This window comes from Melopsittacus undulatus, chromosome 12, assembly GCF_012275295.1.
Source record: "Melopsittacus undulatus isolate bMelUnd1 chromosome 12, bMelUnd1.mat.Z, whole genome shotgun sequence".
Classification (NCBI taxonomy): domain Eukaryota; kingdom Metazoa; phylum Chordata; class Aves; order Psittaciformes; family Psittaculidae; genus Melopsittacus; species Melopsittacus undulatus.
Genome location: NC_047538.1, coordinates 423297 through 491149, shown reverse-complemented (window position 1 = coordinate 491149; position 67853 = coordinate 423297). Strand labels below are relative to the sequence as shown.

At 57.2% G+C, this 67853-nt stretch overlaps 4 protein-coding genes across 6 annotated transcripts; all 4 read left to right on the top strand.

The window, feature by feature from the left end:
• Positions 1 to 14805: 14805 nt before the first annotated feature.
• PRODH (proline dehydrogenase 1) lies at positions 14806 to 25679 on the top strand. Of its 3 annotated transcripts, none has more exons than XM_034068469.1 (14): positions 14806 to 15010; positions 15250 to 15458; positions 20182 to 20216; positions 20540 to 20689; positions 20819 to 20883; positions 21267 to 21383; positions 21503 to 21582; positions 21825 to 21906; positions 22172 to 22264; positions 22447 to 22641; positions 22802 to 22977; positions 23068 to 23166; positions 23318 to 23406; positions 24811 to 25679. In XM_034068469.1, exons 2-14 carry the CDS (start codon positions 15301 to 15303, stop codon positions 24996 to 24998), a joined length of 1527 nt encoding a protein of 508 aa, XP_033924360.1. In that variant the 5' UTR covers positions 14806 to 15010; positions 15250 to 15300; the 3' UTR covers positions 24999 to 25679. The 3 variants fall into 3 exon arrangements, with proteins under 3 accessions (XP_033924360.1, XP_033924361.1, XP_033924359.1); XM_034068470.1 differs by having other exon boundaries at positions 14807 to 15010; positions 22495 to 22641; XM_034068468.1 differs by lacking the exons at positions 14806 to 15010; positions 20182 to 20216 and having other exon boundaries at positions 15381 to 15458.
• Positions 25680 to 27686: 2007 nt separating this feature from the next.
• On the top strand, positions 27687 to 45392 carry SCARF2 (scavenger receptor class F member 2). Its single transcript, XM_034068348.1, is given in 13 exon segments — positions 27687 to 27775; positions 27777 to 27809; positions 27811 to 28083; positions 33066 to 33124; positions 34776 to 34877; positions 35136 to 35655; positions 35975 to 36193; positions 36569 to 36697; positions 38427 to 38530; positions 38612 to 38729; positions 40019 to 40140; positions 42999 to 43151; positions 43497 to 45392. Coding segments are annotated over 13 exon segments (3096 nt in total). The 5' UTR covers positions 27687 to 27716; the 3' UTR covers positions 44702 to 45392.
• Positions 45393 to 51745: 6353 nt separating this feature from the next.
• On the top strand, positions 51746 to 56302 carry DGCR6 (DiGeorge syndrome critical region gene 6). Its single transcript, XM_034068624.1, has 5 exons — positions 51746 to 51887; positions 51954 to 52114; positions 52600 to 52700; positions 53947 to 54087; positions 55762 to 56302. Exons 1-5 carry the CDS (start codon positions 51763 to 51765, stop codon positions 55843 to 55845), a joined length of 612 nt encoding a protein of 203 aa, XP_033924515.1. The 5' UTR covers positions 51746 to 51762; the 3' UTR covers positions 55846 to 56302.
• A 2248-nt stretch (positions 56303 to 58550) lies between these two features.
• Positions 58551 to 63674, top strand: SLC7A4 (solute carrier family 7 member 4). The gene is made up of 5 exons (XM_034068623.1): positions 58551 to 58585; positions 59701 to 60728; positions 60828 to 61504; positions 61974 to 62082; positions 62521 to 63674. The coding sequence occupies exons 2-5, from the start codon at positions 59747 to 59749 to the stop codon at positions 62709 to 62711; spliced, it is 1959 nt and encodes a 652-aa protein (XP_033924514.1). The 5' UTR covers positions 58551 to 58585; positions 59701 to 59746; the 3' UTR covers positions 62712 to 63674.
• The last annotated feature ends 4179 nt before the right edge of the window (positions 63675 to 67853 follow it).

The window sequence follows — 67853 nt, the reverse complement described above, 5'->3', positions numbered from 1 at the left end:
CCTTCTACTGCAGCATCTGGTGCTATCCCACCATCCCTGGAGCTGCTTAGGCTGGCAGGTCCCTGTTCTGACACATGCAATAACCTGCAGTCAGCACACTGACCATCTACTGCAGCATCAGTCCCAATGGTTATCACTGCTCCCTCCATTGCTCAGAAAATGCCACTGGGATGCGAAAGTGCTTCCAGACATCAGAGCTCTGCAGACATCTGCTAACAAGCGCCCCTCACTGATTAGTCACTGCGGGGCTGCCTTCCTAAGCAGTGTGTGGAGGAGAGCACTGTCAGCCTGGTGGTCTGGGTGATGTGGGTGACAGCTCCTGGGTCTGCTCACATCCCATCTGCAGGCACTGAGCCTCCCAGGTTTGCTCCAGCCTGGCCAGAAGCAGGAGGAGCACATAGCTGTTACCAGCCTCCCCCAAGCACTGCATCCCGAGCACCACAGCTCCCGGGCTGTGACAGACAAGTCAATAAACTCAAGTTCAATGACAAATACCAGGGTCAGTGCCTCCTCTCCCAGGCAATGGGCAGGTTAATGGAGGTTCCCACCCCCCAGCCCTGCAGCAAGGAGACTTGCCACCAACTGGTGCTACCTTTCAGAAAGAAACAGGGGAGCCAAATCCAGTGTACCCAAGGGCACTGAAATGCCCTTCAGGCTCCTGAGGAGCAGAGATGGCATCTGTAGGAGAGGGAAACTCAAAGGCCTGTCACAGAAAGCAGATTGGAGCTGGAGAGCACCTACAGCCAGCACAACCCCCCCCTCAGGGCTGACCACAGTGCAAAGGGCTCAGAAGAGGGGATGGAGAGAGGTTCCCCCTCCTGCTCCATTCCCATCTCATCCACAGAGACCAGGGAGACTCTTTGGTAAAAAAATTTCTTTTATGAGAAGAAGGCACTTTGACACTGCACCTGAGCTGTCTTTGGTGTAAGGATTTGTTTCTCTAGTCAATCCTGCACAAAAATGTTTGTTCTTGGTCCTGACCAATCTCATTTTCCCTGCTAGCATTAAGCCCCCAGCAGCGCTGACAAGATGGCTGCTGATGAGGTCTAACTCCCCGAGCTGGTCCGTGCCCAAGGTTATATCTGTTCCTGCTGATGTGCAGTGTGAGGAGTTCCTGAGTCCATTGGAACTCCTGGCGAGCAGCTGACCTGTGGCTGCTCAGCCTCAGCTCTCAGGCAGGTTTCCCAGCCAGGCTGGGCCATGACAATGCAGAAGTCTCCAGCCAGGGCTGACCTGTTTGTGTGGCAGTCTGGAACAAACGCCCATCTCATCCGTCTGCCTGCAGTTATGGCTCCCACGGTCATGGTTATGGAACTTTTCAGGTCTCCTCCACCTCCCTTATCCATTCCTCCCACTCCTTCCTCGCCTCCAGCCCAGCTCCATCATGACCTTCAAATGCGAGTCCCATTTCTGTCCTCTTGCACTGTCCCCTATCTGCTCCTCATCTCTCACATGGTTCTGGAGCTGCATGTTGACAATTCAATGCTCAGTGGTGCCTTGCCTGGGAAGTGCCCAAACCCAGCAGATGCCATAAGACATCTGGAATAGGTTTGTTGCTGGTGGAATGGGGCTTTGGTTTTTCATCTCTGTATCAGATACAGCTGCACCTTTTGCAAAGTCTGGGGAAGAGGAATGTCCATTCACCTGCGTCGCTCGTGGTGATGGGTTTGCCAACCCCATCTGAATCCCACACACTGGTGTCCTTCATGGACATGGTGAAGTTACTCTGGAGCCATGGACGAGTGGCTCCCAGGCTGACTGCAAGCTACTGCTGAGCACATTCCCTCTGCTCCTCCACCGGGTGGTAAAATTAATCCTTGTTTAATACAACACCCCTTCTTCAGTACTCACTGGAGGAGCAAACCCATCATCACAATAATGCTGTGACCTGTGTATTTACTTCCGATATCTGGCCTATCAGGCAACTGCTGAATTACTTCTTCAATTAGTTTTCCCATTCATGAAGGATATGACCTTCCTCTTGAGAGAGAAACATACAAATGAGTAACTATTTCTTGAAGGTAACCAGTTATATGGAGAATAAACAGGGACACAAAGTTCTGCTGTTATAGCAGAAATAAAACCATTTTTTTCAAGACTTAACAAATTTTCTCCATTTTGAAAATAGGAAGAAAAAATAAAGAGAAATATGAACATATCCTGCTCTTACTCCCAGTCTGGGCTGTGCAAATCAGTGTGGCCAAGAAGAAGCATTTGACTCCAGTTTCTTTCTCAACTGTGGTTATTAACTCCAAAGACAGCCCCAGAACAAATGCCCACTTCACGCCTTCCTGATCACAGGAGCTGTGGCAGGGTCATGCCAGCACCAGCAGTTGTCCACAGCCCCACAGCCATCCCCTGCTGCTCCTGGCCATGCCACTTGCATTGATGGTTGCTGCAGCTGACCTCCAGGGACAACCAGGAAAAGCTCTTGAGGGTAAAGGCTCAGCCAGGTTGCTTTTTCTTTTTCCTTCCTCAGCACTGAATATGTGACCTCCCAGGCCTGCTGAGCTTGTAGCACCAGGTCTTCCACTCTGAACACAGGTAGGGTCATGAGTTATGCATGAGGAAAGCCTGGCTGAGGCCATTCCCCACACCACAGAGGTACCGTATGTGACAAGGCAGTACTTCTCCCACCCCTGCCCTGGAACCATCCACAGATGAGGTGTTATTTTGTGCAGGGCAGCAAAGCACTGCAGTGAGAATGGCACCTGGGCCGATGGAAACCAGGGCACTACACCTGCCTCCTTTGCTACCTTTCGGCATGGCTTCATCAAGGAGTCTCTGAACAGGCTCTATCCCATCCTTTACCCAAGCTGTCCTGTGGCACAAAGCACTCTTGAAACAAGGATGGGGAAGCATTGCCCTTGCAGCCCCAACTATGGTCTGGGCCATGCTGTCACCCAGCCCCATTTAGAGACTGGACACTCATAGAATCATAGAACCACAGAATGGATTGGGGTGGAAGGGAGCTTAAGGTCATCCAGCTCCAATCCCTGCCACGGGCAGGGACACCTTCCACTGGAGCAGCTGCTCCAAGCCCCTGTGTCCAACCTGGCCTTGAACACTGCTGGAGATGGGACAGATACATGCCCAGATATGCCTACATGTCTGGTGTGTGTTGTATTGTGTAGTGTCATGGCATGTGTCTCCCATGTCAGTAGCAAAGGCACTGTCTCTGGGACAACCTGTAGGTACCACAGGAGATGAGGACCCAGTGCAGCTCTGGTGTGCACAGCTCACTGTGCTCTCTGCTTGCACCAGCTCTGACATCCCTCCTGGGTAGCTTTTTATTAAGATGTACATAAAACCATCCCTGCAGCCTGGAGACACAGCTTGTCAAGAGCACCTTTGACCCTTTCTTAGTGGCATGGCCTGATAGCCCCTGTTACCATTGGGAAGATATCACACGGACTGGAACATGTTCCAAGCACTGTAATTGCCCAATAAAACCATGTTTCTTCACCATCCAGTTGAATTAGTGTCTGCAATATGTTTGAAAGCTTTATAGCCCAGTTAATTGTAAGGCAGTAACTGGAAGGGGCATTATGGCTTTAGAGAACACAAGTTGCATCTGTATTTAATGATATTAAACCATAAGAAGCCTCCATTCGAATAAAGTGATGACTGCTGTAGTGCCTATAAAAGCAATGATCTCTGTGTTCAGCAGAGAGGCTCAGCCATGGTGCAGCAGGAGCAGGGACACTGGTGCTTGGGGCAAGGACATTTGCGCAGTTTGTGTGGCCATTCCTGGTGTATGTGACTGAGTCCATACATCCCTTCACCCCAAAGACCTGCTGGGTGCTCCTGCATCCTGTGCCTGCTCCAGCAGCCTGACTCACACACTGGCTGTTATCCCCAGTCCCCCAGGCAACATGTCCCACATCCCTGTGAAGGGAAGCATCACCATCCCCATCCTGGCCTTCTCTGCGGGCTCTTGCCACCACCCTGCCCATTCAGGGAATGGGGACCTGGGAGCAGGGACCTGCCCACACAGGGACATCCTCTCACAGAGTCACAGAATCAATTGGATTGAAAAAGACCTTTTAGCTCATCAAGTCCAACCTCTACCACAGAGAAGGTCCTGGCCAGAGGCACTTCTTTGTTCCAAGCAAGAGAATAATCCTGCTCCTTTAGAAGCCCAACTATCCCTGGAGCAAGCACGAGGCTACGGACACCAGCAGGTTGCTGTGGTGGGACACCAGCTCCCAGAGCCCCACATGTGCTGACAGTGGCTGTTTGTGACAAGCCTGGCACTAATCACAAGCTTTCCTCTAGCAGGGCTTCAGTGAGCAGAGAACCAAGAGCCATGAATGGAAACCCTTGAGAGCATCATCTTCTGCAGACCAGAAGTGTTGTCCTCTTTAGGTGCAAGGGGTGAGCACTCAGCACTGCACTAAAGGTGTGACACACAGGTGACAAGACTGTGACTCTATCAGCTTTTATGTTTGCAGTATGTGGACTGCTGAGGTGAGCTCAACAAGCAGGCAGGGGAGCGAAGTGCCCGGGGCTCATTCACAATTAGGTATGCAACCAATGGAAAATTCATACAATCAAATTTCAATAAAGGTGTTTAATAAAACACCTTTGTGCAAGCGGAACATGAAGTGCGGTCGGATGTGCTGCTCGGATGTGCTGCTCTCAGCCAGGAAGGTGTCTGTGCCCAGGCACTGTGCATGCACCCACCTTCGTCACAGCAGTTCATTAGACAGCCTCTAATTGTGCATTTATAGTTTACAGAACTTTCAGCTAATTACAGCAGGCCTCTTGAAAGCTGCTACAAGGCCTCGCTGGCTGTTAATGGGGTATTGGTTATTACTGAGTTACCCGTAGCTGTGTTTCAGAGAGCAGTTAGCAGTTCTGCTGAGGAGCACAAGCCTCAAATCTCCTTGCCTGACATGTTAACTGCATGCAGGGACATTTCTGCTTACAGTGCAGTCAGGAAGTGGAATGAAAAGGACCCTAACTGCTGTTTTATGGCATGGATTTGGAGAGAAACTGCCCTGATTTCCCAAAGCGATGTGCACAGCCTGAGCCTGAGACCCAGGCACAAGAGAACAGTGATAGGACACCAGCAGCTGCTCCCAAAACCACCTCCTAACCCTTTCCCAGGAGGTGTCCTTGGGCCATGGGGTGAGCACTGGTGTTCTGAGAGAGCAGGACTATGAGGGATGTGCAGGAGGAGACTGGAGGTGCATGGGGACATGCGGCTTCAAAATGGCATGGACACGGGTGCAGGCAAGGGGAAGGGATGTGGAGGAACAGCTCCACCATCTCCATACACCCCAAACCAACAGGGTTTAGCTCACACCATCTCTCACCCTCTCTCCCCACTGACCTCAGAGGACTGATACAGAGACCCAAGGCTCCTTGACAGCTCTCCAGGAGATTTCAGCAACACCAAATCTGACACAACCTCACCTGAGCTGTTCATGCTCTTTCTTTATTTCTGGTCTGACCCATCTTAGTGTCTGTTTCCACTTCAGGTTCTTCTCTCTGTGCTGTCCTGTTCATCCAGATGAGCATCTGTCCCTACCCGGCACTGCTCTCCTGGAGCGAGGAACCCTGCACTGCAGGCAGCCCACCTCACAGCCAGCCCCTTCACTTCCCAGGTCAAGGCAGGTTTTTCAACCCCTCTGACCTTCCTGCACCTCTTCTGTGGTCATCTCCAGTTTGTCATGCCCATGCCAAAGGGAGGATGCTGTCCTTGGCACTGCCTCGGTGGAGCTGAGTACAGCCATGCATGGTGCAGGTGGTCAGTTGCAGAGTGAGGAGGTGAAGTTAATCAACATTGATATGACATTAATGAATTGCTTGCTGGGGAAAACCAGCACTGGCTGTCACTTGCAGAGCTTGTGCATGGCCCTGAGCTGGCAGGAGGCTCCTCAGGGTGAGGAGGAGAATAAACCCATGGAGGAGGGCAGTTGGCACGATAATGCATTCAGTGTTCCTGAGCTAAGCGATGAAGAGCAATTTTCAGAGCCCATCTGAGCATCAGACATCCCAGGGACCGGGCAGCAGGATCTGGGCCCTCAGTAGCTTCCAAAAAGGCAATAAAACCAGAACTGAGAGTGTTGCTGTCGGTTTATTGCACAGATCCCAGCATGAGCTGCAGATAAACATAGTATTAGGTTAAATAAAAATAAAATGCATTCTAGAAAATGTTTGGAAATGTATCACATAATTAAGATATTAATTTAATGGTCTTGATGATTTGCGCTGGAAATTCACGTGGGTCCTCATCTCATTCTCTTCATTGAACAACAAGCTCATCAGGCACAGCCGTTATGCATTTTCATAAACATTTGATGAACAGTAACTGTGAGAAACATAAAATATTGGGTTTGTCCTTCGACTGTAATGACCATATGGAGATGAGTTTGCATTGGAGTCAGCAGTTGTGGCACATCCTCATTAATAACAGCTCCTGATATTTTTACTGTTCCAGCGCTATGAAGCCCTTTATGGTGGGGGGAAGAAGGATTTAATCTGCAGGGTCTTTGCATTGATTTGTAAGAGGTGCTGTGCCCATATCCCTCTGTGACTCTGTACAAGCTGTGATTACTCACTATTCTGGACAGCTCTCTCACAATATGTTAATTCATGGGTAATGGGAGTGAAGGTGGCGGCTGGGGATGGCTCAGACCTCTCCCCTGCACACACGCATGGAGCTTCTTTAGGTTTGCAAAGGCAGTATTTCAGAAGGCATTGGAGTGAGGTCTCACACTGGCAGCAGGGCTGCTGGAGCGCTGGTGCCCAAGGTATCCTTGACACCCATCGCTGGTTTGCATGGGCACCTCTTTCTGTTTGTGCTCACCAGGATGGGGATGGAGCCATTCCCTCAGCCTCCACTCACACCAGCTGAGCCATGTTTAGTCTTGGTCCATGGCTGACATGGAAAAGGCCCTGGTGCTGCACTGGCGGGGACAGGAGGCTTTGGTGCCTGCCCTTCCGTCCCCACAGCCCCACCCTCCTGCCCACAGGGGGCTCTGGAGCAGAAAATGACCCTGTCGGAGCAGGCAGGAGAGCCCGCAAAGCCAGAGCTGAGTGTCCCAGGGCTCGGATGTGCCTGCCTCACCGTGCAGAGCATGAATAAAGCTTCTCCCAGGGCAGGACACAGATTCAGACACAACATTTCCCCTTCAGCACCGAGTCCCGGGCCACTGTCAGCCCCGCATGGATTTATGGCTCCATGTGCTCGTAAATGCCGGCACTGCAGGTGATGAATGCAGGAGCTGGGAAGCGCTCCCCCACCATCACCTTCGGGAGATGTCTTGATTTTTTTCTGTTCTTTTACAGCAGCCATAAAGCAGCTGCTGATTAGTGACAGGGCTTAAAACTTTAGGCAAAAGCCATTGGAATCAGCTTTAAGTGTTAAGCTTCTCCTGAAGCAGAGCAGCTTAGAGCTGCCCTTTTGAGGTCACATCTGTGACGTGTGGCCCTCCGAGCTCTGGACATTGCAGCACCAGGTCAGGAACCTGCTCCACCCCGTGCCCTGCCCCTGGTGCACATTAGTACATGTCCCCAAAGAGGACCAGTGTCCCTGGGTCATAGGATCACAGACTCCCAGACTGGTTTTGGTTGGAAGGGACCTTAAAGCTCATCCAATTCCAACCCCTGCCACAAGCAGGGACACCTTCCACTGGAGCAGCTTGCTCCAAGGGGAGAACTTCCTTATACCTAACCTGTACTTCCCCTGTTTCAGTTTGAACCCGTCACCCCTTGTCCTATCCCTGCAGTCCCTAATGAAGAGTCCCTTTCCAGCATCCCTTCAGACACTGGAAGGCTGCAGGTGGAATCTGCTCAACTGTGGACCTCCATGGGCTGCAGGGCACAGCCTGCCTCAGCATAGTCTGCACCATGGACTGCAGGGGAATCTCTGCTCTGGCACATGGAGCAGTTCCTCACCTCCTGCACTGACTGTGGTGTCTGCCGGGCTGCTGCTCTCACATTTCCTCACTCCTCTCTCTGGCTGCAATTGCACAGGGGTTTTGTCCTACTTCAATACACTATCCCAGAGGTGCTGCTGCAATCGCTAATGGAATCAGCCTTGGCCAGCAACAGGTCTGTCTAAGAGCCGGCTGGCATCAGCTCCACCAAACACAGAGGAAGCTTCCGGCAGCTTCTCACAGAGGCCACCCCTGTAGACCACCCACTACTATAACCCAGTACACAGATGGAGGGATGAAAGGATGGAGGGAGGGATGGGTGGACAGATTGACTCTGGCAGAGAGCAGCAGTATCGTTTTGGGCACATATCCTCCCAGTGATGACTAGTCTTTGACCCACATCTCTTGCATTCCCACCCCATTACCCTCAGGGCTGTCAGACCTCAGTGTGACCATGCTCAGCCCCAGCAGCTCCCATCACTCCCCTGGCAGGAGAAGGCTCCTTTTTCCTGCAGGATTGCTGCATGGATCATCCGTCCCACACCGGGGCTGGGCACGTTCCCTCCCTGTCTGCTGCTTCTCTCAGAAACAGAAGTTAGTGAAGATTTATCATAGCACTAAACTTCCAATTGAGCACATTTGAAAGAAGAACAATTTATTCATCAAAAATATAGCTTCATTTTATCTGCAATTATTCTCAAGTTAAGGCCTCATTCAGCAAGCATTTGGTGGAATAAACAGCAACTTTTTATATCTAAACCATCTCATTTTGACATTCCATCACAAGGAACCAATGCAGGAGGACACAGCCTTACCCAGGCAGCATTTGGAATGTTCCCTGGCCATTCTTCCTTTTAAAGGGTGCTGGAACTGGGGAGGTGGATGAGGGCAGCTCTTCCAGTCTTGCAGCTGAGCAGTATGGAAGAACCAGCAGGGCATCATGTGGGGCACAGCAACCACAGACAGCATCGTTCATTGGGTTTGACAGTAAAAGAAATAGAGCATCCCAAAACAAGACAGTATCTGCACAAGCACAAACTTAACAAACCTGTGGGGATGCTTCACCCCCAGCGACAGCCCCTGGGGAAGGCATCCTGAAGGAAAAAGACATCCAGTACTGAGGGAAGTTACTAAAAGAGAGTCTATCAGGTTCACAGCAGCTAAACATCCTGGTGCAGGGGAACCACAGGACAACAGTAAAAGGCCAATATTGCTGCATCAGGAGCACTTTAGTGTTCTGAAAATCAAAAGAAATCCTATAAAAATGGGAATGAAGGTCTAAGGATGGGTGTAAGGGGAAAACTCAAGCGCATGGGGGTTGATTGAGAAAGGCTGAGGAGCCAAGTGAGTTATAGCCAGCAAGGAGCATAAAAAACAACAGAAGAAGTTCGTGGAAGTGTAATGGAGAGAAAAGAGAGTCAGCACTCACGTCTTGTGACAGAGAGATGGAGAGAAGCAGCAAAGAGGTCAAATAAAGAAGGAACCAGTGCTTTGCACACCATGGTTTCCACAGTATAAGGCTGCAACCAGTATCTAGAACTATTTCATTACCAAGGGGATAGGAGATGAGGTCAATGTCAGGAAGGAAGTAGTTACAGAATGCCAAGAGCAAGGTATATGTATAGTCAGGGGTCAAGAAAAGCTACCCTGAGAAATGTAAGCAATATGGGAACAGTGAGCAGCAGCTTGTGACAGATTCTGAAGGCCCAAAAAGTCCCAGAGAAGTGCAGAAGTGTCTGTAAGGGAGAACCAGGAAGCTTGAGAAGTTGGGGAGTTCCAGATTAGCAGCTCCTCAGAACTCTGGGAACAAATAATTGAAGGATCCATTTGCAAACACCAAGAGGACAATAACGAGATAAAAGCAGAGTAAAAACCTGCCAGCACAGTTTACCAGAACAAATCATGCCAGGATCATCTGGTTTCCCTCCTTGCCAGGGTAATTGGTGTAGTGGAGGAAGTGGTAGCAGTGGATGTGATACAACTTGGGCAAAATCCCCGGTGCTCCTCTAGAAGGTGCTCCTGTTCACTCCCATACACAAGGTAGGGAAATACAATGTGAGTGAAAGCCCAGGAGATGGGTACAAGTGGGAGCTCAAAGCCAACACCGCAGGCTTGGAGCAGGCTGGGGGCTCCAAGGGTCCATCTCAGGCCAGAGGGATGCCTCTTATCTCCTCAAGGCTGAGCAGGGGACAGCAGGGCTGGTGGGCACATCAAATATAGGGTGGCACCTGGGGGGATACACAAAGCACCAGAGATGGGGTCTGGAGCAAGCTGCTCTAGTGAAAGGTGTCCCTGCCCATGGCAGGGGGTTGGAACTGGAGGAGCTTTAAGTTCCCTTCCAACCTAAACCAGTCTGGGATTCTATGATTAACTGGATATTTCAGGTGTTTGATCCACTTTTGCTTCCCTGTTTCCCCTAAGACCAGAGAAAATCCTCCATTCTCTGAATGAAATATCACAGAAAATCAAAATTACACAACTTTATAGCTCAGCATCCTACATAGAATCTTAGAATCAGAGAATGATATGGGTTGGAAGGGGCCTCAAAGTTCATCTAGTCCCATGCAGCCCATCTCCCTGAGGGGCGCTGCTGGTTTGGATGGGAGGAAGGTGCGATGCTGTGGTGTTTCTTTGGAGAGGAGAGAAAAAACAAGGAAGAGCTTTTATTTTTAGCAGCTTTAGCAGCCAAATTGCTGTCAGGGCTCTGGTGCTGTGCTGAGCACCAGCAGTGCTGGGCACCGCCAGCGAGAGCTTTCTTACCAAGCAAATGTCATGACAAAAGCAGGTTTATCCCAGCCCCCTTCCCAGGAAAAATGTCAAACTTTGGACCATTTGTGTGTTGTTTATCATCTGTTTTGGGACCGTGATCCAGGAATGGGGAGAGAAATGTGGCACCAGGCCCCAACTGTTGTCTCTGTGGGAACATTCTGTGTTTCCTATTGATGCCCTCTGCTGATGCTGAGCAGCCAAAAGGAGGTCTGGAAGATGAGTTCTTGTCCATCTCCCATCACCCCCAGCCTGGCCCTTCATTGCTGTCCATCCTCTGCAATCAGAGATGCTTCCAAGAGAAACAGCAACAAGTGAGGACTGTGTTCTGGACACACAGCATCTGCAGAGGCTTTGCTGAGCCTGTCCTTGACACCGACTCCCAAACACATTGCAAGGAGAATTTATTACTTCAGATCCCTCATAAATGCCAAGTCAGTGTGTGATAGATGGGCTGGAGCTCATCTCAGGATGCTCTCCACAGCAGCTCCAGCCACTATCCCTGGGAGCAGCAATAAAACGCCTTTGACAGGATGGACAAGCCCTTGAGCAAGCTGCTCTAGGGGTTGGAACTGGAGGAGCTTTAAGGTCCTTCCCAACACAAACCAGGCTGGGATTCTACAGATCCAAGGGAGAGCTTCAGGGTGTCCTAGACGCAGGGCTGGGGATGGAGACAACCAAGACAAAGAGAACACAGAGCAGGACAAGCCCCTCAGAGGCTGCCTGAGCACTGCCCCACCGCAGCACAGCCCCTCCGAGGCTGCTGCGGGCTGAGACTTCTGTGAGACACCGCGCGCTGCGTTGCCCTGCACCGGGAGGTGAGGCGGGGGCACCGGGGGCTGTGCGGGGCCGCGACCGGCTGCAGAGCAGGGGATGCTGCGGGAACGGAGCTGCGCTCACGCAAACCGCAGCCCTGTACCAGCACCACCGCTACCACCGCTACAACCGGTACCGGCACTGGTGGAGCCGCAGCGACGCCCAGCGGCAGCAAGACGCTATCGCCTCCTCGTCTTCCATGCCCATGCCAGGCACAGAGCACTCCCTGCCCCATCCCTGGCAGTGTTCAAGGCCAGGTTGGACACAGGGGCTTGGAGCAGCTGCTCCAGTGGAAGGGGTCCCTGGCCGTGGCAGGGGTTGGAGCTGGAGGAGCTTTAAAGTCCCTTCCAACACAAACCAGCCTGGGATTCCATGTGACCTGAGGAGCAGCAGGAACACCTACAGACTGGGATGATTTCACCACCTCTGCTCCCTGACACAAGTGCAATAACCTCCTGAGCGATGGGCAGCTCTGAGCAGCCCCTTCCTGACTGCACAAGGGTTCTGGTGCATGCTCTGGAGCATAGAATTATAGAATCTCAGCTTGGAAGGGACCTCAAGGATCATCTGGTCCAACTTTTCTTGTCAAATCATGACCTAGACCAGATGTCCCAGCACCCTGTCTAGCCAATCTTGAAAAGGCTGAAAAAAGGAGTAGAGGGGCCCCTTACTAGTGTCATAGAGTCATAGAATCAATCAGGTTGGAAAAGACCTTTAAAGTCATCAAGTCCAACCATGCCTCAGCACTGCCACGGCCACCATTAACCCATGCCACCATATCCCATCACCTGGGGGGAAGCAGTGAGGTTTGGAAGGTGCAGGTTGGTGAGCTGTCCTTGGAGGCACACACCTCCAACAGCTCCTGCTGTCCCTGCCCAGGGCTGCCCCTTTGTTCCCACCCCTCCCTCAAGGGGCCATGGCCATGCTCTGTGGGGATGCAGAGCTCAGCAGCCCCTTCTCTTCACCCAGCCCTGCCTCTGCCTCCAAGTGCTCCTCTCCCTCGACATTCCTCTCCCTCGCTGATATTCCAGGAACGCTGCCCAGACACGAGGTGCTTAATCCTTTACAAAGGGCTGAAGCTGCTCTGGCTCCCTGCGGGCACTCTGGCATCCCAGCTTCATGAACAACCCCCTGCTAAGGCTGTCAGCTTGGAGAAAAGGTTTTTTGTGCCTGTTCCCAGACCCCATTTCCACAGAAACCTTTCAGCACAATCCTTCCTCAGCTCTAAGTGCAGCAAAACTATTCCAGGCATTCACTGCCCTTCCCTTTCCACCAGGCACACTCATGGGCATCTCAGATGAGCCACTTCTAGCTGCAGATGGAAAACCATGGTGACCCTCTGCAAAAGAAACAATTACCCAGTGTGAGAACCCTGATGGGTTTTTCTCTCCCTGGGATATTTCCCAGGTGGAATTTCAGAGGCAGCCTCTTTTATTACTCTGAGATAGGTACCAGGTGAGGGTCTGCACTGTTCCACAGTCCCTGCCTGCGTGCTGGCAGGGGAAAGATGTCCTTCCCAACATGCTGGCCTGAGGTGGAAGCACTTTAGACCTGGACATGAGTCAGGCACAGGATCAGCATGAGAAACACCCAGCACAGGGGGATCTCCATCTGAAACTGCAGAGGATGGATGCTGGGAATGGGGCACGTGGCTTGGCAAGCGCTGCTGCAGGGCAGAGCTATGGACAGCGAGGATCCAGCCCTGGTCCCAAGGATGGGGCAGGATCGGCCTTTCCTGAGCACTGAGCTGGAGGAAGATGATGGTGAGGAAGGTTCTGCAGAGGGTCTGGACATGCTGGATCCATGGGCTGTGCCAATGGGATGAGTTTCAACAGACAAAGTGCCAGGTCCAGCATTTGGGCCTCAACAACCCCCTGCAACGCTCCAGGCGTGGGAAAGAGCAGCTGGAAACTGCTCATGGAGAAGGACCTCGGGGTGCTGATTGATGGAGCTGAACATGAGCAGCTTGTGCCCAGGCAGCCAGGAAGCCCCCAGCATTGTGGGTTGTATCAGCACCAGTGCTGCAGCAGGGCCAGGGCAGTGATTGTGCCCCTGTGCTGGGCACTGGTGAGGCTGCACCTTGAATCCTGTGTTCAGTTCTGGGCCCCTCACTGCAAGAGAGACCTTGAGGGGCTGGAGCAGGGCCAGAGAAGGGCAATGGAGCTGGTGCAGGGCCTGGAGCACGAGTGATGGGAATGGCTGAGGGACCTGGGGGGTTCAGTCTGGAGGAGAGAAGGCTCAGGGGGGACCTTATTGCTCCCTACAACTGCCTGACAGGAGGATGGAGCCCGAGACTTCGTGTGCATAACCTTGTTGCAGCAAGGAGCTGAAGCAGAATCATTTTGTTGTCAGTAGCATGAAAGAGTTAACGCAGCACAAGGAATATGTTGACGGAAATAGATGCTTTCCCATAGCAGGCTCGCCAAACAGTTCTGTGTGGGGTCAATGCCCCTAGCTGGCTCTTACCATGGAAGGATGGGACATCTCGAATGGAAGCCTTGCAAATGAGTTCATGGAACCTCCGTGTTTTCACTGCTAATTAACAGCAATGTCAGTGCTGGGGCATGGAGGAAAAAACATTTGCTGTAACTATTCATGTACTGGGGACCCTGAGGTAGCCGTTGCTCACCCAGACGGGGACAGACATTCAGTGGTTGCCATTTGCTGGCCTGAGGGTTGCTTTGGGACAGAGAAGTTTCGCATCACAACTGCTGGAGGTGCTCAAAGCTCTCAGGACATGGTTTCCCACCTAAGCAAAGCTCGCAGGTTGGTGCCTGCCGCAGCTTCTGCCTGCGCTGAGCATCCCCAGGCACAAGGTGTCACTGAGGAGCTGGGCTCTGGCCCGTTTTTGGAACCGTATGGTCCTACAGCAGTCAGGAGCCCCTTATCCCTGCAGGGTTGGCCTCAGTACTCACTTCGGGCCCCTTCAGTGGCATGGGGACCACTTCAGGTCCCCCCTCGGAACCTCCACAGCACTCCCCGTGGCTCCTCAAGGGCACGGGTCTCTCTTTGCCCCCGCCCCCCCCCCCCGCCAAGGGCACGGGGATTCCTTCAGCCCACCCAGGGCACCCTGGGGTCCCCTCCTGCCCCTCTGTGCCCTCGGGAGGGATGGAGCTGACCGAGGGGATGGGAACCGGGTGCGCGGGGCAGTGCGAGCCCGGTGCCGGGCGGCGGGGCGGGGCGGGGCGGTGCCGGGCGGGCCATACTTAAGGCGGTGGCGCGGTACGCGCGGCCCTGCCGTGTCCATGGCTCCCTCTCTCACAGTCCGGGTGCTCAGCGCTGCCGCCCGCCTGGGCGTCCCCCGCCGCCCGCGCTCCGCACCCGCCACCGCCCCCCTGCCGGCTGCGGGCAGCGGGGCCCGGCAGGAGCTGCCGCCGCCCCCTCCCCCGCCGTGGGGCGCGGAGCGGGACCCGCCGCCGGCCGTGGATTTCGGGGACACGCGGGAGGCGTTCCGCAGCAAGAGCAGCGCCGAGCTGCTGCGCGGACTCGTGGTGCTGGGGCTCTGCGCTGTGGGGCCGCTGGTGGAGCACAACCGGGAGGTGAGGGGCTGGGGCTGGTCCCCGGGCGCGCCGGGGGGCGCTGCCGGTTCTGGACCGCGGGAGAGGGTGCCGGTGTCGGAGGGTTCCCCGGGGTTCTCGCTGTAGAGAGAGTGCCCGCTCCGGCATGTCTCGAGCCTAGAGGGTTCTCTTTGAGGGGGTTGCCCGCTTTTCGAGGTGCTGGTCCCGGGGGGCTGCCGTTGCGGAGCTCTGCTGGTTGCTGATCAGCTGTTGTTCCGCAGCTGCTGCGGCTGTGCCAGCGGGTGCTAGGGCAGGCGCTATTCGAGCGGCTGATGAAGATGACCTTCTACGGGCAGTTCGTGGCCGGGGAGGACCAGGAGGCCATCAAGCCGCTCATCCGGCGGAACCAGGCGTTCGGCGTGGGCGCCGTGCTGGACTACAGCGTGGAGGAGGACCTGAGCGCCGAGAAGGCCGAGCGCCAGGAGCTGGAGTGAGCGAGCGCGGGGACCCGGGAGGAGGCGGTGGCGGGACAGCGCGCGCGTGGCGCGGGACTTGGCCGAGCCGCTATTGGCTGCGCCCGCCCATCCCCCCTGCTCCTATTGGCTGCGGGATGTTGTGCGTCACGGCCACGCCGACCGGGGCGAACTCCCCGCCACCAACACCCCCCGGGTGCCGCCAGCCCCCCCCCACACCCTGCTGGGGTTGTGACCCCCCATTGCCCCTTCCCTCCTGGGTGCCGGCCCCCCCCATTGCCCATTCCTTCCTGGATGCTGTCCTACCGGGGATGCTTCCCCCCTGCCCACCCCAGGCAGCGTTCTCAGCCTCCCACCCTCTGCCAAGGGCAGGCTCCAGCCCAAAGCCGTTGGCAGTTCTCCACATCTCGGGCTCCACTTGATGCAGCTCCGCTCACGGGGTCGCTGTGTCACACTCACCGGGATGATGCAGCACTCCCCGAGAGAGGCTGCAGCAGTCCCGTCTCCCTGTGCACAGCTGGGGCACCATCCAGCTGTCACACACTTGTCACCCGTTAACAATACAGCACAAATGTCTTTTGGGGTGCCTGACATGTGGGGTTTGGGTCAGTGTCGGGGTGCAGATGCTGCTGTCTCCTTGCAGACACTGTTGGGAGCCTTATCTCTGCTTGCCACCTGGGTGCTGCTTATCAGGGACTTTCTTCTTGCTGTTGCTTGCCAGTAATCCCCATCTGTATGAGCATCCTGCTTGTCCATGGTGGGAGCAGTGTCCAGGCCACTTATGAGGGCAGCACTGGTGTGGGAGCTGCAGGTGATGCAGGGCTGCACCCATCCAGCCACTTCTTGCAGATTGTGCTTTGGCAGTTTAACATATAAATGCTTCCAAATACATTGCTGCAGCCTTGGGGTAGGTCTTTGGAAGGTGAAGAGCTGTGGTGTGTTCAGGAGCAGCTGCTTCTTCCCCACGGATGTTGTCCGTCACCATGGGGCTGAGCTGCTCACGGTGAGCTGGTGCTGCCCTTCCTTGCCTGGCTGTGCCTATAGTTAATCACCAAGGGCACCTGCATCCTGCCCAGGGGTGTCAGTGGTTTGGAAGCTCTCTGGGCTGTGCTGGTCCTCCTCCTGGAGCAGGTTTGGGGGTTGCATGTGTGGGGCTCCTTGCTAAGTGAGCTTTGCCTGTGCTGCATGGATCATTTCCACCCTTGTTACAGCCCTGCATTGGACCCCATTCCCTCTGATGCCACCCCACCTAAGCCCCAGTAGGGTTTGCTCCAACAGATGCTCAGTAAGGAGTGAAAAATGCCATCCTGGATATTGCTCAGGGATGTCACGGAGCAGGGATGAGCAGTGGGTGGCATTGGAAGGGCTGTTAGACCCTGGCCCATGCCAAGCATCACTCTGGGTCCTCCTTGGCTGTATTCAGGGGCAAAACCCCAAACTCTGCCAGTGCTGCTGAGCTGTGCTGTGGGAGGCTGAGAGGGATGAGCAGCCACAGTTCATGGGTGCTGGGCTCTGGAGCTGCACCCTTCCCTCCCGTCGGCACTTTGGGGTTTCACCCTGTGGCAGAGGCACAAACCAGATGCAGCCAGCAGGCTATTTGATATTCTGGTGCCAGCTGCTGTCGTTTCCCTGCTCTTCTGGAGCAAGCTGGAGAAGGCAGCAGGGAAATGCCCTTCTCCTGCCCCCAGCACTGTCAGGTGCCCTGAGTGGCTCTGCCATGCAGTGTGTGGACTTTGCTCCCTCTAGAGAGTCCTTGTGTGGAGACCTGATTATCTGTCCCCTGGGATTACAATCCTGCCTGGCAACCAGCCTCCCAGAGCTGACACCTCCCCTAGTCCTGCTCCCAGCACTGCTGTCACCTGTGCCCAGCACACTCATGCACGTGCTGTGGGTCCCCAGGATCACAGGGTGGTTTCTGCTTAGTCTGAAGCTGTGCAAGGGGGTTCTTGGCTGGTCCATGCTGGCAGCTCATGTGTGGACAGGCTTGAAGGACTCTTCTGCCAAGAGCTTTGCTTTATTCCTAGCTGCACAGTTTCACCCATAGCTCCAGCCTGGGCTTCATGTGACCGGGGGTTTTTCCTTGGATGTGGTAACTGAGGGACATCTTCTCCCTGCTATGCCCTCATCCGCTTTGCCAGACCTGTTTGCTGAGAAGCAAAGCAAATGCACTGTTCTCATGGCACCCATGGGTGAAATGGATTATTCCTGCTTAGTTCTGACAGAGGGATCTTTGTGCCTCTCCTGAGACTGTTTATTGGAGCCTGATCAGAAACTTCCCAACAGCCACACTCTGCTGTGTCAGCCAGATCACCCCCCTGCAACCCCATGGGCTGCATCAAGTCTTCATCACCTGCTTTACAGCATTTGCTTTGTGCATGGTTTGGGTGGCTGTGAGCTCCTGGGTCCTGAATGTGGCTCCTTCCTGTCACAGCCTGACAGGAGCATTTGGGCAGTGCCTGGAGATGTGCCCTGCTCTCAGTGTGCAGGAGGGATGGGCAGGTATGAGCTGGGTTAAGTGGCACTTGGCTAGCACAGGAATGGCTTTGTTGGCCAAGACTAACACTGCAAAGAAAGCAGATGGTGATCTCAAGGAAGAGCTGTTTCTGCAGCTGGAAGGAGCTTCCTTTATTCTGCTTGATGCAGAACAATAAAGCAAGCACCATGGCACGGCCTCGAATGCCCCCCTTGGAGAGCAAGGGCTCCATGCAGTCATGCTGCAGGAATGCTGCTGGAAAGGGTGTGTTTGGCTTCAGGAGCAGAAACCACTTCAAATTCAAGGGTGATGTTTGCTGATCTTGTGGGCAGCATTCACCCCAGGTAGGTCAGAGGAGGTTTTGCTCCCTGCAGCTTGTCCTCAGCATCTTAGATGCTGCACACAAGGTGTGCTTTGGGGTTCACAGCTACTGTGCTGCAGATGGGACCTGCCTGCAGGACCCATCTCTCTTGGCATGTTCTCAGAGTCACAGTAGTGTGTCCAGCTGAAACCTTCCCCTGCGCCACGCTGCTGGCTTCACAGGGACCCTCCATCCCTCTGCTCTGCTGTCATGAGGCCCCATGAACAGCACTGTGTGCAGCTCTGGTGTCCTCAACATAAGAAGGACATGGAACTGTTGGAGTGTCCAGAGAAGGCCAGGAGGATGATCAAGAGCTGGAGCATCTCCCATATGGAGACAGGCTGAGAACACTGGGGCTGTTCATCCTGGAGAAGAGAAGCTGTGTGGAGACCTCAGAGCAGCTTCCAGTGTCTGAAGAGGGCTACAGGGATGCTGGGGAGGGAATCTTCATTAGGAACTGGAGTGATAGGACAAGGGGTGATGGGTTCAGACTGAAACAGGGGAAGTTCAGGTTGGATATAAGGAAAAAGCTATTCCCTGTGAGGGTGCTGAGGCGCTGGCACAGGGTGCCCAGAGAAGCTGTGGCTGCCCTATCCCTGGCAGTGTTCAAGGCCAGGTTGCACACAGGGGCTTGGAGCAGCTGCTCCAGTGGAAGGGGTCCCTGCCTGTGGCAGGGATTGGAGCTGGATGAGGTATAAGGTCTCTTCCAACCTAAACCATTCAATGACTCACCATGGACTTCACTGACTCACCATGGACTTCACTGTCTCTTCTCCCACCCTCTGTATCTGGGGGAATAAAGCTTCTCGGGCTGTCCCCAGGGAGCAGCGCCTGCTGGACATGGTGCCTGCTGCTCCTCACAAGCTCTGGCTGCTCCTACCCCAGTTCACACCAGGCTTTGCTGCGCTTTGAGTGATGCGGAGCTGTTCCTGGCTCCAGGGAGCAGGAGGAAAGGGCTTGTCTCCACTTGCTTTTGCTTCCAGCAGCCCCTAATCCCTGTCACAGGGTTTCCATGTGGAAGAACATGTTCTGAGACTATGTCACGTGCCTCCGCTCTCTTGTGCAAGTCCTCTGGCTCCGGATGGGTGGCTTTGCTCACTGTGTTCTTTCCCACTGTTGGGTACAAGCGGTTTTGGGACAGTGACTTCAAGGCAGAGATGTCTTGGAGGAGATGGCTCTGCTGTCACTCAGGGCTGCTGTCCAGGGGCTGGCAGTGCTCCTGGGTGAGACCCAAGGTCTGTGGGCTGGATGAAGGTGTCATCAAGAAGGCTTTGCCGCTCAAGGAGGATCTCATGACTTGGCCAGTATCCCCCAGGCTGTCAGAGCCCTGTTATCACTGTGGCAAAGAGCTTGGGCTTGAAATTACATCTGAGGTCAGCTGGAGTTGAAGCTGAGTCTGTAAGTGACTGGCTACTGCCAAGGCACAGAGGAGCATGGGGCAGCTGAGCTGAAGCACAGGATCCACAGCTTGATGGGCCCTGCATCAAGCTCCCTGCTCCTGTTCTGGATGCTGCTGCCTGCAAAGTGGGAGGTGTTGGGTTGAGTTTGGTCCCACTCACTGAGCAGCATGGGCTGGTGTGCTGGAGATGAGCCCTTGGCCCCACCAAGGCTGACCTTGTCCTTGCCACGGGATGGGCTATTCAAGAGCAGTTCTGAACCCTGGGACAAAGCGTCCTCCCTGTGCTGTCTCAGGGCCTCCAGGTAACACTTGCCTGGATGGTGAAATTCCCTTGCTTTCCATGAGTTTGTCGCATCTGATGGCATTGGTGCCATCAGGCTGAGCATCACTTGATCCATTGGTGATAGGATGGTAAGGGAAATGCAAGGTCCAGGGTAGCAGCAGGGTAGCCTCAGAGTTGCAGGGAGTTGCTGACCTGGTCCTTATCTTCCCTGTTTCTCTTCTTAGCTCCTGCACCTCTGCAGCCGAGAAGGAGATGGGAGGTGAGTGGCCCAGCCTCTCCTGTTGATAGGAGGTAGCTTGAAGGCCCAGCTGATGGGGCAGGGCTTGACTGGTGTGGGGGAAGGACCCAGCTCCTGCAGCCTCAAAACATGAGCTGGATGAGGAGCATAGTGGTTCTTGGCCAGATGAGCAGAGGCTCATCCTTTGCTTGGGCAGCAGGGCAGGATGGGCATTCTGCAGCCTGCAGGGGCTCTGCCGAGGTCCAAGCCAGAGCCTCTCTCCCCTGCACCCATGGCAGAAGCCCCTGGGAGGTTCCAGGAGCTCAGCAGGGCTGCGGGGCCCATCTCCATCCTTTTCCCTTCAGGAGCAGAGCAAAGGGAGAAGCAATACCGAGCCCATCCAGGATTTGGGGACCGCCGTGGTGGGGTCATCAGTGCCCGCACTTATTTCTATGCTGATGAGGCCAAGTGTGACCAGCACATGGAGACCTTCCTACGCTGCATCGATGCCTCCAGTAGGTGCTCCACATGTCCTGAGGAGCCCTGCTGGGCCTGGGGACTGCAGGGACCCTGCAGCCCACTGCTGTACCTTGGTGCCCCAGCACCCTGCCTCCGGTCAGTTCTGCTGCTGTGACTCCATGCAGGTGGCAGCTCTGAGGACGGCTTCTCAGCCATCAAGCTGACAGCACTGGGCAGACCTCAGTTCCTGGTGAGTGCCAGGGCTCTGACCAAGGTGACATGGGGCAGAGCCAAGGCCATGGGTGATGCTTCTGTGGGGAAAGTACTTTGGGATGCCAGGCTTACTGCAGTGGCATCTCTACAGATATCAGAGGGCAGTGGACATCAACAGACTGTCCCCTGTGTGCCCAAGACCACTCTGAAGACCCTGCCTCAGCTTTTGGGGACACAAGAAGATCTTGGAAGTGTAAATTTTCCAAAGGCATGGGGGGTCCTGTACTGCTGGGCCTGGCACCTGCTTGGCCAAGGTGCGCTGCTGTAGGGTCAGGGTCTGCCATTGGGGTATGGTCTGGCAAAGCTGTGGCAGGATGGGGTGCTCCAGGCCGGGTGCCTCAGCTCAGGCTCCCTCCACAGCTGCAGTTCTCAGAGGTGCTGGTCAAGTGGCGGAGGTTCTTCCATCAGATGGCTGCGGAGCAGGGCCAAGCCGGGCGGGCAGCACTGGAGATGCGGCTGGAGGCAGAGAAGCTGCGGGTGAGGCGGGTGATGCCCAAGGGAGGTGGTTGTGCTGCCGGAGACACCTGCACCATCCCTGAGCCTGGAGCAGTAAGAACACTGCAGCCTCGTGGCACTGATGTTCCTTCTGGTGGCAGGAGGCCCTGGCCAACCTCGGCATCGCGACCAAGGCAGAGACCCAGCGCTGGTTCACAGGCGAGAACCTGGGCATAAGCGGGTAAGCTGCCTGTGACATGGGGACACTGAGGGCTCTTGTCTCTGTTCCTTGGGCTGTGGAGCAGCAGCAAAGGGATGTCTCCAAAGGGCAGCACTGGACTCAGTGGCCAAGCACAGAGGAGGTCTGGGTGGAGGTGACAAGACAGGTCAGGGTGGCACCTCCCTTGCTGGAGGGGTTGGGAGCTGGTAAAGATCTCCCTACCCCTGCAAGACACCAGCACAGAGCCAGCTCTCTGCTCCCAGCACCGTGGACCTGCTGGACTGGAACAGCCTGATTGACAGCCGCACCAAGCTCTCCAAGCTTCTGCTTGTGCCCAACATGAAGGTGGGTGTCCATCGGTGGTACCCTGGAGCAGCCACGCTGGGAGTAGGGTGCGGGTGCATGGGCTGGTGGCTGTGATACTGGCTGCTGTCTGTGCTAGCAGAGTCTGGCCACACTATGACCCACTGTGTGCAGCCAGCAAGCTGGCAGGGTGGGTGCTGGGAGCTGGGGTGGCAGCAGCCCCGTGGATGGGCTTCCCCCAGGGCTGTTTCTGCCCCATGGGTAAGGCTGGATGCAGGCCGGGTGTCACAACTTGTTTTGCTTTCAGACTGGGCAGCTTGAGCCTCTGCTCTCGCGCTTCACTGAAGAGGAGGATCTGCAGATGAAGAGGATGCTGCAGCGGATGGATGTTCTCGCCAAGGTAAGGGGGAGCTGGGGCCAGGGAAGGTGGGCATAGGCCCTGACACAGAGAGGGTGACATAGAATCAGAAACCTTTGAGTTGGAAGGGACCTTAAAGCTCATCCAGTGCCAACCTCCTGTCACGGGCAAGGACGCCCTCCACTACAGCAGACTGCTCCAAGCCCCATCCAACCTGGCCACAGGTATCAGGTGCCCCCATGAACATACCCCACATGTCACTCACCCCCCAGAGAGCCACAGAGACGGGCGTGAGGCTGATGGTGGACGCGGAGCAGAGCTACTTCCAGCCCGCCATCAGCCGCCTCACCCTGGAGATGCAGCGCCGCTTCAACAGGGACCGGGCCATCATCTTCAACACCTACCAGTGCTACCTGAAGGTGAGGTCTGGCTTCAGGCTGGGCAGGAAGGACCTGCTGGATGGAGACCTTGGCTGCTGAAGCCATGGTGATGCATAGCTCAGAGCTGGTTGCCTGGAGGCACAGGGCAGAGGTGGCACTGGTGCAATGACTTTGTGCCATCTCTTCCCCCTGGTCCCAGGAGGCTTATGACAACGTGACGGTGGACATGGAGCTGTCACGCCGGGAGGGCTGGCACTTCGGCACCAAGCTGGTCCGTGGTGCCTACATGGAGCAGGAGCGGGAGCGAGCAGCCCAGATCGGCTATGAGGATCCCATCAACCCCACCTATGAGAAGACCAATGAGATGTACCACAGGTAGGGGCAACCCCAGACATGGTCCTACCTCTCATCCCACCAGGTACAGGCTCCAGCGGCCTCACCAAGAGCCCCTGTAATGCCTTGCAGGTGCCTGGACTATATCCTGGAGGAGATCAAGCACAGCCGGAAAGCTAATGTGATGGTGGCATCTCACAATGAGGACACAGTGAAGTTCACCCTGCGCAGGTGACTGCTGGACACTCATGGCAGGGACTGGGGATCCAGCAGAGCTGCAGTGAGATGTGGCTTGTTGGGACTCCTGTGCTCACCCAGTGGGATGGTGCCCCATGTGCTCTGTTGTCTCTGCTGGTTCCTCATGCCGAGGCTTGGCTTGCAGGATGATGGAGCTTGGCATCCACCCCTCGGAGAAGAAGGTGTACTTCGGGCAGCTGCTGGGCATGTGCGACCAGATCACCTTCCCCCTGGGTGAGTGCTGGGAGCAGCAGGGATGCAGCAGTTGTGGTCCTGCCCATGGAGTCACCCCTGGGGTCTGCAGGATGGACAGAGCCAGGACATGCCTGTGAGAGCAGCACTGGCTGAGAGCAGTGCCCTGTGGCCTCTATCATGGAATCGGAATGGTCTGGGTTGGAAGGGACCTTAAAGCTCATCCAGTTCCAACCTCTGCCACAGGCAGGGACCCCTTCCACTGGAGCAGCTGCTCCAAGCCCGTGTCCAACCTGGCCTTGAACACTGCCAGGGATGGGGCAGCCACAGCTTCTCTGGGCACCCTGTGCCAGCGCCTCAGCACCCTCACAGGGAAGAGCTCCCTCAGAGGTCGGGTTCTGGGCCCAAGTGCACACTGAAGCCAGGTCACTGAGGAGCTTCTCACCCAGCACCCCCAAGTCCTTCTCAGGGCTGTTCCATCCAGTCTCCCCCAGCCTGCATCTGTGCTGGGGCTGGCCCTGCACCAGGGCAGGACCTTTCACTTGGCCTCATTGAACTCCATGAGGTTTGCACATCCCATCTCTCCAGCTTGCCCCTTCCCTTTCCCAGCTGTATGGAATGCTGTGACTCCTGCTTGGGGTTCTGGGAGGATGTAGGTGGAGAATCACATCTGCCTTTTGGAGGTCCCGTAAGACCATGATGGCTGCACAGGGAGATTCCCACTTTGGTCTATGGATTGTCTGAGGTGGGGCAGAGGCTGGTCCTGGCAGGCACAAACCTCCCTTGTATCCTCTGGCTCTGATGGAGTTGCACACCAAGCACTGGGCAACAGCCTCTTGTTTGACCTTGTGCTCTCCTCTGCCACTGGCCCTGGCAGTACTGCTGGGGCCCAGAACCAGGGATGCACAAGAGTCCAGGTCAGGGAATGATCCCCTGCCCACACTGGGGGCCAGCGCAGAGCTCTGCACCCAGGGGAGCTGTGGGAGGCAGAGGGGCCGTTGTCCAGCCCAGCCACAGCTCTGCCCCAGAGCTCACATCGCCAGCGGGGTTTGGCTGCAGCCTCCCCTGCTCATGCTGCAAAAATGTGTTAACTTGATGTTTCTGGTTGAACGCTTCTTGCCTTGGCCCAGCCCCGGCTCCCGACATTCCCAGGGCTCCTGGTGACCTCGGCGCCTTCCCAAGCTCCCTGTGCTAAGCAGGCTTGGCCTCATCCGGCTGCTCCCAGGCTTCCCTCCCCAGTGCAGGACCATAGCCTCCAGCTGCTGCATCCCTCCCATCTGCATCCTTTGCTCATTGGCACAGCCTGAGGGGCACTGGAGGGTTGGGAGGTGACGGGAAGGCTTTTGGCTTCCTTCTCCCCCTCTTTCATCTTTATTTTTCTCTTTTTTCCTTCCTTCCCCCTTTTCTGGTTTTCTTGGTCCTTTCCAACCCCTCTCTCTCCTCCAGGTCAGGCTGGCTTCCCTGTCTACAAGTATGTGCCCTATGGGCCGGTGCAGGAGGTGCTGCCCTACCTGTCCCGCCGGGCCCAGGAAAACAGGGGCTTCATGAAGCGCGCGAACCGGGAGCGGGACCTTCTCTGGAGGGAGGTCAAACGGCGGCTCCGTGCTGGCACCTTCTTTAGCTCCAGCCACTAACCCCAACTGTGGCTCCAGCCCAGCACCTCTTGTGCCTTCACCTATGCCCACTACTGCCATTCCCCAGCCTACTCCTGCTGCAGTTGCCCTTGAGTTTCCCTAGGACAGGACATGTCCTTGTTGCTCTTTGAACCGCACACACCTCCCAGAGGTCGCTACTGTAGGACTGCCCCAAGGGCTGTCCCCCCATCTCAGGGGCTGTGCTGTGTGAGCACTGCCCTGGGGCTTTCCCATTGTAACAGCAGGTTTGGCTGCCTGCTGCCTGCCATGGGCTCTGGGACAAGCTGGTCTCAGCCACACATTCCTCCAGCTTCAGCCAAGGCTGGGGCTTGTTTTGTTCCATCTCTGTGGAGGCAGTGCCATAGTGAACTGGGCAGGGGCATGCTCAGTCCTTGCTGTCTGACCCAGGGCAGCTGCTACCTGGCTGCTCCCCAGCTTTGCACAGCCCACCCCACGGGGCTCAGCAGAGCCTGGGCTTGTCCAGTGGGGCAGGAGGAGTGGGGAGAGGCAGCCAGCCCCTGCCCTGCTCGCAGTCCCCAGCTCTGGTCAGGTCTGTGTTGCAGGCAGGGGAGAGCCCTCAGAGCTGGAGCACAGCTCGGCTCTGCTGTACACTGGATTGATGGAGAACGGTGATGATTAAACCGCAGCTGTTTTTGCTCCTCTCTTCTGTTGTTCACAAAATCCCAGACTGGTTTGGGTTGAATGGACCTTAAAGCTCATCCAGTTCCAACCCCTGCCACGGGCAGGGACACCTTCCACTGGAGCAGCTGCTCCAAGCCCCTATGTCCAACCTGGCCTTGAGCACTGCCAGGGATGGGGCAGCCACCCCTGGAAGTTGCTGGGAACCATCTGTCCCTGGGCTGTGCATCATTGCCCGGGGCCCAAAGGAGGGTTTGTGCCTGCTCTCAGCCCCCTCCAGCTGCACACTTTGGCCAGGGCCAGGGCTTGAGGAATGGAGCCAGAGACAGGATCTACTGAGTGAGGCCAAACTTCGTGGGAATGAGAAGCTGTGGAGCTCTGCAATGGGCTTGGAGGGGATCAGGAGCCCTGGAGCATCCTCCAGGCTGCAGAGAGGGGATGGGAGCTGCAGGAGAGCCTCTCCCCACCCTGAGCTCTGCTCCTGGGGCCATTCACACTGGGGCCACCACTGCATTGAGTTAGGAGCAGCTTTCCCTGGGCTTGGCTGGAGCTCTGCAGGACCACAGGCAGCTCTGGGCTCCCCTGCCAGGCAGCTGGGGCAGCAGGTAGGCCCTTTGTTTCTGGTGAGCCACCCCCAAGGCAAGGGGGGGAGTTCAGGCTTTCAAGAGGTGCTTCCCTTCTGCTGTTTCTCCAACTAAGAATCCCCTGCCTTAAAGAACAGGAGGCTGCCTCCTGTCCACTTGTGCCACTGGATGCCCTGCCACCCCATAACCTCCATGCTCCCAGCAGCCTTTATCCATGCTCAGCCACAAAACAGCAACTGCCCTTTCTATATCTGGGTGTGCTGACCCAGCTGAACCCTCCCTATATCTCAGCCTTTTCCCACCCTGCTCAGTTTGAGCTCATGCTGCTGGAAGCTTCCTCCTTGTCCTGAAGGAAGAGGAGGCATCAAGTGGTGGCAGCTCTGCCGGTAGCCCCACACTGAAGCACACGTGCTCGAAAGGCCTGAAGCCTTCAGAAGGAACTGCAGATGGTGTGCAATGGATGACATCAACCACGCTCATGGAGCGCTTTCAGTGTTGCTGCACTGTTGGACTGAGGAGGGTCACTGACCAGGCTGGAGCTGTGGGGCTGCTGGGGGTGCCCCATGTGTCCCCCAGGTCCACAGATGTGTCTTTATGGTGGGTTAACTAGTTACTGCTCTGAAGTCTTCTGTTCCTGTTCAGGGTCAAGGTCCCTTGGTTCCACTATTGTGGGTACCACTTGGCTTCCACCGGTCTCTATGTGGCTCCCAGCAGGCTGAGCCCAGCACTGCCAGATGCATGGAGATGCCAGACACCAGGAGATGGACCCTGGGACAGTGAGGCACATAGAAACACAGAATTCCAGCCTTGTTTGGGTTGGAAGGGACCTTAAAGCTCATTCAGCTGCAGATCTCTGCCACAGGCAGGGACCCCTTCCCCTGGAGCAGCTGCTCCAAGCCCCTGTGTCCAACCTGGCCTTGAACACTGCCAGCAATGGGGCAGCCACAGCTTCTCTGGGCACCCTGTGCCAGCGCCTCAGCACCCTCACAGGGAACAGCTTCTGCCTAAGAGCTCATCTCAGTCTCCACTCTGGCAGGTTCAAGCCATTCCCCTTGGTGTGTCACTACAGGCCCTTGTCCCAAGCCCCTCTCCAGGTTTCCTGCAGCCCCTTTAGGCACTGGAGCTGCTCTCAGGTCTTCCTGGAGCCCAGCTGGGGCTGCCACATCCCAGGGCAGATGGGCCCTGGGGTTGTTGGCTACCTAAGACAGCCCAACCCCAGGGCTCTTGGGCACCCAGGGCTGCCAGGACGCCGGGTCGGCTGGATCCCGGCGCTGCTGCACCTCTGGAGCTGCCACATCCCAGGGACTGCCGCACCCCGGGACAATCCCCACGCCGGGGCCACGGGATTCCCAGGGGCTACCGGCACCCGGGGCTGAGCTGGGATCCAGGACTCCGCATCCATCCCTCGGGGATCCCTCCACACATTGCCGTCGGGCGGTGCTGCCCGCGGTGGGGGGCGCGGCCCCCGAAGCCAGGCCCGCCGCCACGGGAACCAATGTGGAATTTCTTGGCTGGCGGAGGGACCCCTCCCGCTGCTGCCGGGGGGGGGGCGGGGGGCGGCGGAGCTCTCGCACTGCGGCTTCCGCCCGCCGAGCAGCGGCCTGGGCAGGGCGGGCACCGGGCACGGTGGAGCCGGGGCGGGCGGCGGAGCGAAGGGAGGGGAGAAAGCGCCCGTATGGGATGGGCCAGGTCGGGCCGGGCCCCGCCGCTCCGACGGTGATGGCGGCCCTCGGGCTGCGACCGCCCCGCCGCGCCCGAGCCGGAGCCGCGGAGCTGCCGCTGGTGCTGGTGCTGGTGGTGCTGAGCCGCGGAGCCGCTCAGGAGCTGAGCCCCCGCGGCAGGAACGTCTGCAGGGCCGGAGGGTAGGAGCGGCGGGACCGGGGCGCGGGGCGAGGCGGGATGGGGAGGGGGGGACACGGGACACACACACACACACCCGCCGCTGGGCGCCTGCTAGGGTGAAATCCAGCTTGTGAGGAGCTGAGACGGGGGAGCCGGACACCGGGAAGGGCCGATGAGCTCGGCCCGAGGGGGGCCGGGGATGGGGGGCCGGTCCTGACCCCGGGAGAGCTGCGGAGACCCGGTTCTGGGCACACCGGGGCCGGTCATGTTCGCCTTTGGGGCAGTCCTGCTGCGCGGAGCCGGTTCTGAGTGCCCCGGGGCCCGTCCTGCACTTCGCTGCTGCCGGGAGTGCTGTGAAGACCCGGTTCTGCAGCCCCCGGGGGGCCGATCTGCTGCGGGGACCTTTTCTTGGGTGCCTCTGGTGTCGTGTTGTAGGGGACCAATTCTGCATCCATGGGGCCGGTTCTGCTGTGGGGATGCCTCCGGGCATCGGGTTGCACTGGGGAGGGGGGCCGGTCCTGCACCCCCGCAGCCAGTCCCATGGCTGAGCAGGATGCAGGATGCTTTGGGTATGCTGGTGGAGCTGCCCAGGGCTGCTTGAGATGGTGGGCTTGGCAGCTCCATCACCCTCGGGTTTGGCTTCAAGAAGTGAGTGCTGGCACTACCTGGCTGCCCCCTGGGGTCACATCCTGCCTGCCTGATTGGGGTGGTGACAGAACCCTTGGAGCTGGCCCTGCCTTGTCCCCACTCCCCAAGCTCTGCCTCTACCACAGGTCACTGCAGAGCATTGCCTCGGCCCAAGCTTCTCTGCAGTGCTGGGGCTTGGTGCTGGCCCCAGTCAAGGGGGGAAAGTGCCCACAGCCCCTGCCTCCTGGCTGGGAGAGCTCCAGCCCCTGCCCTTGTTGGGGGGCCCAGGCCATAAATGCACCTTTATATCTCGCCTGTGAGGTCAGATGAGTCCACAAGGAAAACATGTGCTGAGAGAGAGAGGGGCCGCATAATGGCTCCATTCAGCAGGGCCGCAGGGGCTGGTGCCCCCTCCTCAAGTTACAGCCTGAGTTTCCTAAGGAGGCATTTCAGGAGCCCGAGCAGTGGCTGCTGTGGATGTGGGATGCAGAAAGTGGTTCCTCCTCGCCGCCCATCATCTGTCCCAGCAAAACTGCCACCATGTCCTGGGCTGGCAGCGGGAATGTGAAGCAGTGCCCCCCTTCCCTGTCCTGTTGCCAGCATCCAGCCCCATGTGGTGGCGATGGGGTGTCAGAGTGCTCCCCTCTGCACCATTGCTGCTGGAGGGATGCTGCACCCAGTGCTTCGGGGCTTGGACACTAGGCATTTGGCAGCAAGCAGACAGGATGCAGAGGGTGAAGTCCATCCTCCCATGAGGCCTGGAGGCAGCCCAGGTGCCAGACAAGGTATGGAGGGGACAGCCCCTGAGATGTCCTCCTTGGCATGGAGGATGCCCCATGTGTCACCATCCAAACCCACCTTAGTGGCCCCAAGAACTGGGGTACTGTGGGTCCTTCCCTGGCCCTGGGGCTTTGGGACAGGTCCCAGTGTCGCCCACCCAAGCTGGGTGAAACTGCTGGTTCGATCTGGGTTGTGAGGCTCTGCCAGGCACCTCCATCCCTCGAGGATGCCAGTCGTGAGTTTTGGGGGGCTTGAGAGGAGGATTCTGCTTCAGCTCCTTCTGTGACCTCCTGAGACCTGGCTAGTGAGCAACAATCCAAGGAACTATGTGGGGTGGAAGAAAAGGGATGTGGGGGAAATTTGGAGTTAAAGTTTTCTTTCCTAATTTTGAAGTTCCTTTATAACCAAGTTGGTTATAAACCAACCAGTTAGTTTTATAACCAAGCTGGGATGCCGCTCTCCGACACTGGTGTTTGGGGTGCAGGCCAGTGCCTGGGCACTGCTTTGTCCCCATCCTGCTCTCACCAACACTTTCTTTTGGTGAGCGTTGCTTTTAAACTTTTCATTCTTTTCTTCTTCTGCCTGAAGAGTTTCCACAATCCTGCTCCAGGGAATATCTGCCTTGCATCCCAGAGCTGGCATCATCCAGGGGGATGCTGCTGGCTGGGACCCTGTGGTCCCTGTGTGCCACATGGGGGGAGCTGGAGGGCACCAAGTGATGTGTGATATGGAGGAAGAAGGGGCTCAGTGCCAGGGTGATCCTTGGGAGAAGCAGTGGGGTGAGGAGGACTCGGGATGGCCACAGGGCTGGGGAGGGGACAGGAGGGCTATGGGCTGTGGGGACACACTGCGTGCTTGTGACCTGAGAGCAGGAGGTCTCACATGGGACCATCTGACATGGGACCATCTGACATGGGACCACAGCAGTGGCTCCCACCCAAGCCCCAGGGTCTCTCTTCTGCTCTGAGGGTGTGAGCCTACTCCTCACTGTTTTCAGGGGGGCTGTCTTGAGCCGTCCCTCTGGCCTCAGGAGCCCCCTCCATAGCTATGGTTGAAGAGGATGTGTTTCAGGGAGCAATTCATCCACAAGAAAAATATTCTGCCTCCATAGAAGCCCCCAGAGCATCCATGGAGGTGCTGCTGGTGATCAGCACAAGCAGGATGTTGCCATGCGCTGGGCATTGAGTGATTGTCCCTGCAGGTCACGGCCCTGGGTGTCCCCACATCCCTGCTTCTTCCTTCCACATCAGCAGAGCTCCCACATCCCGGACAGGTGTTAGAGGCAGCTTTTCTTCTTTTCCCAATGTTTGAAATGCTTTGGAGAAGAGGGAATAGAAGGTGGATTTGCACCTGGCATGTCTGCAGTGGCAGGTCCCTGTGGGGCACAAGTGACCTTTTAAACAGATCTCCTGGTTACCCCAGTTCCAGGGGTCATGAGGTGTATGGAGCAAGCCCTCTTTGCAGGAGCTGAGACCACAAGATGTGTTTTAGACCCATGGTCCATGCATCATGCTGCAGCCAGCACTACCCCTACCTGGGGCTTGCTGTGCTCAAGGACCAGTCCATGCGCCACACTGAGAGCACCAGTGACTCCATGCTGCATCCCAGTTGCCTCTGCTCGCAATAGGAGTGAGCTTATTTGCCATGAAAATCACTTGATAGAGGAGGTAGGGGTTGAGTAGAGGGGTGCTGGATGCCAGCAGCAGGCATGGGGAAGCAGGGATTAGCTGTCAGCCACAAGGTAAACACAATCCCAGTGCTGTGGGTGTGCTAGTGGTGGTCACAGTGCTGCTCACCTCCTCCAGCTCAAGGCCAAGGAAGGGTTTCTCCTTCCTGCCACCGTTTCAGCAGCTCCCCACCGTCAACCGAGGGGCTTTCATCACTGGTGATGCTTTTTGGTGCCTGCCCTGTAATGCCCATTTTGGCAGCCAAGCCAAGCCGTTTGAGGGAGGTTTCCCAAGCAGAAGGGTTTCCCCTTGCAAACCTGCTGTGGTTTCATTGAAAAACCACCAAATGCTGAATTTCCAGAGGGGGGAGCAACAAAAGCAGGCCCAGGTGGGACAGTGGCTGCTTTGAGAGGGTCAGGACACCACAGACCCTTCCTGCTGCACCCCAGCATGGCAGGCACTTAGGGGAGGGCAGCAGGAAGCCTCATGAGGAGAACCTTGTCTCCAGCCCACCCGGTCTCTGGGGAGGTGGTTTGGTGGTTGACCCCCCTTTGCCCTTAACACCCTGCATCCCCTTGTGTGCTTACCCAGGGCAGAGCCCCCTCACTTGAACCCCATGGTCCCCACACGGGGGGTTTCTCCGGCTGCCATCGCAGCATCTTGCAGCCACTTCAGCGGCTGAAGGATGGAGCTATTTTGGGCTCCGTCTGCGAGGCATTCTTTCCAGGCCTTGAATCATTTTTGTGGTTCTTTTCTGCCTCTTTTCCAACTTTTCCGCATCCACTGTGAGCAGGGGACCCGCTGCTCCTGGCGGGGCCGGGCAGGCGGGGGGACCTGCTTCCAATGCCCCCAGTACCGGTGCTGGGCCAGGGGCTGCTGGCAGCTCCCTTGCTCCCTCCCCGGCCCCAGGACAAGGCTGTCTGGCAGCCAGACGCGGTCCTGTGACTGCGCTGGGTTTGAGCGGATACTTCCTCACTGTCTCCTCCTCTTCTGCATTTGTTACTTATAAAGAGGAAAAGGGAAAAAAAAAGAAAGAGCAAAATGCATTCCAGGCTGCGCCGCAGAATGAGCGGCCCTGGATTGACTGCAGCACCCACTCGGGTGCTTTATAGCTCTCAGCATCGCTCCCGGGGCTGGCCATGACCAGGCAGTATGATACCACCAGGGATGAGCAGGGTCCATGCAGGAATGAGCAGGACCCCCCAGGGATGAGGGGGTTTCCTGCAGTGTCCTGGGACAGGGAGTGTGCTCCCTACACCTGGGTTGCAGCGTTGGGAGCCCCCAGCCTGTCACTTGGGGGGTCATTGAACAAGTGTGGGTGAGGTGTCCCCAGGTGTCCCATTCCAGTAAGGACCTGAGCATCTCTGGCTGAGCCTCCAAGGGGCTCTGAGACCCCATCCTGGTGCTGGCCAAGGTCAGGCTTGTGCTAAAAATGCTTTGGGTGATGGTCTTGTGCATGGTGCTCTTTGGAGGTGGTGGCACTCCTGGGCACCCAAGGGCTCAGGGATACATCCCAGCCACATGCAGCTGGCATCACGCGGCTTCTGTGTTGGGGATATCCCCCAGGAGCTGTGCTCAACATGTTATTTTCCCAGCTTTTAGGGGTTTGGGGGATTTCTTTTGTCAGCGATTCCAAACACACCTCTCCTTGTTTCACCACTCCTGGCTCAAAGAGGAACTGGTCCTGGCCTCACTCCTGGCTGAACCCAGTGCCCATGGGAGCCCCCAGCAGCTCTGCATGGTGAGAGCAGCCAGCAGCGTTCCTTGTCCCATAGGAGACAAGGGAAGCAGCCTCCAACCAGGCTTCAACTGACCGGGAGTGAGACTTCTCACCATCATGGCACTGGTGTTCTCCATGGAGTTTTGGGAAAGACTAGAGCTTTCTGAGGGTCATAACCATTCATGGTGCTTTTTCTTGCCCTCTGTAGTTCTGCGGTGCTTGTGTGCTGCCCAGGATGGAGGCAACAAGGAAGCGAGTGTTTAATAGGTAAGCACTGGTGTCTTCCTGTGTTGGATGCTGCTCATCCGCCTATCCTTTGCTAAGCCCTCCTGGCCTCACTGCTGTTTTGAGGGGCCACCCTGATGTGCCCCACAGCGGGGACCTCCTGTCCCAGGGATCTTGTGTCCCAGGGGCCTCTGCCTCCAGCCAGGCTCCCTGGGGATGCTGGGGCCTGTCCTGTTTCCCTGTGGTACTTGAAGCCAGCAGTGTGTGGATGGAATGGGTGCTCAGCCCCAGTGCTGGGGTATTCCCTGAACCCACATGGACACCCTGGGGTGCACCAGGCACCAGATGGCTCCTCCACATGGAGCATCACCACCGCTCCCAGGCTGGCAGGTTTCTATCCATGCTGGCTGGCTCTGAAGGTGCTGCTCTGGGACCCAAGGGTCAGCCAGGGTTCCCCAGGGTGAAGTGTGGGACAGGGATGGTGCAGCTGCAGGAATGGGACCCAGAGACTTCCCAAAGCAGCGTGAGGAGCCAAGGCAGAGCCGCCGAGACCAGGCACGTGTCCATGATGGCCCCAGTGGGGAGAGGCTGCTGGGGCAGCCCCAGCCAGGGCCACGCCAAGCATTACAGTTCTTACAGGGGCACAGATGCTGAGCATGAGGCCCTGGAGCTCTGATTCCCTGCACTGATCCACAAGCATGGGGCTGTTCCGGGGTTCCTGAGCTATCCCCACAGCCTCGGCTGGCCACGGGACTGCCCCTGTCCCAGGAGAGACGGAGGAGTTCAGTGCACCAGCCTGGGGCACCAGCAGTGTGCAGCCAGCAGCCAGGACACGTAACCAACTAACCCACCGTGCATGAGCCCTTGTAACCGCTCGCTGCATGCGTTGGGTGCCTGCACACCAGGAACAGGACATGGTTCATTCAGTGTGAGGGAGAACAGGGTCTGCCAGGACAGTGGGGGGAGGAAGGTCCCACCAGCAAGCTTTCCCCATCTCCTTGCCCCCCCAACCTGCTCTAACCCTTAGACTCACTGCTCCTAACCTGTGTAATCTGTCTATTTTAGGGGGTTCTATAGTATCCATCACCGTAGGTCTAACAGCTCCCAGGTAAGGTGAATGGGATGGGTGGTCTGCTCTCCCATGTGGCTCCTAAGGTGGCTCATCCAGGGCCAAGCAGGACCTGCCTGTGCCAGCCTGCACCACAATGCTGCCTGTCCACATCCTGCTCCTGCCCCAGCACAAGGACCCCTCACAGCAGAGGGGCTGGTGGCCCAGCAGGAGAGGCAGTGGTGGGGTGGCAGTGACACCACTGTGTCTGTAATGAGTGGAGGCAACAGGGGTCTGCCTACTACCCCCCCAACCCATGTCCCTGTTCTCCTCTGGTGCCCACAGGCAGTCCTGGCACAGGGGTGCTTCTGCTGGTGACATGGAGCTGAGCTGCTGCTGGGTACAGACACAGACAGGGACGGGTTGGGCTGGGTGGCAGGGATGGAGCTCAATGGGGTGACAGGAGGCTGGTGGCCTTTTCTTGGTGAGGGTCCCATCCAGCCTGACCGGCTTGCTTGCCAGGACGGTCACTGTGCCACAGCACCTGGAATGCCACCACACACCCTGCGGGGCTGGGGTGTGTTTGGGAATAGGGATGGGTCCAGTGGCATCATGCTCCCTCCTGATGCCTGGCCATCCATCCAGCTGTGTGCGAGGGGAACTTCACCTGCAAGGAGAATGAAGTGTGCGTCCGGCCCGGCGAGTGCCGCTGCCGCCATGGCTACTTTGGCGCCAACTGTGACACCAGTGAGTACCGGCATGGCACGAGGTGTCCTCGGTGGGGTTTGCTGGGGTTAGCTCATCCCGGGGTGACTTCCCCGAGGTGGATGCTCTGCCCTGGCTTTGTGGCCAGGACATCATCCCTTTGGAGGCATCTCCTCTGAGACCCAGCGCACTAGAGGAGGGGAGTCCCTGTGCTTGAGCATCCCTTTGGGAGTGGGGGTCTCCCCTGGAGGCAGGGCTGTTTCCCACAGGCAGTGCCAGGGCTGATGGCTCTGCCCACAGAGTGTCCCCGGCAGTTCTGGGGTCCCGACTGCAAGGAGATGTGCAGCTGCCACCCCAACGGGCAGTGCGAGGACGTGACGGGGCAGTGCACCTGCAACCCCACCCGCTGGGGTCCCAAGTGCGAGAACGTCTGCCTTTGCAAGCACGGCAAGTGTGACCAGAAGACAGGCAAGTGTACCTGCGAGCCCAACTGGTGGGGACCGCAGTGCTCCAGCTCCTGCTACTGCAGCCACAACTCCCAGTGCGACCAGCAGACAGGGAACTGCCTGTGCCAGCCCGGCTGGTGGGGCCGCGGCTGCAACAACCAATGCTCCTGCAACAACTCTCCCTGCGAGCAGTTCACGGGGCGCTGCCAGTGCCGGGAGCGGACGTTCGGGCCCCGTTGTGACCGCTACTGCCAGTGCTACAAGGGCAAGTGCAACCAGGTGGATGGGACGTGCACGTGTGAGCCGGGATACCGCGGGAAGTACTGCCGCGAGCCGTGCCCCGCGGGATTCTATGGACAGGGCTGCAGGAGGCGGTGAGTGCCCTGATCCCCTGGGCTCAGTGGGAGGTGGCAGCAGGGGGATTGAGGGATGCTGTGCAGGCTGATGGGCTCCACCTCACAGTCATAGTCATGCCTAGGCTGTGAATTCAGGACATTCCCAGGGAGGGGAAGGAGGTATTTTGCACTGATACTTCTGAGTGCAATTCCAGAAAATGAGATAGTAAGGGTATGTTATTAATAATTAGAGCCATATTTTCTGTTCTCTGTTATCAAAGCCTCCTCTTTGCTGAAGTAAGGGGCTGAGAAAGATGAGGGAAGGGAGATGTTGAACAAAGGGAAGTTGCCGTTGCAGGTGCGGGCAGTGCAAGAGCCTGCAGCCGTGCACCGTGGCAGATGGGCGCTGCCTGACCTGCGAGGCGGGCTGGAATGGCACCAAATGCGACCAGCCCTGCTCACCCGGCTTCTATGGAGAGGGCTGTGAGAAGCTCTGTCCCCCCTGTAAGGATGGTCACACCTGCAACCACATCAATGGCAAGTGCTCCCACTGCAACCCCGGCTGGATTGGAGACCGGTGAGTGCTGCAGCCGGGATAGGGCAGGTGATGCCTAGCATCCCTCCTACTCCCTGCCTGGCTTTCTGCAGCCAGAAGGGGAGGGCAGGGATGGTCTGAGCCCACTGGCACAGCCATGAGACTGGAGGGAGCCTGTGAGACCCCTGCCCTATGCCTCTATGCAGTGCTGGGTGCTCGTGACAGCTCTCAAGGTCAGATGCATTCCCACAGGCTGTTGTGCCCAGGATCAGTTCCAGGGCTTTGAAGCACCCAAACAGGGATGATAACACACAGCCCATCTCCCTGCCTGCAGGCAGGAGGGTCGGGGGGATGTATGCCAGCATTCCCCAGGATCTATGAATGCTCCATCGCCTGCCCTCATCCCTCCCATTTCAGGTGTGAAACGAAGTGCCGGAATGGGACATACGGAGAGAACTGTGCCTTTGTCTGCAGTGACTGTGTCAATGGCCAGTGCCACTTCGAGACAGGCCGCTGCCTCTGCCACCCCGGCTCCCATGGCACCTAGTAAGTGAGGCACAGTGGGCATGCTTGGGGAGCACCCCAGGGCTCCTGGAGTGTGGACTCTCTGGCCGGGGTCTTCCTCACCCCTGGGAAGAGTCCCCTAGCCCTCCTCCTACCCAAGGAGGTTTCCATACAAGAGGTTTCCTGGGGTGGAAGCACTCGTGGGCAATAACAGAGATGAATTTTGGAAGGGGGAGAAAGGACGCGCTTCTGGAGCCCTTAGCGAGAGAGGGATTTTGCTGTAGGAAATGTCTATTTGGCAAAAACAAACGCTGTCGACAAAACAGTGGTTTCGTGGGGGATTTTAAGTCCAGGGTGGAATTTCTAGTTGAAAAGAGAGAGAAAACCACATCCCAGAATAGCAAAAAGCCTCACACGCATGGCATCCACAGGGTGCTCCTGCTGCGAGCTACAGCTCTGGTTGGAGTCTTCCTCACCCCTGGGAAGAGGCCCCCAGCCCTCCTCCTGCCCAAGGAGGGGGCACAGGGACACTGGATATCCTGCTTGCATTCCCTGGTGGTTTTGTCCAGTGTGGGACTGTGTGGAAAGGCAGAAAAGCATTTCCTTGTGCCTGGGGCATGCAGACAGCTCCCACAGTGCTGGTGTTGCTCGGATTTTCCCATCATTAACTGCAGGGGCAATGGCAGAAGAGGGATTCGAAGCTGGTGTCCTGCCCATGCCACTGTTTCACTCAGGACATATAAACAAGAAGTGTTTGGATTTTGGGTGGGTTCTGGGGGGCTTCACCAACCCCTTGTGCTGCTAAAAGAGCCAGATGGGCACTGGCAGCAGCTCAGGCCAGGGCATCGTGTCCACCTTTAGCAGCAGAGGTGGAGGGAGGTAGGTGCTGGTGCTTTCATCAGAGTGCTGGACAGCAGCACATGGATTAGACTTCTGAGACCCTGGCACAGCACCAGGAGTGTGGGGACCAGGATGCTCGGGATGCAGCCACAGCCCCAGCAGCATCCCCAGCAGCACTGTAGCCGTGGGCTGAGCTGTTCTGTATGAGTGCACTCCAGGCTCAGACTGTTTCCTGTGACTATGTGCAAACTCCTGCATTTGTCAATGTATAATTTTGCTATAAAAAGGGATGCTTTCTGGAAGGAAGGCAGAATGATGTCCTCCCCGTGCAGGGGGTTCTCTCAGCTCTGCACTGGGAGGATACTAAAGTATCTGTGGCATGCAGAGAGTTCTGTATCTTCTCCACATCATTCCCAGAGGTGTCAGGACCAGAGGAAAGCAAATTACTGCCCTGTGCTCTCCCAGAATGTGAGGAAATGCAGGTCCAGGTGGTGGGATGAGGAGTTTTGCCAGGGAACTGTCCCTGCTCCCAGCCACCAGAGCAGCCACGGGCTCGGTGTGCGCCCGGCCAGCACCCAGCGCCTGGCAGGCACAAGGCTGGGCTTTGCAAGTTGTTGGAGTGTGAAATGGGCTGAGCTGCCTCCAGGCATGGCACCGAGGGCCAGGCCATTCCCAGGGGAGCAGGTTTGGGCCAGGGCCTGCTGGCTCCTTACGGCTGCAGCCGCTCCGGCTGGGACGCTGCTGCTGATGAACAGCTGCCGGAGGGTTCAGTGCCCAGCAATGCCACCAGCATCCCTGAATCCACTGTACTATGTAGCCAAGGCCCTCAGTGCCATGGGTTAGTGGGTGGCTTGGCAGTGCTGGGAGCAGTTGGACTGGGTGATCTTAAAGGTCTCTTCCAGCCTGGCTCATGATCACTGTTTCCTCCCAGCTGTAACCTCACGTGTCCACCCGGCCGCTATGGAGCCAACTGTGCTGAAGCCTGTGGGTGCCACGACGGTGCCTGCAACCCACTGACGGGCGCCTGTCACATGGGTGAGAGCTGGGATGGGCACAGAATGGGCACTCGGTGTGCATGGGGCTGGATGGGGCTGAGCCACCCATTCTGTCTTGCAGAGGCCAACCAGCGGATGGGGGTGATAGGTGCAGGAGCGCTCCTGGCACTGCTACTCATCCTCCTGCTCTCCCTGCTCTGCTGCTGTTGCATCTGCCGCAAGAAGGACGAAGCCTGTGGGTGAGTACCAGGGCCAGGTGGGGTCCCACCAGGCTCTGATACAAAGCCTAAGCAGGGAAGGGGACAGCTGGGGACATCAGTTACCAGTGCATGGCTGGGACCAGGATGGGGATGCAAGGACCGTACTGGGAGAGCGGTGCTGCAGGGAAACTGAGGCAGAGCAGCACTGTATGTCCTGCATGTCCCAGGGGTATGAGCGGGTCCTGCTGCATCCTCAGGGCAGCACCCAAGCAGGGGGTGATGGAGGGACTTGGGATGAGCCTCTGCCCTGACTGTTTACCTCTCATGGGACACCACTTCACAGAGACCTACTGGGTCCTCTCCAGTATCTGGGAGGATGGAGCTCATCTGCAAGGGGAGCCCTAAAGCACAGTGAGAGCATTGAGATGTGACCACGACCCCCAAGAACAATCCCCTGGGCCATGGCATGGGTCCTGGAGGGGGCAATCAACTGCAGCACTGCCAGGCTGGGATGCTGATACTGGCAGCATGTTGGCAGCAGCAGGTGACATCCCCATTGGAGAGGGAAGGGCTTGTGCTGCTCAGCATGTGCCAGGCTGTGGGAGTTCCTCCAGCCACGGTGAATCCCTTCTCATGCTGGCAGCCACTGCTCTGGAATTTTCCAGAAGCTCCCATTGCAGCCATGCCAGCTCAGCCCTGTCCCGCACATCCGCCTCAGAAGCCCTGGGGGCTGCAGGCAATTACCCACAGAGAAAAGCACTGGCACAGCACCCTGTGGTGAAGTGTTGGACAGGGAGAAGGGAGATAGTTCCCTCTCTCCCATGGTGCCTGGACCTCTGCAGTGTCCCCCAAAAGCTGGGTCACCCCCAGTGCCACCCCCACAGCACTACCTTGTGGAGCATCCCAAGTGATGGGCTCAGCACAGGTTGTGTATCAGCCCAGGAAGCAGCTCTCCCGTGCAGCTGCAGATAACTGCCTGAAAACACCTCAAAACCAGAGAGCAAATAAAGAGAAGCCACGTGTTTGTTCTGGGGTCTTGGCTGTGCGTTCCGGGTGCTTTGGGCTGCCAACAGCTGTGGCCGGCTCCGACCTTGCCACCACCCCCTGGCACTGCTCTGCATCCCAGCATGGTGTGAGCTGGTGCTGCGCTAGCAGTACCCTCAGCAGATCTCCAACCACCCTTTCACCTGCCCCATTATTTTCTCCTAACACCATTTGTCTTTGCAGGCCCCTGAAGTCCTGACTCCCTCCATCACCCCATTAACGCTGTCCCCACCACAGGGTGGCTGCTGGTGCCCCTCTGATGGGGCTGTCCCCTTCTCTTGCAGCTCCGGCCAGGACCCAGCAGCAGCCAAGAAGCCACGGAGACGCTTGTGCGGGCGTTTCAGCCGCATTGGCATGAAGCTCCCACGCATCCCACTGCGCCGCCAGAAGCTGCCCAAGGTCGTGGGTAAGGTGCTGCCATCTGGGGAGGGGGCACAGAGCCACAGCCCAGGGGCTGACCCCTCACAGAACAGAGCAGGACTTGCAGCCCCCAGCCCAGGCAGTGAGCACAGCACAGCAGGGATGGGGACACGCAGGTCCCCAGCTCCATCAAAGTGCTTTGGTGTGAGCGCATGGCTCACAGGTGCTGAGCCCTTTCTGCAGCCTCTGGATGTCAGTGGTATCATTTTGCTTTGTTAGGGTGGCTGCCTGGTGACCGGAGCTCTGCTGAGCTGCTCCGTGGGGATTTGAGGATCCCCAGGTAGGGGAAATGTCCCTGTTGCACCAGGGAATTGCCTTGTTTGGCCTTTTGGTCCTGACCTAACCCTGCCCAAGCTTTGTGTGGAGCCTGAGCATCCCAGCTGGGGCCAGAGCCCACCCTGCTGCTGCTGCGTGCAGCAGAGGTGAGGATGGAGGGTAGGGATGTTGGGTGAGCTCCCCCCACTGCCTGGGCACAAACTGCACTTGCAGGGGATGCTCACATGTGGCGAAGGGCCTGACCTAGAGCTGTCATGGCTGTAGGGGACCCATGCAGCTGGGGGACAGCGTCCCCTGCACCAAACCCTCCCTGTGCTCCCCCCTCCCGGGGGATACTGTGCTGCTGTGGGGCTCAGCCTCCCTTCCCTGTGTGTGCAGTGACAGTGGGATGTCCTGAGCAGCCACATCCCACTGGACAGTGGCTCAGCATGATGCCAAGTCCCCCATTCCAGGTGGTACACAGCCCCATCCCAGCACACAGTTCCTGAGCTCCTTCATCACAGCCTCCTTGCCGTGTGGGGCACAGCAAAGCCCTGCCATGGAGCAGGGTGTGTCGGGGCTGGAGAAACATTCCTACTGCAAGGATAACAGAGGCCGTGTTTGTGGAAGGGGCCGGGCAGGGCTCGGGAAGGACAGAGGGTGCTTGTGTGCGGCAAGGGCAGGGGGAGCCCAAGGAGGACTGCCTGCACCTTCCCTGCACCAGCCCAGAGGCAGCTGGAGCCCATCCAGCTTCTCTGTGTAAACAGGACAGCAGTGGGCCCGGAAACGGGCGAGGACAGTGCCAGAGGGATGTTCGGGATGGCCTCATGACCTGGCAGGGCTGTGGCTATTCCCAGAGCCTGATGGTGAGGCTGGGGGTCGTTAGGAAAAGGGAGCAGGCTTTGGTCAGGGTTTGCCTTGTGTTCATCACGTCAGCCCATGCGCTGCAGCCAGTGGGTTTTGGCAGCTCTAGTGCCTGGTGCAGCTATGCCTCCAGCCCCCACTGGGTCTGGGAAACCCCCGGGCAAGGGGGAGCTGCTGAGTGCCTGGAGCAGCTTTATGCCGGTGGTGCTGGTGACTGCAGTGCCACGTCAGCACACAGCTCCATCTGGAAGCCACAGTGGCCACAACACAGTAGTCTGCTGCTGTGTTGGTCCTGCCCCAGCAGGAGGGTCCAGGGATGCTGAAATGCCCCATCCCAACGGCCAGGTCAGAGCTGGAGGTGCTAAGACCCCTGTGGGGATGTCATGGGTAAACCGGTGCTGCCTGAAGCCACGGATGCCCAGCAGATGGTTGCTCTGGATCCGCTCATGTCCTTGCAGAGCTGCTGACCCAGCCATGTGTTTGCTGGCACTGAGTGGGTTTCCCCTCTGGGCTCAAACATGAACATGGTCAATAACAGTGAGCACAAGCCCACACATGGTAGAACCGTCCCCAGTGGGGTACCAGCTCTTCCTGAAGCTCATCAGGAGTCCCAGGTGTCCGCCTGGAAAGCTTCTTCCCAGCCTTGGCATCAGCTTCAGATCCACAGCATCTCCCTGGGGATCCTGCCAGCACCGAGCTGGCAGCCAGAAGGGCCACAGCTTGGGCTGACCCCTGTGGCTGCACTGCCAGAGTCTGGGCCACTGTGCAGGCAGGGCTGGGGTTGGCACCTTCATGCTGTGGCCCTGGGAGATTTTGAGGAGTAGTGGCAGGAGGGGACTAGTGAGAAGCATCCATGTTTCTCCCAGCCCCATCAGCCAGAGGTGTCTATCTTCCAGTGTAGGTAAATCCCAAAGGACCATGCAGGAGCCCCCAGCCCCATCTGGGTGTGCTGCACATCCTCTTTGTACCTTCTGGCCATATCCTGGGTCTCACTGAGGTCCCAGAGGCGCCTTGTGGCCGTGGGTCCCAGCCGCTCATCACGCCTCCTCTCGGGAAGCATCTCCCTTCATCTGCTTCCAGCCAGCTGCTTTTAATTTTCCCTTTTTGGTTTGTTTCAAAGGAAAGCCATATTGGAACTGCCACTTCCCCTCTGCAGTCGTTTGCTCTTGAAATATTGCTGTATGGGGGTTTTCTTTCCTTTCTCCAAGAAGCCAAATTGGGCAGGGGCAAGTGGGCATCATTGCCCTCCTTTTAATGCAGTCCTAATAAAGAAACAATGTTCTGGGAGAAGAGGACATCCCAATGACACTGAGAGTTATTTTATTGTAAAGCAGGGATGTGCAAGAATCCCCCAGTCCAAGCAGGAAATTGCAGCGTGCCTTAGGTGTTGGGATGTGTGGGCAGAGGTGACAAATACCTGGGGGTAATCGTCAACCCCAGAGGGGCCCAGAGCTGAACACAGGATTTGAGGTGCAGCCTCACCAGTGCCCAGTGAAGGGGGACAGTCACTGCCCTGGCCCTGCTGCTGCATTGGTGCTTATACAGGCCAGGATGCTGGGGGCTTCTTGGTTACCAGAGCATCTGGAGGTGCCTGAGTCTCAGTGTGGGTCGGTCCCCTCCACTGAGCTGGGTGCTGTCATGGTCCCGTGATTCTATGAGCACCCTCCTGGCGGGGCTGGGGTGTCCGGCAGTCCTGGCACTGACAGCAGTTCTTTGTCCTTGCAGTTGCCCACCATGACCTGGAGAACACCCTGAACTGCAGCTTCATTGAGCCGCCCTCTGTGGTGGAGCAGCCTTCCCCATCCTGGTCATCCCGCGGTTCCTTCTCCTCCTTTGACACCACGGATGAGGGGCCAGTGTACTGCGTCCCCCACGAAGGTGAGCAGGAAACAGTGCTTCCCCAGGGCTCCTCAGGGCTATCTCCAGGGGCCATCTCCTGCTCAGTGGAGAGACATTGCCCTTGTGTGGTGGGGACTATTACCCTGGCTCCACATCCACTGAGAAGGGATGCAGGGGACAATGTTCCCTCCCATTCAGTTTCACAGCTTCCTTCTCTGGGGTCGCTTTAAGAGCCTTCTTGTGACTGGGAGGAGGGCGCTGGGGATGACACCAGGGTGTGGGACACCGAGGGGGATGCTGTCCCATCATGCTGCAGGAGCATCTCAGATCTTCCCCTCCCTGAGCACAGCTCCTCCTGACCCACCCCGTGCCTTCTTCCTGCAGAGAGTGTGGGTGACAGCAGGGACCGGGGGACACCCGCCAGCCCTGGGGACAAGCTGGTGGCCCCAGCCAGCGGGGAGGAAGCAGGTGAATACACCTTCCTGAAGGAGACGGGCTCAGTCCGAGCCTTCCCGGCTGACAGCAGCGAAATGCCTCTGCTCAAGTCCTCGGACAGCGAGCGCTCGTCCTGCGGCTCGGGCTCAGCCGGTGCTGCACTCTATGCCCGGGTTGCCCGTCTCTCCAAGCAGTCCAAGGAGGAGGAGGATGGCACCGCAGAGCCACGCAGCCCTGGGAAGCCACCGTCCCCAGAACGGACCAAGCCCCGTCCCCCAGACCCAGCCACAAAGCCCAAAGTCTCCTGGATCCACGGCAGGTACAACTCCAGCCAATCCAACTCGCTGCCGGTGTCCAGCTGGTCCCCAGAGCGAGTGGCTGCTGGGTCCGACAGCCCCGAGCAAGGCCAAGGCTTGGCCAAGAGGAAGAGGAGCCCGAGCGAGACATCTGCCAGCATGCAGGGCAGGGCAGAGGAGAGGGGCAGCATGCGGGGCAAGGAGAAAGCACAAAAACAACCAAAGGAGCCTGGTGTCCCTGAGGGCAAAGCCAGCCTGGCTGGGGAGCCCCAGTCGCCCTCCAAGCCCAAGCAGAGGAGCAAAGGCAGCTCAGAGCCCACAGAGAGCATCAATGGGGCGGTGCAGAACGCCTTCCGGAAGATGGGTGCCTTCCAGACAGAGCGGCGGGCTGGGGACACCAGGGATGCTCCGCGAAGCCCCAGCGCTGGCAAACCCCGCTCTGAGCCACTCCATCCCCAGCTGGCCTCCGAGCTGGCTGCCCAGCTGAAGGAAAAGACTCAGAGCCTCAACAAGGGGGACGGAGGCGCCCGGGCGAACGGAGTGGGAGTGCAGCGGGAGAAGCCCACTCCTCCACAGAAAGCCAAGCGCTCGGCGGCCGCCGGCGGCCAGAAGACCAGCAAGCCCCTGCTGCCCACCTCCCCCCCCCTGCAGAAACTGATCCCTGGGGCTACCGAGCCAGTGGCCGGGGAGCACAAGTGGGTGGAGAAGCCGAGCACCGGCAGCAGCCAGGACCCGGCTCCCACTGGCGAGCAGGCGGCCAAGAAAACCCCCATCAAAAAGCCCCCCAGGAAGAAGAGCCGAGAAGCCAGCCTGGAGCCCCCCAGAGCCGCCGCTGCACCCGCTCAGGCCGTGCAGTGAAAGGGAGCTGGGCACCAGCCCTGTGCTGGAGGAAGGACGTTTGCCAGCACAGCCGGTGGGCATGGGAGCCTGGGCTGGGCAGGGGGCACGGGAGCAGTCCTGAGCCTCCAATTCCCCTTCTCTCCATTTCTCTCATCCCCCTCTCTCCTTTAGTCTCCCCTGCTCCAGGACCGGGTCCTCCCCATCCATGCCCCGCTGCCTGCTCCCTGCCAGGACTGCAGGGAGTTGGCCTGGCCACCAGCCCCGGGGGGGTCCGTGCTTGGCATCCCCCCCCTTTTTGTAGCAGTATTATTGACCGCATAAGCAGCGCTTGTACCCACAGTGTATTCTGCAGTAACGGAGCCGCTCGCTTCCCACGCCCCATGCTTGGGGTGCAGCAGGGTGCAGGGTCCCTGCGCCCATCACTGACACCGAGCCCCTGCCCTGGCGCCCTGGACTCCAGGCACGGCTCCATTGCTGGTGCTGCCGCAGCCGTGCCATGCCCAGCATGGGGTCGAGCTGGTTTTGACCGATGCCATCCTCCCCTCCAGCCCTGGGGTTGCTTCTGACCTGGAGGAGAGCCCTGGTTATGGCCAGAGCCAATGTCCTTTGGGCTCTCACTCCCACCCAGCAGCGTTGGAGGGATTGTTCGGTACGACAGAGCCTGGCACCTCTGCAGAGCGCTTCCCAATAAAAGTGTATTTCTTCCATAGCCAGGTGCTGTCTCTCTGTGCTCCAGCTGCCCCGAGGGCAGGGATCTGCTGGGCAACACCTGGCCTCCCTGAGGTGCTCAGCCTGGTCCTGAACCAGATGCAGTGAGAGATGGATGGACTCACAGCAGGTACAGGCAGGGAGGCAGGTCCCTACTGGTGCTGAAAAGACCAGCCCTAGGGCAGGATGAGGAGCCACTCATCCCGCATATCCAGCATCCTCAATGTGTGCCAGCTCCATGACCATGCTGGTTGTCCTTCAGCCTCTCTAGTTTCTTCATATCCCTCTTGAACTGGGAGGCCCCCACTGGACCCTACTGGGTGGAGCATCAGCAGCTTCCTTCAGGTAGCTGCCTATGACCTTCCCAGCATCTCCCACTGCCAGCTTTGGCTTCCTCTGGAGAAGGACAGCAGCAAGCCAATGTCACCCTGAGGTCCACCATAGCCTCCAGATACCTGCAGCAGGGTCCTTCCAGTCCAGGTGGGTCAGGTGCTTCTTCATGTGCCTCCACAGGCCATGAGGGACGTTGCCATGGAAAGGGATGAGGCATTCCCAGTCCTCAGTATCACAAGGAGCTGGTTTGTCCACATAGTGTGGTTGCAGTTCTCCTTTCCAAGCATCCTGCTGGGGCCTGCAAGATGCACTTCACTCATCTCTGACTGGCAGCACCCGAGATAGACACTGCTGAAGGGACTTTCTTGAGGGTTCCACAAACAAGCAGGGGCTGACAAACGGAACAGCTTCCTCTACAGCTGAGTCCCACAGGACTTCTATTGGCTTTTCTAAGGTGCTTTGCTCTGCTCTCCTGGAGGTGCAGAAAACACTGACCGCAACGGAAAAACAGCAGAACCTAACCACAGGAGGAGGTCATAGGGTTAGGGTTAGGGTTAGGTCATAGGAGCAAATCCAGGGCTTCTGCTCCCCTGGGATGGAGCAGGAGCCACCTTCCGTGACAGATAGGTCACACCATTGGTGACAGCGTGATGGCTTCACTAAATGCATTGCCGTGACCAGGGCAGAGCAGTGGCTGAGGGTGGCAGATGATGCTGTGATGGAGCAGGACCTGTCCCACAGCTACCAGCCCTCCTCCCCACCAGCACCTCATCCAGGGGAGCAGAGGAGCACAGTAGCACTCATGGCCAATTTTCTTCACCAGCACTGCAACAGTGATCTGCTTCCCATTCCCTCCCACTTTCCCAACCTGAAGAAGGAACCATTGGGTTGGACAAGAGCACATTGCTCTGGCTTGGCCAGCAAGCAGTGATAAAAGGGAGCCCAATGGCAACAATCCAGATCCTATTTCAGGCCCTACCAAAAATAAACTCAGAACAGGAACTCCAATGGGAATGAAACACAGACAGGACAGCGGGCTCCCAACATTGTATTGGGAATGTGCCTCCCATCAGTGCCAGAGGTATCTCATGCTGGAGGGGGTATTGTGAGGCACTTAGGGAGCTCCATCAGCTCCACCAGCACCACACCAGCCAGGGCTATGGGGATGTAAGTATACATTCAACTGATATTTCACGTGGTGTCTTCAAGTGGGTGTGTTATAGATGAGGAAATGGTCCTTTTCTTCTTTGCCCCAAAAGTGGATGGAATGGACCCTGGTTGCCTTCCCTAGGAGACTGGACTCCAGGAATGGCCCATCTGGTGGCACTGGAATGTCCCCGGGACATATGGGTGAATTACAGACTGGTTTGTGTTGGAAGGGACGTTAAAGCTCATCCAGTTCCAACCTCTGCCACAGGCAGGGACCCCTTCCCCTGGAGCAGCTGCTCCAAGCCCCTGTGTCCAACCTGGCCTTGAACACTGCCAGCAATGGGGCAGCCACAGCTTCTCTGGGCACCCTGTGCCTCAGCATCCTCACAGGGAAGAACTTCTGCCTAAGAGCTCATCTCAGTCTCCCCTCTGGCAGGTTAAAGCCATTCCCCTTGGCCTGTCCCTACAAGGCCCTTGTCCCAAGCCCCTCTCCAGGTTTCCTGCAGCCCCTTTAGGCCCTGGAGCTGCTCTCAGGTCTCCCCTTCAGGAGCCTTCTCTTGTCCAGGCTGCCCCAGCCCAGCTCTCTCAGCCTGGCTCCAGAGCAGAGCTGCTCCAGCCCTCGCAGCAGCTCCATGGCCTCCTCTGCACTCGCTCCAACAGCTCCATGTCCCTCTTGTGCTGCTGCCCCAGAGCTGGATCAGGGCTGCAGGGGGGTCTCCCCAGAGCACCGCAGAGGGGCAGGATCCCCTCCCTGAGCTGCTGCTCACGCTCTGGGGGTGCAGCCCAGTACACAGGGGGGTTCTGGGCTCAAGCACTCACTGAAGCTGGGTCATGGAGAGCTTCTCCTCACCCAGCACCCCCAAGTCCTTCTCCTCAGGGCTGCCTGATCCAGAGCACTAGCCAAGCCCTTGCCCTAATAAAGTGCACAAAGCAAAGGGATGAAGCTCATCAGCTGCAATACTTTGGGGCCACAAATGCATTTCTAGCACACAGAGCGGAGTATGAGCAGATGCAAGCGCTTGAGCATTCATTACAGCCTCTGGAAGCTCTGTCTGGTATCACTTGGAAAAAATCCCTATTTCTGCACAGAAAGCATGAGTGCACTCAAGCAGGAGAGGAACAATAATCAGAAAGGAGATAGTCAGAGGCATCCCCAGTGCCACTACCTGCTTTACTCCTACCCCATATCATGCCTGTCCTCCTTTAGTCCAGGTGGAAGCACAAATGACAGCTCAGTGTCAGTGCTCTGCCAAGGGCTGGGGTTCATTACAGGATCAGCCTCAGCTTCTGCTGCTGCTGGGGCTGGCCACGTTTTCCCCAAGCTGCACCAGAGTTCAATGGGTGCCCTGTGTGCAGGAGCAGCAGCCACCTCGGTGGGACAAGTGGTGTTGGAAGACCTTGACAATATCCTTAGGGGAAGGGAGTGAGTCCTGTAACTGTCCCTGCTCATGTGGTGGCTGCAGGGGCACAGCGAGATCGACCCTCTGGAGCAGTCCTTGGACAGGACCCATAGGTCTGGATCAGTGCAAAAGGCTGAAACAGAGGCAGGGGCAGCCCCGGGACAAGAGGTGGAAGGGGATGGCTGTGGTCTGCTGCATCCCTTACAGCTCATCACACCTTTTGCATCCCTTACATCCTTTGCACTCTTGCAGTCCTTGCAGGCCAAGCCGCCACTTCTTCTCTGTCCCACTCCATCTCCCTTCCAGGTATGAAGCACCCTGCAGTGACCTGAGAGCCCCCATGCAGCTCCCATGCCTGGCTCACCCAGCAGTATCAGGTTATCCATGGGGTGGTAGAGACCTGCCACCCCACATCAAACAGACCTTCTGACAACCCCTCTGCTCTGCAGGGAGGGGAGACATGAGGAGCTTCTGGGCTGCTGAGCTACAACTAACATGAATTCACCCTGGCTGAGCATCCCCTTCTCCTCCCAGGGATTGGTGTGCAGTCAGGATGTGTGTGTGCAGCATCTTCTTGGGTCCCCGTGGATGCTCAGCTGGACAGCCAAAGCCCGGCCATGTTTGCTGACATGTTTGTAATTATGCAAGCAGGTCAAACCCCACTTTTCTGTGTCTGTAGCCTTTGCTCTACCAGCTCTATGAGCAGCCATCAGGAAGGGAGCATGAAAGTTTCACCCAACATCACTGAGCCAGCGACCACCTCAATCCAGATCTTATTTTAGCTGCAGCTCAGGGGTGAAATTCCCGTTCACATATTCAGCTCCAGAGGCCAGAGTGGGGGAAACACTTTTACTCTGCACTGTTTAAATTGGAATCAATCCGGTGAGCCTGAGGCTGTGAGGCTCCGGCAGCCCTGGCCACACGCTCACCCAGGGATGAGCTGCACAAGGCTGAGGTCAGACACAAGGTTCAAGTGACCCAAAAAAGGGGAAAGGAGGCTGGGAATGGGTGGCAAAGCCACTACGGTGGGTGACCATGCACCCAGTGCCAAATGGAGTTGGAGGACTGGTGCTGAAACCCCTTCCCCTGGCTCCCTCTGTGCTGTGGCAAGGAGCATCCTGCTCTCCTGATGACTCCTCATAGCACATGCATAAGGCCTCATCCTGCCTGGGGCTGCAGATTGTCCCCAGTGGGCAACCGGGCTGCACTTCAGCTCCTTGAGCTTCTTCCCTCAACTCAGAGCCCTGTGTCCACTCATGCATGTGTCATTGGAGTGCCCTGTCCTTCAGCTCCAGCTCCATCCACCACAGTGAGAGCACCCTGCAATCACCACCAGCATCCCATCCCAACACCAAAGGCAGCATGAGCCCTATACACACAGGAGCCAGCTGCCTCCTGCAATGCACACCAGCTCACATATCTGCTCCAGATCCCCCGTATCCCCATGCTCTGCAGGCTCCAGCCCACCAGCCTGCAGCAGGCAGTGCCTGGAGCCGGCCAGGGTAATGAGAAGCGCATGGGAACCACATCTGGTAGCTATTGAGCGGGAGCAGCGCTGGGAAGGGAGGAAGCACAGACTTCCTGCAGCACAAAGCAAGGGAGAGGAATGTCCGCAGTGGAGCAGGGGCCCCAGCGGCCCCCTCCCTGCACCCCTCAGCCACAACACCTTCAACAGGGGCACAAAGGCACTGGATCATGCCTTTGGAGCTGTCCCTGGAGCACGCTCACTGCTCCACAGCTGAGCTCCTCAGCTACTTCCTGGGCACCCCACAGCCAAGCCTCATGCATGGTCACTCCTCTCCAGTCCTGTGCTTCTCAGGGTCGAGGTCAAGATGCTGCTGCTGAGGGTCTGGGTTCAAGACAGCCATCTCATGCCCAGGCAGCACAAGGCTTCAACTGACCCTTGAAACAGCCTTGGGAAGAGAACAGGAGTCCCATCGAGATGGTGAAGATGGCAAGATCAAGGCAGGGTCTGCTCCATCCTGTGGTGGAGATGTGACACTGGGAGGGGAAAAGACATGACCAAATCATAGAATCAACCAGGTTGGAAAAGATCTTTAAGATCATCAAGTGTCCCAGCACAAGAAGGGGAAAGGAAAAAAGGAAATGTATATCCAAGGATGTTCTAGGAATGCCCTGTTTGCCTGAGGATGCTTCACATTCTCCCAACACAGCCATTTCTACTCCTCTCCAGCACGCTTTGAAATCATATTAAACCTTCTGCTTCTAAAGCATTTTTAGTACATTTCGGCGGATATCTCATTGTGCTAATTCAAGCCAGGAACCTCTTGCGCATGCTGCTAAAATGAGTTTGCAACTCGGCCTGTGCTGGGCACTGATCTCATTACCTGCACCGAGTGCTCACTGAAAGGAATGGTGGCCACCCCAGCAGTGTGATTGAAGTCGAAATGCACTTAATAAACTCCGCATGTTTAAGGGATTGGGAAGGAACCCTGGAAGCTGGGGTGAGGAGGAGGATGTGTCTCACCCTTCCCAGGGCTCCCCAGTGAACCCACAAACATGGCCTGGCTTGGTGTCCATAGGGAATGGTCCCCAGCTCATGGGCTGGACTGAAACCATGAAGTCAAGATGTGAATGAATGAAGCAATGAGGCTGGAGAGTGGAATTCCTCTGATGTCAGCGATGCATACAGAAGGGATGGGTGGAGAGGAACCCCCAGGAGAGCACTGGTCACAGTAGTGCTCAGAGACACCCTAGCCATTGGGCACCACCTACACATAGGGCCCCAGGGGCAGGTGGGAGGTGATGGCTTCTTCTGCTCATGAAGATGACCATCATCACTATCATCCCCCTGCACTGGGCACTGCTGAGGCTGCACCTTAGATCCTGTGTTCAGCTCTGGGCCCCTCACTACAAGAGAGGCATTGAGGTGCTGGAGTGGGGCCAGAGAAGGGCAATGGAGCTGGTGCAGGGCCTGGAGCACAAGAGAGATGGGGAACGGCTGAGGGACCTGGGGGTTCAGATGGAGAAGAGAAGGCTCAGGGGGGACCTGATGGCTCCCTACAAGTGCCTGACAGGAGGATGAAGCCAGGAGGGGCTGGGCTCTGCTCCCAAGGAACAAGGGATGGGACAAGAGGAAATGGCCTCAAGCTGCACCAGGACAGGTTTAGATGGAGCTGAGGAACAATTCCTGCCCCAGAGGGTGCTCAGGCATTGGAACAGGCTGCCCAGGGCAGGGCTGCAGGCACCGTCCCTGCAAGTGTTCACGCAGCGTGGAGACGAGGCCTCAGTGCCATGGGTCAGTGGTGGCCTTGGCAGTGCTGGGGAGCGGTTGGACTGGATGAGCTGAAATCTTTCCCAAGCCAGCTGATCCATGATTCCATGTTTCTACAGCTCTACAATGCAGCCACTGTTACCCGCGAAAGCGGCTCGATCGGAGGGCACTAGGACCGCGCACGGGGAAGGAGGCGTGGCCAGGCAGAAGACGTAGTGTCGGTGCGGCGCAGGCGCGGAGCGTGGGGGAGTGTCATGTCGCGGTTCGGTGCCGGAGCCGGGGGTCTGGAGGCCGCGGAGGCGCGGGCGCGGTCCCGGCAGCAGGAGCGGCACTACCGGCTGCTGTCCGAGCTGCAGGCGCTGGTGAAGGCGCTGCCCAGGTGAGCGGAGCGGAGCGGAGCGGGCCGGGCCGCGGCGCGGCGGCCGGAGCTGACCCATGCCTGCAGCCCCTGTCAGCAGCGCCTCTCCTACACGACGCTGAGTGATCTGGCGCTGGCGCTGCTGGACGGGACCGTGTTCGAGATCGTCCAGGGTCTGCTGGAGATCCAGCACCTCACCGAGAAGAACCTCTACAGCCAGAGGCTGCAGCTGCACAGCGAGCACCGCGGTCCGCGGGGAGGAACGGGGAGAGGGAACCGGCGGGGGGCACCGCGGGGAACCGGGAGGCGCGAGGGGGGACCGGGGAGGGCACCGAAGCTCAGCGGGGGGGAAGGCGGCGCAGGGGGAACTGGGCGTGGGGTAACGGTGGGGGGACCTGAGGGAAGCAGAGGGGGATTGTGGGGAAGGCACCGGGGAGGGACACCGGGGGAGGGTGCAGGGCATCGGGTTGCGCCCGGGCGCTTGGGGAGGACATGGGGCGGGCACAGACCAGGGGAGGCCCAGGGCACGGGTTGGGGGCAGTAGGGCTGTGCGGGGCGGTACTGGGAGGGAGTCGATGGGTACATGCGGGGGAACGTGGGTCCGGGGCACACGGGAGGCGGGTGTGGTGCTGGGTTGTGGCAGGTTGTGGGACACGTGGAGAGATGGCGGGGGGGGGGGGGCGGGGGGGGGCTGACGGTGCCATGCCCTGACCCGCTGCCTGTCCTGCTGCAGGGATGAAGCAGGAGCTTTTCCACCGGCACAAGGAGGCTCAGCAGTGCTGCAGGCCCCACAACCTGCCCCTGCTCCGCGCTGCCCAGCAGCGGGAGATGGAGGTGAGGTCCTGCCTGGGCTTGCTGGCATAGAGCCATGGAATAGTTTGTGTTGGAAGGGACCATAAAGCTCATCCAGTTCCAACCCTTGTCTCACCACCCTCATGGTAACAAATGTCTTCCTCACATCCTGAATCCCCCCTTGTTCTCACAACCCATCACCCTTCGTCCTGCTGCAACCAGCCCTGCTAAAAAGTATTCCTATCTTATATCCATTCTAGTAACTGAAAGGCTGCAATAAGACTCCTTGGAGTCTTCTCCAGGCTGCACAAGCCCAGCTCTCTCAGCCTTTCCTCATAGCAGAGGTGCTTCAGCCCTCTGACCATTTCTGTGTCAGTCCTCTGGACCCTCTTCAGCAGATCCATGTCTTTCCTGTAGATGGGATTTAACACCTCCTAACTTTCCCTGTGGCTTGCATGTGGGTTCTGTTGCTCACTGCACCCGGTACGGTTGTATTGCCTCCACACACACATGGCTTTTGATGTGAGCTGGGTTTTCCTCATCCCCTTCATTCCTCTTCTTTCTTCTTACCTCCCCATCATGTTTGGCTGGTTGAAGTTTCCTCCGTAGCTGGGTGGCAGTGCTCTGTCCTGCAGCATGGGAGCGCTCCCAGAGTGTGCTACCACTCCTGATGTCCAGGGTAATGTTCTCAGCCTGCCAAAAGTAGAGCCCCAGCACACCATAGGCCTAAGCCAGGCTTCAGCTTGCTCTTGTCAATACCACATAAAGTGGGTTCCAGTTCTGAAGTTGGGTTTTTGAGCAGTTCAGCTCCACCAGTAACTGGGATCTGGGTGTGATTTACAGCCCCACCTCTGTGTGTTGGTGTCCAGGGAACACAGAGGCTCCAGAAGGTGTCTGAACTGGCACCTTGATGGGCTTCGGTGACTTCTGCTCCTCCTCCAAGTCTTTCCTTGGACTTCTCCAGAGCCTGTTCTCAGCCATAGCTCAGACCTTGGCTCCTCAGGAAGAGCCGTTCAGATACTGATCATGGTCTTTTCTGGCCTCCAGACACAGAGAGGAGGATGGTCCCAGAGGTTTTCCTGCATTTTCTGGAGTGGTAGTTTTGCTGAGACATGGCAACTGGAGGAAGCAAGACCCAGGGCTATAATTGCTGCCTTCTGCTGTCCTTGGGGTGGGAGTGATTCAGGGTTGAATGGCTCTTCATTTCCAGGAACAGACTTGGGAGGTGACAGAAGGTAGGAGAAAAGCAGATATTCCACGAGTTTGCATTGATTGTCATCTTTGTCAGGCTGTGGAGCAACGAATTCGAGAAGAACAACGAATGATGGATGAGAAGATAGTCCTGGAACTGGATCAAAAAGTGATAGACCAACAGAGCACTCTGGAGAAGGCTGGTGTGTCTGGCTTCTACATCACCACCAACCCACAGGTTGGTGTTTGGGCAGGAACTGTAAGGTCTGACAGCACACTTGTATCAGCCTCTTGCTCTTAATTAATTCTGAATCACTGGATCAGAGAGAATGACCCATCCTTTGCCCCATCAGCTGATGAGCAATGTGCCCTTTGTGGACCGAGTACTGGGTTTTTATCAAAGGAGCAGAAAACCATGAGGCATGGCAACATCCCAGCTCTCTGCTGTGTTTTTCCCAGTGTATAGGTTAGGAAGGCTGTGCTGCAATCCTGTGGCTCCTGCATGAGGCTGAATAACACCTAAATAAGAAGTTGCATAGGTTTATCATTGCTGTACCTCACTCACTGTACAAACTGCCTTGGCAAAGTCTTTATGAGGCCTCTTGTTAATCCTTGCACGTGACTTGCTGGAGATGATGATCTCAGGCTGTGATTAGAACATTGGTTGTGGTTTCCCCAGTGCATTTGCTTCTGAAACTTATGAGCAGTGGAAATAAAACTTCCAAAGTCTCCTTGGAATGCCGCAGGAGTTTGCAGGGAATGCAGAAGCAGGCTGTTCTTAACAGGGAGGGAGGTGTAGCTGATTAAATTTGACTTCCATAAAGACCTGCTAGTGAGAAAAAGTGGCTTAAATCAAGTTAGTTAAACAGGCACCCTCTAAACCCCACTGAGTCTGCTGTGCAGCCATGAGCAAGCCTCTTGTTTTTCCTGTTCTGATGTTCCTCACTGGTATGATGAAAGCAGCTCTTTATCTGCCCTCCTGCCCCTGCCTTTTAGAAGTGATAACTCTTCACAGGGTTCCTGTTTGCTGAGGTTTAAGTTTGCTGTTACAGTAGCTGGCACATCAGATGCAGACCTTGGCTTGTACCTGTGAACGCCACCTTCAGCTAAGAAATCCCTCCGGGAATCTGTTCTCCACATGCTGGGGTGTTTCCTCTATATCTGTTGTATAAAATACCTGCTTATGCGTTCAATAGGTTTTTACCAAAATAGGCTTCTTTTAGTTCCGTAAGGGAATGTCTGCAAGCCTGAGTCACAGAGCAGCATTCATGGGGTTTGCTGCTCCAACAGTGTAAGTGGCTTGTGAGCTAAATGTAACTAAAGAATGAACAGATGGTAAGGAAACCATATGCTGAGTGTGTTGACTATAGGAAACAGTGGTCTTCACCCATGGAAAAGGGGAGTTTTTGAAGGGGAATGACACACCTAGAAGGAATTTGGTGCCCCAGCACAGCAGTGTGCTGCACACAGACTCCAGTTAGGACGCAAAGTGATCCCTCCTGTTTCCTGCCCTTCTGTACTGGAAAAGGATCAGTGTGTGGAAAGTGCTGTTGAAGGATGGCATGGGGTGTAGCTGTGCAAGGGGATGCTGCTGCTCCAGAAGGGGAAACCCGCAGAGCTGGCTGGTTCCAGCTGCATTTGTCATGGTCAAGAACCCCTCTGAATCCTCAGTGTATTCTAAGGCCCCGGGACTCCCAAGAGCTGTACTTTGCAGCAGATCTGTTAAGAAATTACTGCCATGTATCTTACAGAAGCACTTGAACCAGAGAAAGGCTTTGGTTGGTATTTCCATGGTTTCTCTTTTGTTCCCTGACGATGAGCAGCTCTTGAGTGGGTGGTTCAAACATCCTTTCTGCTTCCCGCAGCAGGGAATGGGATCATGTTCTTGCAAAATCATCTCTTTCCTTTGCAGGAGCTGACTTTACAGATGAATTTACTGGAGCTGATTAGGAAGCTACAGCAGAAGGAATCCGAGTCTGAGAGGGCTTTTTCCTGAACGAGCAAGTCTGCTGGTTTCTTCCTGGAGTTTTCTTCTCATTTCCCTAATGAATAGACTGGTCATGCGTTCACTTTTTACTGTGTCAGGAAATCCTCTGGATTTGAGGAGACATTTTGATGTCTCTGGTAAGGAATGGGAGAGGTGAGGAGTTGGAGGCAGACTCACCATCTATAGATGGTTGGCAGCTGGGAAAAATGTCTGAGTTTCTCTACAAGAAGATGGTTCTGTGTGTGCTGAAGCACAAAGAGCCTCTTGAACAGGTTCTTCCAGAGACACTGAACAGGTACCAGCATCAGGGGAGGATTTTTGGATTCTGACCAGCATTACTGGGCTGTGTTTGCAGTGTCCCACTCAACTTTGCAGGAGACACATCCTGAGGGCATTTCCTTAAACCAGTTTCTAAATGCAGAGAAATAAAATCTGTTCTGTCTCGGGGGCTGCAGCTTTCCAAATATCCATGGCTGTGAGTACCTCTGTCCCAGCCCTGCTTGGTGAATGTGGGGAACTTTGAAGTGTCTCTGATATCTGTCAGGACTGATGACCCCGGGATGCAGTGCATGGGAGAGTGGGGGCACTGGCTTTAAGCTGGGTAAGGGATCACTTCAAGGGTGGAGGGACTGTGATGGGGTTGGGCAGTATGAGCTGCCCGTAGGGATGGATTGGTGCAAGGGGAGGCTGTGAGCACTTTGGGTGTTCACAGGTCAAATTCAGGTCAGAGAAGCTATTTGGGGTTGCTTGAAGACCCAGGGCCATTGTGTATTGAAGAGCTATGACTGTACCTGGATCACCATTTCAGGGTTTTCTGGCATTCCCAGAGCAAGGATTGTACAGAGTCACCATAGAATCCCAGACTGGTTTGGGCTGAAGGAACCTCATTGAGTTCCAACCCCCTGCTATGGGCAGGGACACCTTCCATTACAGCAGGTTGCTTCAAGCCCCATTCAGCTGGAAAGTGGGCTGATGTGGGCCCTGCACCATCACAGGATCTCCATGAACCATTTTGAGCTGTGTTGCCTCCGGAGCCTCTGCTGGGAGCCCTGCACTCAACTGCTGAACTGTTGAGCAGAGTGGACAACATTCCCCTCTGGAGACACCGTTGGGCCTGTGAGGACACACGCAGGCAGGAGCAGTCCCTGGTGCTGAATCTATTCTTCTGTGCATAGTCAGAGCTGTTAGCAAGGAAACTGCTTGCCAAGGGGTGAGGATGAGGAAGTCGAGGATGAACAATGGCTTCTATTGCATGAAGAGAGCCTGCCTGATGCCGGGGTTGGAGCAGCTCCTGCAGCAGCAGCAGAGCCGATGGTGGGACTGGAGCAGCTCAGGGGCAGCTTGTGCAGGAGGTCAGAGTTGTGCCATGAGGAGCAGAGCCCACCTGGACCCAGAGCTCGCCTGCAGAGCTCGCAGCTGCCATCCCCCTTGTTGCCGGGATCCCGGAGGCTGCTCCAGCACTGCCATGACAACGGCAGCTCTCCCGCCTCCGGCTCCCACCATCTGGCTGCGGATGCTCTGCCAGGCAGCCCATTCAAGCGGGCGTTTCTCATGCCTGTGCCTCGGGGTGGGTTTCGGAAAGGTTTTATGTGTGAGGAGGGAGCAGCAGTGCAGGCAGGAGGGGTTGATTGCTGGGATAGGGAATAAAGCAGCAGGATAGAGGGGCACTGGGTGTGATTTCAGCACAGCTCAGCCTCTTCAGCTGTGGTGGTGCTGGGGATGGACCTGGTGACTGACCTGAAGGAACTGGAAGTGCTGCAGAGGATCACTGGCTTTGGTTGTTGGCTCTGTGGTTCAACTACCTATGGAACTCCGAGGCTCTTGCCCCAGGCTACGGACCCCTTTGGTGGCAGCTCCTGCCTGAGTCTCCTTGTGTGCCAGAAGCCACATGGAGAGGGGATGCATGAGCCAATGGGGCTCTGTGGTGTGGTGTGAGGTGACCAACAAGAGAGCTACATCTCTATGCCAGCCCCGCAGTCACCCATCCGCAGGAGGAAGGGGAATAATGGGTGGTAGAAGTGGACAAGTCCTGCTTCCTGCTTCCATTTCGTGTACTGATGAGGGGGATAGTGAGGTCCCCCCTGCATAAGGAGATGGTCCAGTATGGATGAGGATTTATTTGTGCAGGTGAGAGCCCTGAGTGCTGCACGGTGGGCTCTGAGTTGGCTTACCACTCAGGACATCAGGTTTAGTGCTCAGTAGCCAAGTGATAGGACAAGAAGAAACGGCCTCAGCCTGCATTAGGGCAGGTTTAGATGGAGCTGAGGAACAATTCTTTCCCCAGAGGGTGCTCAGGCATTGGAACAGGCTGCCCAGGGCAGGGCTGCAGTCACTGTACCTGCAAGTGTTCACACAGCGTGGAGACGAGGCCTCAGTGCCATGGGTGGCCTTGGCAGTGCTGGGGAGCGGTTGGACTGGATGAGCTTGAACCGCTTTTCCAGCCTGGTTGGTTCTGTGATTCCAGAGCTCACCCTCTGCTGCTTCTCCATGTCGAGAACCTGAGCACGGAGGAGGTCCCTGCTCTCCATACCCCAGCAGGGAGAGGCAGGCTCCCCCCGGCGGTGTCCGCGGCTCAGCCCCTCATCCCCTCTGCACCCCCCGGGGCCGGGCCCCGCCGCTCCCACCCCCGGCGCGGGCACCGCGGGGGCACCGCCGGCTCCCCCCGCCCCGAGGGACACCCGCGCGGGTCCCGCCCTTCCGCCGGGCCGGGGAGGCGGAGCCGGGCGGCGGCGGCGGCGGCGCGGAGCAGGTGGGGAGCGGGCCGGGGAGCGGGACCCTCCGCGGCGGCGGGGCCGGGAGGTGCGGAGCGCGCAGGGGCCGGGAGGGGTGCACCGCGGCAGGAATCTCGGGCCGGGGGGACCGTGACTGCCCCGTCCAGCTCCGTGTCCCCTGTTGGGTGCATTGGGGTCGGGTACCCCGACACTGACCCCTTACATCCCGTGCACGGGTTGTCCGAAGAGGGACTGGGGGTGCCTCCAGCGCGTTTGGTGCCAACAGACCCCTTGTCCCCATGGGCCGATGTGATGCCGGCAGCTCACAGCGGCTTTTACAGGACCTTTTGGCCTCTGGGACCAATGGAGCCAGGGAGCAGGGCTGCACTGAGAGCCCTCTGAGCAGGACCTGGGGCTTGGGGATCTAGGATACTCGTATCCCAGCACAGGGAGGAGGGGAGAGCGTCCCTGGAATCACTGGCTGCCCCATGGAGCAGCCGTAAAGCAGTACCTGAAGATGCCAGGTGCCTCCTTCTGGTCTCCAGAAGCCTGATGTGTTTCCTGGTCTGCCCAGGATCTTCCACGTCCTCGCTTGGAGCTGCTCTGGACTTCCTGCTGCACACCAAGTCATGCCTGGGCTATCCCTGGGCAACCAGGGGAGACAGAATCATAGAATCAATCAGGTTGGAAAAGACCTTTAAGATCATCAAGTCCAACCATTACCCCAAGACTGCCAAGTCCACCACTAAGCAATGTCACTGAGGATGCTGCATCCCACCCTCCCCAGCCTCCTGGCACACCAGGTCAGGGAGATGTTGAATAAGGTGGGGGGGAAGCAGCAGAGAAATGTTCAGCAGGGCCAGAGCAGCCTGGTTTGGGTTTAATGCAGCTCTGGTTAAAAAGAAAACCCTCGGAGATGCTGCCTCAGAGGTGCTGTGGGTTCCTTCCCTCCTGGCACATGAGCATGGGTCCCCACAGGTGCTTGTGTGTCCTGAGCCACCACCTGGGCGAGGACACGCTCCAGTGCTGAACCCAGTGCTGGCTGAGGAGGGAGGGACACTTTGAATATGCCCTGGTGCCTTTTCCACCCCGTCCCCACCACCCAGTGCATCCTTGCAGGGGGGATGCTGACACCTTCCTGCTCCTCCGCCAGGTCTCCAGGCAAGGTCTGGCCGAGGACAGGACCCACTGCCTCCAGGATGGCGCGATGGCTGCCCCGCTCCACCGACCTGACCCGCTTCTGCCAGAAACTCAACCGAGTGAAGACCCTGGAGGATGACATGATGGAGACATCCTTCAACAGATGCCTTTCCACCATTGACCTGACACTGCTGGGCATCGGGGGCATGGTGGGCTCTGGGCTGTATGTCCTCACAGGCACCGTGGCCAAGGAGATGGCCGGCCCTGCCGTCATCGTCTCCTTCATCATTGCCGGCTTTGCCTCGCTCCTGGCTGCTCTGTGCTATGCTGAGTTTGGAGCCCGCGTTCCCAAGACGGGCTCTGCCTACATGTTCACCTACGTGTCCGTGGGGGAGATCTGGGCCTTCCTCATCGGCTGGAACGTGCTGCTGGAGTACATGATCGGAGGAGCCGCAGTGGCCAGGGCCTGGAGCGGCTACCTCGACTCCATCTTCAACCACAAGATAAAGAACTTCACCGAGACCCACGTGGGCACCTGGCACGTGCCATTCCTCGCTCACTACCCTGACTTCCTGGCGGCTGCAATCCTGCTGGTTGCCACCGCCTTCATCTCCTTTGGGGCTAAAGTGTCCTCCTGGCTCAACCACGTGTTCTCGGCCATCAGCATGGGTGTCATCCTCTTTATCCTCATCATGGGGTTCATCCTTGCACAGCCCAAGAACTGGAGTGCCCAGGAGGGTGGCTTTGCCCCATACGGGCTGTCGGGCATCATGGCCGGCACAGCCACCTGCTTCTATGCCTTCGTGGGCTTCGATGTCATCGCAGCCTCCAGCGAAGAGGCCAGGAACCCGCAGAGAGCTGTCCCCAGGGCCATTGCTTTCTCCCTGGGGCTGGCCACCGGTGCCTACATCCTGGTGTCGGTGGTGCTGACGCTGATGGTGCCCTGGCACACTCTGGACCCAGACTCTGCCCTGGCAGATGCATTCTACAGGAGGGGTTACGCCTGGGCAGGGTTCCTTGTGGCCACTGGCTCCATCTGTGGTGAGTACAGACAGTGGTGGGAGTGCTGCTCGTTATGGGGGCTGGGATCCAGGGTGGTGTGGGTCTGACATGGTCCTCCTTCTCCTGCCCACCCCTCAGCAATGAACACGGTCCTGTTGAGCAACCTCTTCTCCCTGCCACGCATTGTCTACGCAATGGCCGAGGACGGGCTCTTCTTCCACATCTTCTCCCGGGTGCACCCCCACACGCAGGTGCCTGTTGTTGGCATCGTGGTCTTCGGGTTGCTCATGGCACTGCTGGCCCTTGTCTTCGACCTGGAGGCCCTGGTGCAGTTCCTGTCTATTGGCACTCTGCTGGCCTACACCTTCGTGGCTGCCAGCATCATCGTTCTGCGCTTCCAGCAGCAGAAGGGGGATGTCCCTGCACCGGCGGCTCGTGGCCAGCCCAGTCCCGAGCCCCATGAGGGTCCATCTGCCGGTGAGCTGAAGGAGTACGAGTCCTTCTCTGACAAGCTCCAGCTGGTGGACAGGGACAAGAGCAAAGAGCACCGGGAGCCAGGGCAGCTGAAGGCAAGTTTTGAGCCATACCTGGAGTTCCTTAGTGACTTCTACCCAGGGGAGGTGGTCACGGTGGCCGTGGTGACCTTGATGGTGTCAGCCATCTGCCTGTGCTCCGTCCTGGTGTTTGGCAGCACCCACCTCCACCTGCCGACCTGGAGCTACTCGCTGCTGATGGTCCTCTTCAGCCTGGGCTTCCTGCTCAGCCTCCTGCTCATATGGGCTCATGAGCAGCAGCACAGCACACAGACCTTCCAGGTATGCTGGGGACCAGGCAGGAACAATCCCTGTGCTGGGGTCGGTGGGGTGGGAGCAGCTCCGATGGACCCGCAGGAGGTCCTGGTCACTGAAAGCACTGAGGCTCTTTTCTCCAGCCTCCAAACCACTTTAGTGCCCCTTATGCCCCCCTCCAGTTCCAGCCCGGGTGCAGCCGTGTGGGTGGTGACACCAGTGGTAACTCCACCTCCCTGCCATGCCCTGGTCTGGCTGCTCCAGCAAGGACCACACTGGCTCTGGGTTGCTCCAGGACGTTGTTCAGTCCATCACCATGCCCACCTCACCAGCCTAGCTCCTGGCTCCCCAGCTGCCGCTGTTCCTTCCAGGAAGCCCAGCATGACAGTCATTTGTCCCCCACATTCACCAGTGCCACCTTTTATGTCTGTAGTTTTCAGTAGCGGGAACATGGTCCTGCAGGTCTCACTCAGCCCCAGCTCCTTTCCTCCTGCAGATCCCCCTCGTGCCCCTGTCTCCAGCGCTGAGCATCCTCCTCAACATCTATTTGATGCTGAAGCTCAGCTACATGACGTGGCTCCGTTTTGCCATCTGGCTGCTTCTCGGTGAGTGCTCCTGCGCAGTGCAAGGCAGGGAGTGGGACCGGGCTGGTCCTGGCGGTGGGCAAGCCATCTGGTGGCTTTGGCAGCTCTTCCCCCCAGGGATGGGTTTACAAAGCACTTTGCCCCTTTCTGCCTCCCGTTTCCCCTTGGAGACACGAGCTGAGATCTCCCAGCAGCTCCCTGACTCTCTCAGGTTTATGGAGTGTTTTGGCTTGTCCCTCTGAGGCTTGGATCCTCCCTCAAGCTTTGGGCCAGAGCCACCCCCTGCTCCCTCCGCAGCTCCCTGGGCTCCCCCTCCCTGGGGACGCCTCTGCCCAGGATCTGCAGGATCCGTTCTCTCCCTCAAGCAGCTTTGCAGCCCCCTCCGGGGCCGCGGCTTGCGCTGCTCGCGGGGCCGCCGGCCGCGTCCCGGTGGGCTCTGGAGCCGCTGTCCCCCCGCAGGGCTGCTGGTGTACTTCGGTTACGGCATCTGGCACAGCAAGGAGAACCTGCGGGAGCCGCGGGAGCAGCGCCTCAGCGCCCGCTACGTGGTGTTCCCCAGCGGCAGCCTGGAGGAGCGGGTCCAGCCCGTGCAGCCCAACGCCCAGCCCGCCAGCCGGGCCGTCACCGACACCGCCGACGGCAAGAGATGATCCCCCGGGGCTGCGGGAGCACCTGAGCCCTTCCCCATGGCAGGGCCTGAGACCCCCCCTCCTCCTCCTGGTCCCTTCCATAGTGGAGCTGCCGGGTCTGCCCTGGGCACGTGGCTCCATGTGGAGATGATGAGGATGCTCACCCTTCCCATGCCCCCCAGAATGTGTGTGTGTGGGGCTGGCTCCCTCCCTTCCCATCTCCAGTGCCCAGGAGCTGCGTCTCAGCCCCCTCAGCCCAGTGCCTGCCCTGCTCACAAGGAGCTGCATCCTCACCACCTTTCCCTGAGCAAACCCAGGCTGTGGGTGCTCAGGACCCTGGGTTTGTTGTCTTGTCCCCAGAGGTCCCCAGCAGTGCCCTGGGCTGGGCTCCCTCTTTCCCCTGCACCCCAGCACCACAGCCTGCCCTGCCCTGCCCTCCCCTGCTGTGGGGGGCTCATCTCCCTGTAATCCCCCGCCCCCCCCAGGCTCTCTGTGAGTTGGCACAGGCTCTGTTGGATGCTTTTTGTTGTTGCCCCACGCTGGCTGCCATGTTGTCATGGGATGGGGTCACCATGGGGTGACGCTCTGTGGCCACCCCAGGCTCATTGCCTATGGGCAGACTCAGGTGGAAGAATTGGGGTTCAGCATAATTTGGAAGGAGGAAACAACCCGTCAAGCAGGAGGTTGCTGATTGCCAGGCCCTGCAGCAGGGACACCGTGCTCCCTGTCACTGCATCCTGCGAGGAGCCAGGCACCACAGGCAAGCTGGTCCCATTGCTTCTTGCTGGCCAGTCTCTGTAGGATACACCAGCTCCCTGGTGAGCCCTCTGCTGCCAATGCTGCTCCATGTCCTGCCTCATTCTCGTGCTGCCTCTGCAATGGAGCAGCACGTCCCTGCTGTGCCATGGCCCTGCTTGGCACCTCTGTGTAGTGGCTTGTGAGCAATGGGCTTCCCGGTCACCCTCATAAAAGCTGGTTCTCTGATGGCTCTGGCTGTGTGTGCTCTGTGTCCCCTCCAAGGAGTCAGAGAGTCAGAAAACAGCTTGGGCTGGAAGTGACCTTCAAAGCTCATCTGGTCCTACCCCTGCAATGAGCAGGGACATCCTCAACTAGATTAAGTTCCCAGAACCACATCCAACCTGGCCTGGAATGTCTCCAGGGATGGGGCATCCACCACCTCTCTGAGCAACCTGTGCCAGTGTTTTACCACCCTCATGTAACAAATGTCTTCCTCACATCTGCCCTGCATCTCCTCAGAGCAGAGCAGAGGGGCAGCGTGGGGAAGCTGCTCCCTCAGATGATGCTTAGGAGAGGCCTGCTAATCCTTAGGAAAAGGGGGAGTCATGCTGCCCACTGCCCCTGCAGCCATGCTCCACCTGAGCTGCTGTCCTTCCTCAAGGCAGAGCTGCAGCACACATGGCCAGGCCTCCACCACTGCTGAGGGCAGCTTTGTTCTTCTAACACGGGTATTCTACCATGAAGATGGGCTCCAGCCAGACCCATGGAAATGAGTCTCCAAGGGCCTGGGGCAGCTGTGCAAAGGGGGCCTGGAACTCGAGCTTTACAGGTAGGCATCTGTAACTGCATTCACCCACGTGGGCCTGCCAGAGATGGGGCAGCCAGAGCTTCTCTGGGCACCCTGTGTCAGTGCCTCAGCACCCTCACAGGGAAGAGCTTCTGCCTAAGAGCTCAGCTCAGTCTCCCCTCTGGCAGCCATTCCCCTTGGTCTGTCCCTACAGGCCCTTGTCCCAAGCCCCTGTCCAGGTTTCCTGCAGCCCCTTTAGGCACTGGAGCTGCTCTAAGGTCTCCCCTTAAGGAGCCTTCTCTTCTCCAGCCCTTGCAGCAGCTTGTGAGCCAGTGCAAATAATGGGAATTAAAGTGTGAGACACTTGAGATAACCCCCAGATAACCCCATCCTCACTGTGGCTGTTCAGGAGGAAAGTTTCTTTCCCATGGTAACAGTTATTCCTTATTAAAATAATAAAACATTCAATGGGTATCTGCGGAGGCAACAGACTTAACTCTTATCTCACATTAGCTTTTAATCTCTGCTATAAATTCATTGTCAGCAGGATAAAGGTGAGGAGAAAGAACCACAGTTATCTACCAGGAGCCCAGCGCAGGGCTGGGAAGAGCAGTTGAAGTCCCAGCAGTGCAGGGCAGGCTGAGGTGCAGAGCACTTTCATGTTCTCTGCTGGAGGAGCTCAGCAGAAGCCACATCACGAAACCCTGTGGGCTGTGGCCGGGACCAGGCTCACCCTATGTGGGCTCAGCTGGGCTTTTAAAATGGTGAAGACCCAAGAGTTGTTGAATCTTCCTCGGGGACTGTAGTGACAGGACAGGGGGTGAGGGGCTCAGACTAAAACGGGGAGATTGAGATGAGACATTAGGAAGCTTTCCTCTGTGAGGGTGCTGAGGCGCTGGCACAGGGTGCCCAGAGAAGCTGTGGCTGCCCCATCCCTGGCAGTGTTCAAGGCCAGGTTGGACACAAGGGCTTGGAGCAGCTGCTCCAGTGGAAGGGGTCCCTGCCCGTGGCAGGGGTTGGAGGAGCTTTAAGGTCCCTTCCAATCCAAACCAGGCTGGGATGCCATGAATGAGCCTTGTCACCATCCATAGTTAAACTACTTTTCAAATGTAGAGAAATTCCTGTTGGGCTGCACCATAAAAAGCAAGTGTGGACCCAGCACCCCCAGCACAGCCCAGGAGAGGCAGGGAATGGAAGGACTGAGCTGTAATTAAAGGCAGCAGGATGGTGAGGAGCCTCCCAAGCACGGCTCTGGCTCCTTTATGAAATAGGATTACAAAATTGGTTGCTTCATGTGTGTCATTCATGTTCCTGCTGCAGCAATGTGCCCTGTGCTGGTACAGGGCATGTCATAATTGGTTTTAAACTGTTTGCCCACTAATGCACACACACAAAAACGGGGTGTCAGTAGCCACTGAGGCAGCACTCCTGCAGTGTTTGGTTCCTGAAAACAGGATCAGCAGGAAAAAGCCATCCAAACTAAATGCTACCAGCAGTACTCTGAGATGGGAGCCTGTGACTGGAGGGAGAAAACCCATCAGTTCCCCACCTGAACCCCTGTACATGGGATCTAGCCACCCCTGTGCAGCTCACAGCCCATATTCACAGGAAGCTGCTGGTCTCTAGGGGCTGGTGTTATGCTGCGTTTCCATGGGAGTATCCTCCTCCAAAGTAGCCTTAAATAAATAAGTAGATTATTTTCTGGGGCTCCCAGAAATGGCCTGGTCAGCCTGGCTGGGCTGCTGGAAACCCATCTAATCGAGATGCATCAGTGCAGTATGTAGGTCAGTGGTGTGATGGCTGGTGCTAGTCTCCGAGAGCCTGGAAGGGCTTTATGGGCCATGGGGCAGATGCAGCTCCAGCATACGTGCTCCAGGGCTGGGCTAAGAGGCTAATAATCCCCTCACCTCACCAGTGAGGCTGCTGGAATGGGAGGACTGTGAGAGGAGCTGGTTTGCCTGCACGAAGAGGAGAAGAGAAATACATATTCAGAGGGAAATAACATGAGATTTGTACTAGAGACAACACTGATGTAGGGATGCTACCCACCATCGTTTACATCATAGAGGCTGAGTCCCCCTACCCCAAGATGCAACTCAGAGACACAGGGGTACCCAGGCCAGCTCCAGAGATGGCCCAATAGGACTGAGCTGGGTCCTCAGGACAGCAAAGACATGGACCTGTTGGAGAGGATCCAGAGGAGGAACACAGGAACAGTCAGAGGCCTGGAGCAGCTCTGCTCTGGAGCCAGGCTGAGAGAGCTGGGCTGGGTCAGCCTGCAGAAGAGAAGGCTCCTGAAGGGGAGACCTTACTGCAGGTGCCTCCCAACACTGTTTCAGAGGGAGTTTAATCACAGATATTACACTGGATTAAGCAGGCACTGACCCACTTGCAGGCTCAAGCCCTATTCATGCTTGAAGAGGACAAGTGGAGCCCCAGGCTCTGCAGGAGGGGGCTGTGCCCAGGAGAAAGCAGCTCAGTGCCCACTTCCCAGCCTTGTGTTTCTAAATGATCTCCCCCAACTCTGGAAGCAGCACAGGGACTGCAGGGCTGGTGAGAGGCTGGCTGTAAGTAATCCTCTCATTATCCCTGCCACGCTCCCCTCCTCCTCCTGCATGTACAGCCAGAGGATGAGGTAACCCTGTGCTGTATCTTTAGGCATCAGCAGCAGCGTCTGCTCCTTCCACAAGCCAGTGAATGGCAGGGCATTGCCAGATGGCACGAACCCTGCATCCTGCTGTCCCTTCATCCTTCCACAAAGCACCAGTGGTCAAAGCAGCCACACTGAGCAGAGGGGCTCCCAGAGCATTCCAGGAGCACTTGTGCTCATGTTCCTGCAGTCTGTCTCAGTAGCCCCTCCTCTGGGGCCACAGGTTTTCCCTGTTTCTCCTCACGGTGCAAACATAGAATCACAGAATGGTTCAGACTGGAAGGGACCTCCAGTTCCACCCCCTGCCATGGGCAGGGACACCTTCCACTGGAGCAGCTGCTCCAAGCTCCATCCAACCTGGCCTTGAACACTGCCAGGGATGGGGCAGCCACAGCTTCCATTCTCTAACCCATGTATAAACCCGCCAGGTGAGAATCCTCACTGCTGTTGGTCTTCAAATCCCACCTAGGTACAGACCCCCACACATTCAGAGTAGGACCTTTAACTACAGTGCACTACAAAGAACTCATGGCCAGGAGTTAGTTTTTGCCCTGCTAATTCAGTGTATGAGTACAAAAGTCAGGAAACACCAAATCAGATCCCTCATTAGCTGTGATACCAGAAACACCAGCACCATTCTGCCTGCATCTGGAGCAGGCAAGTCCCCAGTGTTCCACAGTTACCTCCTGCTCTCATGAAACCACAGGACAATGGAACATTCACCATAGATATCCCAGGTCTAGTATGATTTTACTTTGCATCTTTTCTCTGTAGAGCACAGGAAGGGCTTGGGGTAAAGGACACAACAGGAGCAATAAACTGTGGCTACACGTTTTCAGCTATACATTAATTCGCACGTTTCTAGGACACTCCATGTGGTAAATCAGAACTTCACAGAGTTACTTTCAAACAAAGAGGCTAAACCTCATCTTCTGCTGAGCACTAACACCACGTGCAGCTTCCCTGGTGTGAAGTCAGACACCCAGAG

Excerpts from the sequence above, each read along its gene's own strand:
- SLC7A4 (XM_034068623.1), top strand. The coding sequence starts at position 59,747 with ATGGCGCGATGGCTGCCCCGCTCCACCGACCTGACCCGCTTCTGCCAG. Across the intron at positions 61,505-61,973 it reads ACAGCACACAGACCTTCCAG|ATCCCCCTCGTGCCCCTGTC; the intron begins GTATGCTGGGGA and ends TTCCTCCTGCAG. Across the intron at positions 62,083-62,520 it reads TGCCATCTGGCTGCTTCTCG|GGCTGCTGGTGTACTTCGGT; the intron begins GTGAGTGCTCCT and ends GTCCCCCCGCAG.
- DGCR6 (XM_034068624.1), top strand. The coding sequence starts at position 51,763 with ATGTCGCGGTTCGGTGCCGGAGCCGGGGGTCTGGAGGCCGCGGAGGCG. Across the intron at positions 52,115-52,599 it reads GCTGCACAGCGAGCACCGCG|GGATGAAGCAGGAGCTTTTC; the intron begins GTCCGCGGGGAG and ends GTCCTGCTGCAG. Across the intron at positions 54,088-55,761 it reads ACATCACCACCAACCCACAG|GAGCTGACTTTACAGATGAA; the intron begins GTTGGTGTTTGG and ends TTTCCTTTGCAG.
- PRODH (XM_034068469.1), top strand. The coding sequence starts at position 15,301 with ATGAAGATGACCTTCTACGGGCAGTTCGTGGCCGGGGAGGACCAGGAG. Across the intron at positions 22,265-22,446 it reads GGATGGATGTTCTCGCCAAG|GTATCAGGTGCCCCCATGAA; the intron begins GTAAGGGGGAGC and ends ACCTGGCCACAG. Across the intron at positions 22,978-23,067 it reads ACCAATGAGATGTACCACAG|GTGCCTGGACTATATCCTGG; the intron begins GTAGGGGCAACC and ends AATGCCTTGCAG.